General features: G+C 38.3%; 3 protein-coding genes and 3 long non-coding RNA genes across 7 annotated transcripts; 2 read left to right on the top strand and 4 right to left on the bottom strand.

The window, feature by feature from the left end:
• Positions 1-771: 771 nt before the first annotated feature.
• On the bottom strand, positions 772-1,938 carry LOC130996058 (uncharacterized). Its single transcript, XR_009092376.1, has 2 exons — positions 1,634-1,938; positions 772-1,027 (listed from the first exon to the last, which is right to left on the bottom strand). It is a non-coding gene; the product is annotated as an uncharacterized LOC130996058 (long non-coding RNA).
• Positions 1,939-14,349: 12,411 nt separating this feature from the next.
• Positions 14,350-17,530, top strand: LOC130996056 (uncharacterized). The gene is made up of 6 exons (XM_057921559.1): positions 14,350-14,898; positions 15,590-15,707; positions 15,794-16,137; positions 16,234-16,365; positions 16,468-16,566; positions 16,648-17,530. Exons 1-6 carry the CDS (start codon positions 14,474-14,476, stop codon positions 17,093-17,095), a joined length of 1,566 nt encoding a protein of 521 aa, XP_057777542.1. The 5' UTR covers positions 14,350-14,473; the 3' UTR covers positions 17,096-17,530.
• Positions 17,531-28,838: 11,308 nt separating this feature from the next.
• Positions 28,839-32,615, top strand: LOC130996057 (ubiquitin-conjugating enzyme E2 variant 1A-like). 2 transcript variants are annotated; one of them, XM_057921561.1, is made up of 5 exons: positions 28,839-29,165; positions 31,404-31,543; positions 31,765-31,890; positions 31,959-32,085; positions 32,349-32,615. In XM_057921561.1, the coding sequence occupies exons 1-5, from the start codon at positions 29,135-29,137 to the stop codon at positions 32,402-32,404; spliced, it is 480 nt and encodes a 159-aa protein (XP_057777544.1). In that variant the 5' UTR covers positions 28,839-29,134; the 3' UTR covers positions 32,405-32,615. The 2 variants fall into 2 exon arrangements, with proteins under 2 accessions (XP_057777544.1, XP_057777543.1); XM_057921560.1 differs by having other exon boundaries at positions 28,869-29,165; positions 31,959-32,615.
• A 3,753-nt stretch (positions 32,616-36,368) lies between these two features.
• Positions 36,369-37,110, bottom strand: LOC130994107 (uncharacterized). The gene is made up of 2 exons (XM_057919142.1): positions 36,745-37,110; positions 36,369-36,632 (listed from the first exon to the last, which is right to left on the bottom strand). The coding sequence occupies exons 1-2, from the start codon at positions 37,108-37,110 to the stop codon at positions 36,369-36,371; spliced, it is 630 nt and encodes a 209-aa protein (XP_057775125.1).
• An 8,893-nt stretch (positions 37,111-46,003) lies between these two features.
• Positions 46,004-47,487, bottom strand: LOC130996055 (uncharacterized). Its single transcript, XR_009092375.1, has 2 exons — positions 46,792-47,487; positions 46,004-46,441 (listed from the first exon to the last, which is right to left on the bottom strand). It is a non-coding gene; the product is annotated as an uncharacterized LOC130996055 (long non-coding RNA).
• A 10,101-nt stretch (positions 47,488-57,588) lies between these two features.
• On the bottom strand, positions 57,589-59,614 carry LOC130996054 (uncharacterized). Its single transcript, XR_009092374.1, has 3 exons — positions 59,512-59,614; positions 58,217-58,278; positions 57,589-57,704 (listed from the first exon to the last, which is right to left on the bottom strand). It is a non-coding gene; the product is annotated as an uncharacterized LOC130996054 (long non-coding RNA).
• Between the last annotated feature and the right edge of the window lie 12,475 nt (positions 59,615-72,089).

The raw sequence follows: 72,089 nt of genomic DNA, 5'->3' as shown, positions 1-72,089 counted from the left end.
AACATTTCCAAGGCATTCTTGGGTGGTACTCAAACAGTTGTAAGAGGACCTATCATTCTGATCGTATAGGCAGTAAACCTAAAACGATAACATAAACCTTCATTCATTCCTTCATTCATTCGTTTCTTTTGAAACCTTTTAAAAACACTTGGACAATAAATGTCCCATTCCTTAAAAACTTTGCTTTTGCCGGAAAGATTCAAGGAATCTAACTCGACCATTCGTACATTGATTCGTTAAGGGCTCGGGTAGTCCCAAACACGAAATAACATTCATTGAGTCGTTATGGGTTCGGGTAGTCCCAAACACGACACTAACTTGGTTATATGAGCCGAAGACTCAAAATAACAATATGAAAGCGATTAGCAATTCATAACTTATAGCATATGGAAAGCGATAAGCAATTCACATAGCATCATTCATTGAAAGCGCGCACTTCTTGAAAACATTCAAAACATTTAATAACTATGAAACCTTTAAATCGTACCTTTTTCTTGCGGCAGTGTGACGGCGAGCTGAGGTTCAACAACTTTCTTAGAAGTCTAGAGACACTAATCTAGACTCAACATTAGAAGCTTTTGGTTATCAGAGACATGAAAGAAAACTTATGCTCTGATACCATTCTGTCACACCCCAATTCTTTGAAACAATAACTATAACTGGGGTACGACTAATCATCTAAATAAACAAGGGAAAATCCTTGTGAAATCCGAATAAAAGGGATAACAATCGGGCTTAGCCCCTTTGGATGAAGAAAGACAGGTATTCAAGTGATACAAATCAATCAACAAACATAATAACTTCAGGATCACAAGTTTAGTGTCATGCTTCAGATAACCAACATTCACTGATCGAAATACTTGAGAGTCAATAGTTTAGGCTCAACAAAAGATATTGTTTAGAATCACAACATAATAGGTCTTAAGTTAAGGAACAAAAGACAGATACTGGCTAGTTCTACAGCGGAAGTCAAAATAAGGAGTTGAACTCTAGCCTCAGCTCCGCCCCGTCATCACCTGCCGTTAACCTGAAAACATTTGAAAGTATTTTTGGGCTAAGTACTAATGTACTTAGTGGGCTGCAACTTTAAAACATTTCATAACCTGAAGAACAGTTTATCCAATCATACTTGACATGACTTAGAAGGTTTTAAAGTGAAAGAACTTCTAAGCATGTTAAAATATTTCATTTATATAGATACATATATATATACTTATTTTGCGCACAGTTGTCACACTCATTTCTGTTACTCGCTGTGATCCCGGACCTCTAGCCACCGACGGATCCGTTTCTCCCATTTACTTGAACTCAGGGCGTAACTCAGACAAGTTTACTTTTGACCTCGGGACGATACCCACGCAGGCCCTTACATTCTATGCTTCGGAACACATCCAGCAAGCATCCTTATAACGCCTCTTAGTTAGTGCCCGAATGGAGATCAACCCACCGAGTCAGCTAACGGTGTACATAATTCTCAAATAACGTGTTAGGCTATAAGAGAACCTCAATTGATTCGTTGTGGCGAGCCTTAAACAGAGCAGAGTGCACAAAAATATTTATTGGATAAACAGTTTATATTTCACGAAACATTTAAGCTCATTAGCTCAATCATACATTTGGAAAATAAGCCCACCTGTATAGGCAATGCCTGTCGTTTAACGTTATCTCTGAATCGGAATAGCAGTGCTAATCCTCTTGACGTTCAAAGCCTACAAGAAATCTATTCTTAATAGGTCTCCTTGAATCTAATCTTAAGTCACGGTGAAGTGCTTAATATTCTATGATTCACTTAGCCGGGTTTTCAAAATTTAATGAATAAATAATTGAAAACATTTCTCTTGAGTTAAGAACACCAACAATATTCTTACTCATCTTTCTTTAAAAATTGGAATTATAAATAAAACCAATTAAATACTTTTATTGCAAAATAAATGCAATTTCATGTCATGCTTAGCATATAATAAGTAATTTACTTAAAATATGCACATAATAATAATATGATATTATTATGAAAACTAGTCCTTGAAAATAATTAATCAAACTAATTAATAGCTCAATTAATTAAAATAGGGCAGCCCAATTAAATTAATTGAAGGCAGTCCAAAGTCCTTAAATAAAAATAAGGGCCCAACACCTTTATTTAAAACAATGGCCCAACTGAAGTTTTAAAACCAAGGAAAATCGGCCCAATGGACTCGGCCCAATTCGCAAGCCCACCCTCAAGCCCAAACCTAGCCCAAAACTTCTCCCTCTCCTTCTACCTAAGCTGCGCCCCCATCAGACGCACACACACAAACACAAACGCATATCTCACTCTCTCTTTCCCAAGGCTCCGCCTCTCTCTCTCCCCCGAATCTCCTCCGGCGGACGAGCGCCGTCGACTCCCTCTCTCTCTCTGAATCAGTCCGGCGACTGCAGCAGGAAGGCTTCCACCGACCGCGACTCCCTCACTCTCCCTCTGTCCGTGGCCGAGCTAAAGGAATATTAAACTGAATTAACGTTCCGCTTTGCCCGATGATCGTTTCTTGGATTATTATTAATTTATCATACAACGATTAATCCTAACATGCTCCTATGAATTTAACAGCTGCACGTTGGAGTTCAGAAATACCTGAAGAATTCCTAAGAATTCGTCAATCTGTCGTTGAACAGGTCAGCCAACTTCAATGCTCCGTTTGACCCCTCAAACGACCTCCAATCGTATTTTGTGCAGAAATACGACTTCTTCGTATTCGAGAGAGCTTTCCGTGGCCGCCTGATTCGTCTGAATCGGAGTTCTGTGGAGGAAGTTATGGCCGTTTTACGGAGACTGCCAGAACTTGGTTTCCTGCGAAAATCTGACTCCAGCTCTGATCTTCTCGACTGTATCCCGCTCAGCTTTCACCGTTGGATGGACAACGATCTATGAAAGTCCCAAGAGAGAAATAAGCCCCACACGTTTTTCTTCCCTGCGCCCCACAGCTCTCAAAACCCTAATATTTTATCAGTGTGTTTTCCTGAGAGCTGACAGCTGTATTTAAATAAAATTAAATACGTGTGGGCACAGAATTAGTGTAGGAGGCATCTTTCTCTCCTTCTAGGGCTAGGAGACATTGGGCCAGTCCAGGGACCAGATACAAGGAATAAAGATGGGCCTCAAATAAATTAATTTATCTATGGTCAGCCCAGACCATAATTAATTTATAAATATCAGTTCATTCCACTAGAGAACCGATACTGACTTACCCCTTTATTGCCGGTGATGAGTCGGGGGCTTGTATTTAGACTTATTAAATCTCCGTATTTAAAATATCCGACATCCATTAATTAATTAGAGCTCTGACAGCTTAAATTAATTAATCTCTTAATAATTCCTTAAGCAGTACCACTCAAACTTTATTATTACGCCTGAACTTAATCAACCTGCAGGGTTTAGCGTAATAAACCTTATTGAGCTCCTTAAGGGGATGTCATTATCCTATACCGGATACGGGTACTAATACAGATAATCAAATATCATATATTAACCGCTATCACCCAAGATACAGAGTACTCGAGTTAGCATATAACTTTCACCCATAGTAAGTCAAAGTGATATACGAATTAATATATATATCTGAATACTTATTAGTATTAAGATTTATAAGTCACCGAGATCTTGATTCTTCACTTAAGTCAGATAGAAGAACACATCTCAAACTGTGGTCCTATCAATACGTAATGACGTACCAGTATAGACAAGTAGCCAAGACAAACTACTTCCATCTATACTGCAGCCTAAACCAATAACTTGTCCTAGAGTTATTTCGGCTGTGATCATATTATATCTCTTAAGGTTATTCCAATTATATGGTCTTCTGTGATCTACAACACACCATATAATCTACTTATATAGAGATAAAGAACATACATATGCAATCATGAACACAATCAGATAGGAGATTAGATAGTGAACTTAGGAAACATTGTATACAAGCATAAAACGTTCTTGCTTTCAGTATACAAATCCAACAATCTCCCACTTATACTAAAGCAAACTTTTAGTATACAATGCGTCTATTTACCAATCACCTAACACTTCTCCCACTTATACTTAAAGTTTCCTAAGTGGGTGGCATCAATCTGGCATCAATCACATTCCCATCTTTCAATGACCATTTGCGATAAGCCTTTTGTGAAAGATCAGTAGGTTTCTCCAATATGTGAGAATTTATTCTTTGAGCACAAAAACCTCGATTTACGAATAATCGTATAACTTGGTACTTACTCTCCATGTGTTTAACCCCTTGTGGTTCTTGGATTCCTTAGAGTTCGCAACTGCACTTGAGGTATCACGAAGGTGATGCTCCCACGCAAACTAGGAATTACCCTTAGATCCTGGAGGTAGTGGTCAAACCAAAAGGTTTTACCTCCCAAGAAAAAACACATAGCTCGAGGTAATTATTCTTTGTTCCGGTCAGCCTGGAAATCCGAAATCATATAATCCAAAAAGGAACTAAACTGTCTAACTAGTAAACTATCCTTATTCTCTAGTCATGGACTTGAGAATATAATTTACCACAGTTCAGTGTCCTTAACTAGGACTATACAGATATCTTACAATCATGCTAACTGCATAGCAAATATAAGATCTCGTACATAGCAATCCATACATGAAGCTTTCTACTGCGGAAACGTAGAATACTGCCTTCATTTCCTCAACCTTAATAGGCATCTTAAGACATAGTCTTTAGATAAAGGAACGCCATATCTAAAAGGTAGCAATCCTTTCTTGGCGGTATTCATACTACAACGAGTATTCTCAGTATCAATGTAAGACACTTGAGATAAGCCCAACATCCTTTTCTAGTGATCCCTTATTACTTTGATCACAAAGATGTATACTGTACCTCCTTAGTCTTTCATATGAGACTGTTCGGATAACCATTACTTTATGTCTTAACAATAGCTCCATATTGTCGCCAATTAGGAGGATATTGTTTACATAAAATGCAAGATTAACCACATCACCGATGACACGAGAGCGATTGACACGAGATGTTTCTCTCCCTCCCTCACGTAACCTCGATGGTTTAAGTGAGCTGCTATGGGTAAAATGATCCGAATGTTCTGAGCATGGCACTGGCGAAAATATCATCATAACCTATACCCTCACACTGGGCATAACCTTTCGCCACCAGTCTAGTTTTAAAAACTACGACCTTGCTCATTCGGACTTATCATTCTCTTGTATACTCACTTGCAACCTATGGCTTTACGTCATTCTGGTAGCAAGATTTTCTTAGTATACAACCATATTCTTAATGGATTGCTCCATTGAGGCGTGCCAGGAATCTACATTCTCGTCTTCCACTAATTTCAAGTAGATATCTGGGTCGATTCTCTTATATTCACTACCAGAGACTGAATCCAAAGATTCTCCCAAGAATATAAATCGATCGGGTTGTCCCACAACCCTCCCACTACAATGGATCTGTGGTGGCACATGTGTGTCAACAGTGCGTGCAGTGTCTTGTGGTACAAAACTCTTGCACACTTGGCTTGGGTGATGGAATCGCCTGTCTAATGTCTTCAATTTCTTGAAACACACTATCTGACTTGGATTAGTAATTATTCCCATAGTCCACTTCTAAGAATCGTGTGTCATTGCTAATAACCACCTTCTGATTCTTTAGGACTAATTGCAAAGATGCATAACTCATCATCGGACATATTTTTCCAAGAGTGACCTATTTCTTCTCTCCACCACACCATTTTATGTAGGGATTACACGGTGTAGTAAACTGGGTTGGAATCCCAAACACTGACAATGAATCAGAAAATATCATTTCTAACACATTATTGGCCCTTTATCCCCTTTGTCATAAATGACCTGGTCTCCATCTTTTCCTTTATACAGGATTCGCAGGTTCGAAATAGTACAACCTGGATTGAATCCAATGTACTTATTTAGACACGAGCCTTTGGATCCTGTTAAGATAGATGTGACCTAATCTAGGGTATCAATATATGTGTAAGATCCTCATGAGAGATTAGCCTTAACTTTTCTCTTTCTTTTGTTCGATGATGTAAATGCAATATAAAGGTATTTTGAAGACAAGTTATAGTGTGAAGAGAGATGTTCAAAAATACCAGAATAGACAACTTTTGTCATTTCTTATGATAGAAACAGCACTATCAAAAATGACATAAGATCCATCTATTCAAAATTTTGGAACATGATAAGGAACTCTCAAAAAACTAAACTATGTCTTTAGGACTTAAAGACAAGTCTTCAATTGCAACAACTGCGACTCTAGTCACGTTGCCTATGAAGACAATCATCTCATCACTTCTCAGCTTCCTTGTCAGCCTTAAAGCCATGCAAGGTGCAACAATCATTATCAGTTTCTCTCGTTATCCACTACTCACAACTGAGTAGAAAACGAGCTGACATGTCTCAGTTACTATAGCAAGTGAAGTACCTTAACCCTTTGCCTTGAGTATTGAAAGAAGAAATCTCCAATACCCAATCTTATCACACCACTACTCCCACTATTTCCCTTGTCTTTCTTGCCCCTTGGACCCTTCTTCTTCCCGTCATTCGACGAAGAAGATGGCTCTCCTTTGGCAATAACAAGTGCTTGCACATCTCTTTTTCCACAACTTCCTTAGCCGTAACTAGAGCATTCAACAACTCAAAAGAAGTATTATCTTTCTTGCTCATAACAGCATTGAGGCGGAAGTTCTTAATTAAAAGACTTGGGAAGAAAGTTCAGGATAATATCGACTTTTGCCTCACCGTCGATACTCCCACTGAGCAAGTCAAGTCCGTCAAAAAATTTGCATGACATGCTCGTGCACTGAGCTGTACTCACTCATAAAAATAACAAGATTACTCTCATTAAATTTAAATGAGCAGCTCAGTCCGACTCTCCGAACACTTTCTTAAGATTCAGCATGATGCTAATAGCATCATCCATGCCCTGATGTTGGAACTACAAAGCTTGTGACATTATACTCATAATATAGCATATAGCCACATTATTCGTCTCATGCCACCTTTTATGTAATTCCTTTTTCTCATCAGTTGACACATTATTCGGCCCATAAGAACGTGGAGTAGTAAGCAACACAAAAATTGTGTTAGTTTGTGATAAAGATAAAAATCCAAAAACGCGTTTCCATTTTATATATGTGGACCGGTTAAAAGACTTTGTGCAAGAATAAAGAAACAGGAGACATAGACATATCTGAAAGTAAACAAAATTAAACATGTAAGGACATGAACGCATATAGTTCGTAACAATAATATTGTAACCTTTTGATAAAACAATATTAGTGAAACCTCCAACGGCTCAAAGAATTCCATATGTAAGCCACGTGGGGTGGACAGTTACACACGAACTTCTCAACCAGACTATTTACCTAGTCATTTAATTTCTATCCATGTCAACTTAACCTTTTGACAAAAGAAATTAATAGTTGGCACCTTGACTAGACCATATCATCATCAAGAAGGGACTCCGTGGGGGAGTTGTACATTGTACTTGATATGATATCTAAGCAATAACCACATTTTAACCTTGAAAATTAAATTCTCGAAATTAACATACTCACGCGGACCATGTCGCTTTCAATTTAATTTTCTTGGTTATCTTATTTAATACCATTCTCCAAAGTACTTATGAAAATTACACAAGCAAGCCACGTGGGGTGGACCGTTACTGCATAACTCCCACTACTTTAATGGTTTAAATATTTTTTATAGAAACCTCTTCTGACAAACTTATGAGAAACAGATATGAAGTAAGTCACGTGGGGTGGACCGTTACTCATATTGCTAAACACTTTGTCTAGAGACCGCATGTGGAGGTCTACATAATTTTAAGAATAAAACTAACTAGAAATAACCACAATTTAACTTTGAAATTAAATTCTCGAATTTTGACATACTCACTCGGACCATGCCGCATTCAATTTAATTTCTTAGTTATCTTATTTAAATCCATCATCTAAAGTACTCGTGAAAAATTATACGAGTAAGCCACGTGGGGTGGACCGTTACTGCATAACTCCCACTACTTTAATGGTTTAAATATTTTTTATAGAAACCTCATCTGACAAACTTATGAATGAACAAACATGAAGTAAGCCACGTGGGGTGGACCGTTACTCATATTGCTAATCACTTTGTCTAGAGACCGCTTGTGGAAATCTAAATAATTTTAATCATCCATAAAATTATTAAGCTTAGTCTTTTTTCTTTCAAAAGGTTTGATCATGCTCAACACATAATCCTAAACATGCTCATCTAGAACGCAACATGTAACACATGCTCGCAGAATTCTAAAACATGCTTAAGAAAACGATAAACCTAGCATGCTTGTCTAAGCGCAGTTAATAAACACATATTAACAAGCAAAGACAAAACAACATGCTAAGAGCATAAAGGATTAACACCACGGCATGCAAAGAACAGTAATAAAAGAATTAAAATTCTTCGTGACCCAACATGCTTAAGAAAACGATAAACCTAGCATGCTTGTCTAAGCGCAGTTAATAAACACATATTAACAAGCAAAGACAAAACAACATGCTAAGAGCATAAAGGATTAACACCACGGCATGCAAAGAACAGTAATAAAAGAATTAAAATTCTTCGTGACCCATTCGTGGAATCCCAACACTAAACTATTACATTTTGTAAACAAAAGTAAAACTCGGCCCGAAAAAACTTCAAAACAAGCCCGTCTTTGAAACTAGGGTTTGGGCCCCCTAGGGTTTCTTGAAACTCGCGCCTACCTAGGGTTCGGGACACCCTAGACGCCACCGCCACCACGCCTTGACAGCAGCCAGACAGACTCGGCAGCAGCCTGCCCGGCGTGGCAGCAGCTTCCCGGCGCGAGCAGCAGCCTGCCCGGCGCACCAGCAGCCTCCCGGCGCGAGCAGCAGCCTGCCCGGCGCACCAGCAGCCTCCCGGCGCGAGCAGCAGCCAGCCCTGCGTGCAGCAGCACCAGCCCGGCGCGCACAGTAGCCAGCCCGGCGCACAGCCCCAGCGTGCAGCAGCAGCAGCCCGGTGCGCAGCCCGGCATGCATCCTCAGCTCCTGGTCCCGGCAACCTCGGCAGATCCAGCACGAGAACAGCAGCAACGGCAGCAGCGGCCGCGCGACTCCAGCCGGGCACGCAGCAACGCAAAGCACGCACGCGCAGCCCATGGCGCGCCCAGCCCCTGCTCGCCAACCATGCTCCTCGGCCCTACCTTTGCCCGACCAGTCTCGCCCCTCGGCACCTCGCTGCCCTCTTTACTCTCCAACTCCGTTCTTCGATGTTGATTCGTCGTCGTCATCGTTCCGTTTTCCAACAATTACAGATTACAAAGGAAAACAAATACAATTTGAAACCCTAATCTAACCACGGATTTATCTCGTGGTGAAAAACGATTACAACGTCAAACGACGTATCCCACGGATCAACAAACCACGAAGAACAACAGCAGTAAAAACAAACGCACATTATTAATCGTACATAAATTAATAATAGAGCCAAGAAAATAATCCTGGGCTCTGATACCAATTAAAGGAATATTAAACTGAATTAACGTTCCGCTTTGCCCGATGATCGTTTCTTGGATTATTATTAATTTATCATACAACGATTAATCCTAACATGCTCCTATGAATTTAACAGCTGCACGTTGGAGTTCAGAAATACCTGAAGAATTCCTAAGAATTCGTCAATCTGTCGTTGAACAGGTCAGCCAACTTCAATGCTCCGTTTGACCCCTCAAACGACCTCCAATCGTATTTTGTGCAGAAATACGACTTCTTCGTCTTCGAGAGAGCTTTCCGTGGCCGCCTGATTCGTCTGAATCGGAGTTCTGTGGAGGACGTTATGGCCGTTTTACGGAGACTGCCAGAACTTGGTTTCCTGCGAAAATCTGACTCCAGCTCTGATCTTCTCGATTGTATCCCGCTCAGCTTTCACCGTTGGATGGACAACGATCTATGAAAGTCCCAAGAGAGAAATAAGCCCCACACGTTTTTCTTCCCTGCGCCCCACAGCTCTCAAAACCCTAATATTTTATCAGTGTGTTTTCCTGAGAGCTGACAGCTGTATTTAAATAAAATTAAATACGTGTGGGCACAGAATTAGTGTAGGAGGCATCTTTCTCTCCTTCTAGGGCTAGGAGACATTGGGCCAGTCCAGGGACCAGATACAAGGAATAAAGATGGGCCTCAAATAAATTAATTTATCTATGGTCAGCCCAGACCATAATTAATTTATAAATATCAGTTCATTCCACTAGAGAACCGATACTGACTTACCCCTTTATTGCCGGTGATGAGTCGGGGGCTTGTATTTAGACTTATTAAATCTCCGTATTTAAAATATCCGACATCCATTAATTAATTAGAGCTCTGACAGCTTAAATTAATTAATCTCTTAATAATTCCTTAAGCAGTACCACTCAAACTTTATTATTACGCCTGAACTTAATCAACCTGCAGGGTTTAGCGTAATAAACCTTATTGAGCTCCTTAAGGGGATGTCATTATCCTATACCGGATACGGGTACTAATACAGATAATCAAATATCATATATTAACCGCTATCACCCAAGATACAGAGTACTCGAGTTAGCATATAACTTTCACCCATAGTAAGTCAAAGTGATATACGAATTAATATATATATCTGAATACTTATTAGTATTAAGATTTATAAGTCACCGAGATCTTGATTCTTCACTTAAGTCAGATAGAAGAACACATCTCAAACTGTGGTCCTATCAATACGTAATGACGTACCAGTATAGACAAGTAGCCAAGACAAACTACTTCCATCTATACTGCAGCCTAAACCAATAACTTGTCCTAGAGTTATTTCGGCTGTGATCATATTATATCTCTTAAGGTTATTCCAATTATATGGTCTTCTGTGATCTACAACACACCATATAATCTACTTATATAGAGATAAAGAACATACATATGCAATCATGAACACAATCAGATAGGAGATTAGATAGTGAACTTAGGAAACATTGTATACAAGCATAAAACGTTCTTGCTTTCAGTATACAAATCCAACACGAGCAACAGCAGCCATGGCCGCCGCGCTCTAGCCTCCCTCTGCTAAACCCAGCTCCGACGAGCCCCAGTTCCCGTTGGTCGACGACCCCCAGGCCGCCGCCGTGGCTCGGCCACCGACGAAGGACCACCGGCCTCATCTCCCTCTGTAAAACCAGCCACCGCCCCAACCCCTGTTCTCTCTCCTCCTCGGCAACGACGAAAACGCCGCCGCCTCCCTCGGCCTCTCTCTCTCTTGCCCGTTTCCGGCGACTGCAGCAGCAAGAGCCGCCCGCCGGAGCCCTAGGCTCAGCCTCCCCTGACTCGACTCAATACAGCAAGATCGAAGGCAGGAAACAAAATTCAAAGCTTCAAAATAAAATCTTTTCTCTTTCTTTCTTTTCTTTGAAAACAGAAATCCATGTACAAATGAATAGATCGTGCATAACGAAATGAAATCTGTACAAATAGATTTTGTTCGAAAACCTTGGTTCAATTCACATGAGTATGAGTGATGTATATACGTATATGTGTACATGAATGTTGGTGTTCTTTTGTCTGTTGCTCATTACAGAATTGATAAGGGTGATGAATTGAAATTCATGATGCTAACCGTGAATAAGAAAAAAATGGGTAGAGGTTAGCGGCCTGACCTGCTGTTGAATGAATCGAGCTATGTTGCTGCTCACTTGAATTCTTGCTGTGGAGAAAAGAAGTATGAAAATTCTGGATATTGAGAATGCCAACTGAAATTGGCTTGAACGTGCTTAAAGCAAGGGAATTTTGACAGCCTGTCCTTAGGCATGGCTGGAAAGTGAAATTTGGGGCTGCACTATAGTCTTGAGTTGGCAGAGGAACATGGCTTAAAGTTGGAGCTAGTAGCATAGTGTAGGGTGGCTGATGGGATTGCCTTCGAAAGCATGATTAAAAGTTGAGTTGGAGGTACACATAGAGTGGCTGGTAGGGTCTAGAGTATGGTGAAATGAGGTTATTGATTAGACAAATAAAATCCCTCAGGATAAAATTGTCGAAACTGTAATAATTCTTCAGGGTTTGCTAATTAAAAGCTCGGGAAAATACTTGAATGCTAAATTAAATAAATATGCAATGCATATAAATTTAATAACTAAATTTACAAATGCTTTTATAAATCATTTTTGTTGGAATTAAAATAAATTCATTTTCTTTTATCCGGCGTGAATCATCTTAAATCTAAGTTCAAAATTATTCTAAACTTAGCTCGAGGAAACGGGGTATTACATAAACTGGAAGGCACAAAGGTATTAACAAATAAATCACATAAATTCAATCAACTATTTACAAACCCTAGAATCAGCTAAACGAAACTAGCCAGACATATTGAAATAAAACATAAACATAATTAAAAAGAAAGCAATTAAAAAAAAAACTAAATTATATAAAAACTGAATGAAACCGATTGTAGCAACTTGAATCTTCAATCTTGATCCAAGCCTTGAAAACTAGAAAAGCAATAAAATTCTAAAGCTATAAAACTGAAAATATGAATGCTAGGGTTTTCGGTGATTGCTGAATAGGTCAAAAGAGGACCTATTTATAGATTCCAGATTTCCTTCGGATCACCATGGAAGTTGCCATGTAAAGTAAAATTCTAAAGATAAAAGAATCGTGTGAAATAAGGCAACTCTCCAGCTAGATACGCGCTCCGAAAAATACTCCTACTCTTGCTGAATTCGCAGCTCTCGCCAGAGGAACGGATGTCACCCGAGAAACGGGTCGCGCCGGAGAAATGACGATTTCTCTGCTATCGCTAGAGGAACGGTGATTTCTCTGGCTTCTCGATTCCACTGTAATGGACTTTTGCTTAGCTGCTCTGACTATTGACTCCTCCGGTGATGACTTCGCTACACTGGCTTCTTGATTTCATTGTCTCCAGAGAAATGGTGATTTCTCTGACTCCAGAGAAATGGTGATTTCTCTGGCAATTGATTCTGCTGCACTGGAGACTTGATTTCGCTGTACTGGCACTTCGCTTTTCTGACGCTGGCGCTTCTCTGCTATGGACTTTGACTTCTCTGACTCCAGAGGAACGGTGATTTCTTTGACTCCAGAGGAACGGCGATTTCTCTGACTCCAGAGGAACGGTGATTTCTCTGCTCTGGAGACCAGAACATCTAGAAAACGCCAAATTCATCCAAAATTCTCCAAAATTGCATTCTTCCATCTCGAAAGCCTAAATCTTCTGCAAAGCATAGAATACACCATAAACGCACCAATTTCCAGAAGATTATCTTAAAACACGCACAAACAAACCCTTAAAAATAGAGTAAATTAAGCATAAATCAACTACTACTTGTGCGACGACATATATTCGGAGTGACGTTGTTTCGTCAAGAGTCCACCGATGGCGACCAATCCGAAGGAGGCGAGGATCAAGAAGATGCATGAATCGGCATGGAAGGATGTCGAGCGTGCCTTTGGAGTGCTTCAAGCTCGATGGAGAATCATTCGAAGTCCAGCGCAAGGTTGGTACGTCAAGAATCTCAAGGACATCATGATGTGTTGCATCATTCTCCACAACATGATTGTGGAGAACGAAGGTGATAGAGTTGCCCATTGGAGAGATGACGACGCAGGAAACATGACGTCTAGCAGTGACTCGACGGAGAGTGCTCGAGCAACCCCGATTTGCTTCGAGGAATACGTGTAAAGAGATGCGATTCTCTGAGATAGGCAGATGCATGTTGTGCTCCAACATGATTTGATGGAGCACGTTTGGGCACGTTTCGGACCTCTAGAGCCGAAATAGTTAATTTAGGATATGTCTTTAAATTTTTAAGATTTATGTAATTTTTAGGATTTTAAAATTAATACAATTTAAATTTAAAGTAAATTGTCTTATTTAAATTTGTGCAATTAAAATTAAATAAAAAATACAAAAATCAAAACTAAAACGATACCTTCTTGACCCAATATGGTCCCCTCTATCAGGTCACCTATAGGTCATCCCAACTACTGATGCTCTTAATTAGATACTCCCTCCGTCCCATAATAAGTGGCCACATTTCCTTTTTCGTCTGTCCCACTATAAGTGGCTGCTTTCTAAAAATGGCAAAAGTTTACTTTAATTAAGTCAACAATTACTCACTAATTTGGTCAACAATTGTAGGCCACTTTCTAAAAATGCCAAAATTACTTTAATTAAGTCAACAATTACTCACTAATTTGGTCAACAATTGTAGGCCACACTCTATTAAAATATATAACACTCAATTTCTTAATCTCCGTGCCGAAAAGAATGTGGCCACTTATTATGGGACGGAGGGAGTATTTTTTGAAGGTGGTGTTCACATGTTTTAAATAAATAAATTTTCTGTGTAATACAGTTTCGAATTTCGGTGTACAACTGCTGCCATAAAAATCAAAAATTCAAATTTGCAGTGTTGTTGGAAAGTTCATCGCAATGCTAAATGGCTACCTCAAAACCCTAAAGTCCCAATTGCAGAACCCTAAAATTTATTCGCATGGTTCTGTTACTCACTACCCCACTTGCCAAAACCGTTCAATTTATAATCCCGCAATTCAATTTGTCCTGAATGAAGTTCAGGAATTCCAATCCTCAAAAACCCAGCGCAGCCATCCTGTTCAGAAGGAAGGAGAAGAAGTGTCTTCGCCGCAGAAGCAGCAACAGCAAGCAGTTCTTCCAAGCACCCAGATTTCACACCCATGGCGCGAATGGGTGGACTTGATGGAGAAGCTGTTGAAAAATGGGTATTTTGACGAAATTGGAAACCCTTTTGCGAATAAAGGTGAAGTGGGCGGTAAAGAGGCGAATTTGATAAGAACTGCTTGTTTGAATTTCGCTCGCGATCAGTATCAACTTATACGGTGCTATATCTATTGCTCTCTCTCTCTCTGTATATATATATATATATATATATATATATATGTGTGTGTGTGTGTGTGTGTGTCTGTTATTATTGTTTACTTTTATATACTTTATTAATGAAAAATAACTTGTTATTATTCTGTTTGAATTGATTTTTCTTCTCTGTTTATATATAATGAATGCTTCCCGTATGGTCTGTGGTTTGAATGAAGCCTTGTTTGATGTTGGTAAACAATGAATGAATCTTGGTGCTGTGGAATTAGTTATGCAGTGTGTTCAACCTTTTGCGTAGTAAAATAGTGTTGTAGTATAATTAGATAGATGGTTTCACAGATGTTAGATTGGTGGCACTAAACATCCTCGATATGCCCATAGTATACGGGTTTTGTGTGTGATCGTGTATATATCCTCAATACACACCGCACCTTGTTTGTTTCATTAGGTATAACATTAGGTTAGAATGGCTTGCTTGTTCTAGAGATTTCTGAACGGTGAAAAGCATTTTATGCTTGCCCCTAGCAAAATGGATTGCAATACTAAGCCATATTAATGACCAATCAATTAGCTTTACTAAGGCATTACTAGTCCTACATTTGTATCAAATGCTCAAAATTGTTATAAGTATTTACTTGTTGCTATATAATTGCGGATGTTTCCGTTTGATATGAATGTCTAGACTCTGATATGCAGATACTTGTCACGAAAAGACATTATTGTAATTGCCGGGTCTGGATGTCCAAGCACAGATAGGAAAGTTGTGAACTCGGGAAAGCGTCTAAGGGCTCATGTAGGGATAAATGAAGGAAATGTATGTATCAAGTATACCCTTTAATTAAGAAAAGCATGTTGTGCTAGTTGTACTCTATATTAAGGTAATGTAATCTGTTTTAGTAGGTTTGCAGCTCTTGTATTCTAAGAGGAGATTGTGACAGAGCGTATGTAAAGGCACGTGAGGATGAAGGAGGTAGAACTGTGGATGTTATGCGCTTTTTGTTGACATACGGTCTTGATCCCGTGATTGGTTCTGTGGAAAATAAGCCATCTTTAAACAAAAATGTTAAAGAATCTGTCAGAACATTGTTAAAAGAAATTGTGTACGTCAAGGTTGATGAGCATGATCACGAAACACCAAACACCACTACTCAAGATCGGATCCCGTCTACTCAAAAAAGCGGTGGCAACCAAGAACAGAGTCAGACTGATGTTCCACTGAAGCAAGGTGATTGGATTTGCCCCAAGTAAGATGCAGCTCCAGGTTATAACATTGACGCTCATACCTGTTAATCATTCACACTGTTACAATATTGACGAATTTTTTTCTGATATTTGTCTAGATGCAATTTCCTTAATTTTGCACGGAATGTCAAGTGCTTGAGGTGTAATGACCTATTCCAGGAAAGGTTAAAAAAATTATCAGAAGAACAGGGGGATCTTCCTTTGAAGAAAGGCGACTGGAAATGTGACAAGTATAATAAGTTGAAACAAGTTTACTCCTCTTTGCTGATCTGTTCAATCTGTTGGTGCCCCTTGTTATCTTTTGTTTTTTAAGAGTTTAAGTTTTCCTGCAGGTGCTACTTTCTCAACTTTGCTAGAAATACGAGGTGTTTGCAGTGCAAGGAGAATCCTCCAAAGCGGCAATTGAATCCTGGCGAGTGGGAGTGTGACTCGTAAGACTTCCTATATGTCACTTCTAATTTTGAGGACTTGCTCAACTCGAATTTTGGAGATTAACATTGATCTGTTTGCAGGTGCAATTATATCAACTTTAAAAGAAATATGGTATGTCTGAAATGTGACCATAAGAGACCAATTGCGTCTCAACCCGTAAACAATAGTTTAAGGAATAGTCAGACACAACCTTGGCACGAGCAAGAGAGGTCGAGTAGGTATAAAGGTGATGATTCCATCATATTCGTAAAAAGTGAAAATGAAGATCAAATTGGGTCAAGATCATGGAATCAAGCACCTGGTTTCAAGGACTTTCCCGTTGCTGGAGGTAAGAGTGAGTTGTCCCGTGACGTGCAAAAGCACGACTCATGGAAAAGGGAAATGGCCGCCAAGAGCAGAATTGTGATTCATGAAAGGGAAGATTCAGGCAGACACAAGTCGTACATCTTTCGAGGAAGAAGGGAATATCCTGCATCTGGCGATGATGATGACATGGCTGAATGGTTTGGTAAGGGGCTAAGCTCATGATTATGAACATCAAATCTCCACAAACTAAGTTCATTTGTGATTTCGTTTCCGTCTTAGAAAGTGAATTCCATAATACATTTGTAGATATTTCTCCATGCTTGGTAACAGTGTTTCCACAAGACTACCCTTAATCTTAGGCTTATTGACATAGAGAACATTCCCTTCTTCGATCCAGATAATCTAATGTTTTGTTTGTTCGCGACTTAGCTTGTACTTGAAAACGATCAAGTGTCGTTTGACCATGAGACATGTCAAGATTCGGATCCAAACGAGCTTGACGAACATTACAAATATGTTGATATATGAGTTTGGATTTGAATCTTGACATGTATTATAATGAGAGTTGTATGGTCTCGAACAAGATTCTCTCTATTTGTAGCCTTGGAGTGTATGGTCTCTTGGTGCCGGTTGGAAGACAACCCTGATTTTTTGGGATTTGATGCTTATTTGAATATTTTCGTGCATCCGATAAAATAGAAGATCATCTTAAACATGCGGATAAATTTGAAGAATTATAGTTCTATTATAAGTATAAAATAATCTTATTCCTACTAGGATTCTCAATGTCGGTTTGTTCTCGTCAAGATCTTAAATGAAAACTTATGAAGGCCTATTTTAATTTATTAAGATAAAAAGTTATACAAAAATAGGAAAATTTGTATTTTGTGAAAATAATGAAAGAAGAAGAAATTGGAATTTAAACACTCTTGCAAAAGTACAACCATCCAAGTTTATAAAATAATTAGCATTTGCACTCGTACGATGCACAAAAAATATTTTTATATCTCTTTATATGTATAAAATTCATGCCAACTTAAATATCGTATAAAAAAAATTAGAAATATAGTAAAAAATATATATAATTTTATCGAATATATTTGAGTTACATATAAAAAAAATCACAATAATATCAATTGATATTATGAAAAAGTAAAAAAAAAATGAAGAAAACAAAATAAGTTAAAAGAAAATAAAAAATAATTGAAAAATAGATTTATTCAAAAAAAATGAGAGAGAGATGAGAGAATTCTTTGAAGTTTTAATCTTTATATAAATACTAGTGTGTAACCCGTCCAATTTCGACGGGAATCATTTGATGTTATAATTTATAAAAAAAGACGTAGAAATTATTTCATAATATATTTATAAATTATGAATATTTTTTAATCAAATAAGTGAAAAAGTATATTAAAGAGAATTTCCATCCACCCTAATATTACTTAGGAAAACATACATTTGGAAAATACGAAATAAACTTCAAAAACAATGTGGTATAATATAAGAATTATGTGACAGAAAAAAGATGGATAACAATTCTAATTCAAACAACTTACAAAAATATCATATACAACACATTGTTTAAATAACACTAAAAACTACTCGCCATCTTCCTCTTTTTATTTGTAACAATTGTCTTTGAATTATTCCCATAGACATATAATATTTCCACGCTAGTAAGAGTTTGGAGATGAATTCTTTGAAGTCTAAGATTTCCTCTAGACCGTGCCTCCCTAGTAGAATTTCAATAATGTCTTCAATTACTTCCTCTGTCATCGATCCTGGGGCTATTGTACTAACTCGTTCCGTGAAGTATAGTGGATCGGGATTGCATCTTTTAATTTTTATTTTCTTCCATAAATCTCGATATAATAGTAACAACATTTCAACTCCCAAAGCAGGATCTCATTTCAACTCTTGAAACCTACTCACCAATTCTGATGTGCAAGTAGGAACCCAACTCGCTAAAATTCCATTTGGAACAATTCCTCATATTCTTATCCTAGGTTTATGCCGATTAATGTTTTGATCCATTTAGAATTTTATACTTGTATGTGTCTTAAACTTAGTTAAAATGTAATATTGCAACTTGTTGATCGTCCCAAATTCGTATATTCCTACCCGCTAATTACTCAAGCACGTAAATTTCCTTTTATATCAGATTCCGTTTAAGATCAATTTAAATATTTTAAATTTAGAATTTTCAAAAGTCAAATAAATGCCTATAATGATGTGAGCACTATTATTATAAAATATTTATATAAATCAATAATATTGATATAAACATATTATATGATTGATAATAATTTATTTATAATATATATATATATATATATATATATATATGGTCGCATCCTATGGAGAATGATACATAAGTAGAGAATGGAGAAACATTGAACATGTCATGAACATATCACTAGAAGCGGTTGTACATACGAATAATTTGGTTGAACGTTTGGGGGTTTTGGGGTTCGAACCTTGTGTATGTTCACACAAATCCCGTTGAACCTTAAACGAACGAACGCTGACCGTTAGATTCGATAAGATCAACGACTAAGATTGCTTCTCCTTTCTTTGCAAACATTTACTTATCCATTGAACCTTCTCATATATATATATAGGGAGTGGATCATGTAGATCTCACCCCTTATAATAGTATATAGATCCTAAGTAAGAACCACATCATGTGTGTATGTGGCGCGCTAGGAGAGTGACACATGACCTATAATGCACTGATTCGCCGGAAATCAACACCGTGCAGTATCCGATTCGCGCGGGGGGCGGGTGCGGGCGCGATTCGCGTGGGATTCGCACGGGATTCGCCACCTGGTGAATCCCCCAAAAAAAAAAAAAAAAAATGGGATTCGCGAATCGGGTGCGCCAACCTCGCGAATCCGGTGGTTTCCGGTGGTTGGCTTCAATATGCCGCTGCGGTGGTCGGATTTCAGAGGGCGGCGGCGGTAGGGGCGGCGTTTCAAACGACGGCGGCGTTTCAGGGAGGCTAGGTCCAGCTGCTGCGGTGGCTGGTTCCAGCTGCTGCGGCCGTGGGTTCTCCGCGTTTGCTGCTTCTCGGGGAGCCGGCGGCGTGAACTGAGAGAGGGAGAGAGGGAGGGAGGGCGGGCGTGATTTCTGAGAGAGGGAGGGCGGGCGGCGTGAATTGAGAGAGGGAGAGAGACAAAGCCGAGGGTGGGGAGAAAAGGGCAATAAGGGTTGGAGTTGGGCTTGATTCATTTGGGCCAATTTTAAATTTAGTTGGGCCCTTATTTATTTAAAACCTTGGGCTGACTTTAAATGGTTAAATATATATATATATATATATATATATATATATATATATATATATATATATAGCATAGACGTATCCTTCACGAATCGCACCCTATAATTTTTAAAAATCCGTATCCCTGCACCCGAATCGTATCGCTCCCGCACCCGCCCCCTCGCACCTATGCAATCTAGCACATGACAGATGCCTTCCAAGATAAAATACACACAGGGGTAAAATAAGAATAAATTTTTTAGAAATTATATATATATATATATATATATATATATATATATAGATATACTCCCTCCGTCCCCCAAATAACTTCCTATTTCATTTTGGGACACTACCCCACCACTAATAATACTTTATTTATTTTTACTTTTCACATTTTCACCACTCTCAATACTAATTATAATATTTTTTCACATTTTTCATTAATAATTACTCCCTCCGTCCACGAAATGAGTACCCATTTGTAGACGGCACGGGTTTTAAGAAATGTATTGAATGTGGTGTTAGTGGAATAAGGGTCCCACTTTTAATGTTATCTTTAATGTTTAATTAAATAAAGCACTTAAATTTAATTAAATAAAGCATTTAAATTAAGAAACTGAAAGGACAACTAATTAAACCAATCTGACGTGGATCAAAATCTAAATTTGATTGGAATTAAATTGAAGGCACATATAACTAAAATTAAAATCACTTAAACTGATTCACATTACAGACATGAATCCCATCATCGGCACTTAAACTGAAGGCACCGTCTCAGATTCGACTGCCTGAACTCGAATCACATCATCGGCGAAGCCATCAAGAACGAAACTCGGAGTTTCGGGCACCACCGTCTCAGATTCGAGTCATTCGACTGCCTGAACTCGAATCCCATCATCGGCGAAGCCATCAAGAACGAAATTCGGAGTTTCGGGCACTACCGTCTCAGATTCGACTGCCTGAACTCGAATCCCATCATTGACAAAGCAACCAAGGACGAAACTCGGAGTTTCGGGCACCACCGTGTCAGATTCGATTGGCTGAAGTCGAGTCCCATCGTCGGCGAAGCCATTAAGGACGAAAGTCGGAGTTTGGGGCACCACTGTGTTAGATTCGACTGGAACTCGAATCCCATCACCGGCGACGCCACCAACACCGAAATTGTCCATGGAAGAGAGTAGATCTGAGGTAGTCTCTGTATCGAAGGAGTTGGATTTGAGGCGGCTAGGGTTTGTGTTCTTAAAAAAGAGGAACTCGAATTTGGGTGAGTTTCTTAATTCAGCGGACAAAACTAAATAGGGCTGAAATGGTTTTTAACTTAGTTGTAATTAGGAGTAGTTGATTAATTTTTGTAGTTGAGGTCGGTTAAGTAATTGTAATTAAGGTGGGACCTACAATGGTAACTAGGGCTGTTGATCGGTTCGGGTTCGGTTACCCGTACCCGAATTTTCGGTTACCCGAACCCGAAATTGTCAAATTTCAATAACCGTTCCCGAACCGTTTTAGAAGTTCGGTTACCCAATACCCGCTTCGGTTAACCAATTGGGTTATTTGGGTATCCGAAATACCCATTTAAAAACAAAATTCAAATAATTTTTGCTCTATCTACTCTAAAAGAAATTACAAATATATAATATATATGTAAATTTTCAAATATATAATATATATTTACAAATATATAATATATTTGTAAATATATTATAATATATATGTAAATTATTTGTAAATTTACAAATATAATATATTTGTAAATATATAATATATTTGTATATATATAATATATATTATATATATATAATATATTTGTAAATATATAATATATATGTAAATTTACAAATATATAATATATATGTAATTTACAAATATATTATATAATATATATATATAATAATTTACAAATATATTTATATATTAATTTACAAATATATTTATATATTAATTTACAAATATATAATATATTACATATGATATATTGATAATATATATATTATATAATATATTAAATAATTAATAAAATAATTTTCGGTTATTCGGTTAACCCGATCGGTTTTTCGGGTTAACCGATAACCGAAATTTCCAAAAAAACAATAACCGAAACCGATCCATTACCCGAAATTTTCGGTTATTGGATACCCAAACCCGAAAATTTCGGTTCGGTTAATTGGATACCCAAAACCCGATAACCATTTAGACAGCCCTAATGGTAACTATGATAAATAAAGAGCAATATTAAGAGTATTAATTATGTGGGGTACACTTGCTAAAAAATGAAAGGAAATGGGTACTCATTTCGTGGACGGACGAAAAAGGAAATACGAGTACTCATTTCGTGGACGGAGGGAGTATAACACTTTTTCATCAATTTCAATACACTTAATTAGGGGTGGGAATCGGATCGGGTTCGGACACTCTACCCGAAAAAATTGAGTACTCGAACCCGAATTAAAAGGGAAACCCTGTACCGATCCCGAACCCGATTTTATAATCGGGTACCCTAATACCTGACTCGGGTACTAGGGTATTCAGGTACCCTAAATTACCCGGTCAAATGTCAAGTTTCAGAAGTCAAAGTGTTAATTGGGTATTCGGGTACCTGAATTACCCAATTTAGCTTCACAGGGTATTCGAGTACTCTAATACCCGATTTTCTTAAAAAAATTAAAAAAATGCAGGTCCTATTTTCAACTATGGCCCTATATAATTGAGTACGTTTTCAATTTCCTGCATTAACAAATCATATATAATATCAAGTCAAGAATCAACAAGCACACTCTCAAAACTACAAAACAAAATAACAAACTGAATTTTGAGCTTCAAAATATATCATAATATATCATTAATAGGATACAAAATATATGCACTCTCAAATTTCCAATCAACATATCTGGTCTAGTTGGTTGCAGATACTGATCGATATCTAATCAATTATCATTTGTGCTAAATGAAGATAATATCATCATAGGAGAAAAGGTTGTTTACTGCACTAGAAGCTTCACTTATAAAACCCATAACTACAAGATTTAAAATTGAATTTGTATGTTTATTTGATGTACTAGAAAAAAACAAGGAAATTGAATCTGTATGCCATTACGCCTTACTACATTTATTTTATTTGTTGTAATAGAAAAACAAGGAAATTGAATTTGTATGTTCAATACTTTGTCAATCAATACAGTGTGTATGAGCAGTACTGATGGAAACGCTAGGTCGGAGGTGGGAGGGATTATGGAACAGGGAGTGGGAGGTGGGAGTGGACGAAGAGCAAGGTTGAACTTGAAACTGAATTTCAGATTTTTTTTTATAATTTTATTAAATTTAATTAAATAGTTTAAAATATATATAATTTTAAAATTGGGTATTTCGGGTATACCTGATACTCGATTTTCCCTACACCCTAATACCCGATATCCTAATTTTTCGGGTATCGGGTACCCAATACCCGATTGGGTTCGAGTCGGTATCGGGTATACCCGATACCCAACCCCTAACTTCACACCCCTACACTTAATAAATTTTTCTTAAACCCGTGTCGTCCTCAACTAGGAAGTTATTTAGGGATGAACAGAGTATATATTTACGAAAATTCATTTTTTTCCTGCGGTCGTCGTCAAAATTATGCATATAATTGAACATCAATATGCAATAAGGTAAACACAAATATATACATGATGCTAGATATAAATATACATGGAAAAGTATCAGTATGTCCATCTGAAAAAGTATGATCCGTCAAGTGACCAGCGACGAGAGCTACCTGACAACGTCGCATAGTACTATGCATATAGTTCAACACAAATATGCATAAAGAAAAACATAATTATGCATAACGTTACACACAACTATGCATAACATTATTTGATAGCGAGAGATATCAGATGGTTTGTAGACTGATACTTTTCCATACATATTTCTATCCAATGTTATGCATATTTGGTTTTATGTTGATGCATGCTAATGTTCAATTATATGCATAATTTTGAAGACGGACGCTAAATAAATAGATTTTCGGTAAAAATAAAATAAAATTATTTTGTTGTTTTTATAATTTCGAAATGTCTATTTTACCCCTATGTGTGTTTTGCTTTGGAAGATTTTGGAATGTCTTGAGAGGCTGCTGCCACGTGGCGCGCTCCTAGTGAGCCGCGTGGCCCCATTGTGTAGTCCAGATTTGGATACTATAGGATCTCACCCCCTGTATACATATACATATATATCTTATATAATATATTTGTCATGTTATATTCATGTTGCCTAATATAGAATAATATAGGGAAAAAGTGCAGATTGGCCCCTGAAGTAGTAGCCCCTATAGCGTATAACCCCTCTTACTCACTGTGTGTGCAACTAAACCCCTGAACTCCGAGAAAAGGGTGCAAATTCCCCCCTCTGACTAACGGCTGTTAACGACGTTAGGTCAAAAGGGGGGAATTTGCACCCTTTTCTCGGAGTTCAGGGGTTTAGTTGCACACACAGTGACTAAGGGGGATTTTACGCTACATGGGCTACTACTTCAGGGGCTAATATGCACCTTTTCCCTTCTTTTTTTTTATTTACATTATCTCTCATCTCTCTTTTCTCTCAAAAAGTCACGCACAAAAAAACAGGGAGCCCTCTTCCTCCAAAATCTGATCGCCGCTGCCGCTGATTCAAGCTCCGGCAAGGCCAGGCGAGGCTGCCCGAGGGCGCCGCCCCTTTCCCTCTCTCCTGGGCCCTAAACCCCGGAGCTCTCTCGGTTGCACACGCTCAACGTCAAGGGCGAGCCCTAATTCCCCCATTTTGTCCGAAATCGCCGCCGCGATATCCGGCAAACCGGCCGCCTACCGCCAACGACACCCACCGCATGCTCTCTATCTCAATCTGTGATAGATCGCGAGCCCTAGCTTTTCTCGATGAGGAGTCACCTCTTTCTCTCAAATACGGCGAAATTGCCGCCACTGCTGCTAAAAGGCCGGCAAGCAGCCAATCCATGGCTCCAGTGCAGCCGCACCCGCCCGGAGAGCCGCCTCCTGCTTGATTCTCCTCTGAAGAGGATGAAGGATTGAACCTTAGCACTGGCTTGCCTCCACCGCTCGAATTTCGAACGAAGAGCGCCGCGCATGCTCCCCATCACCACCGACTACTCTCTCTCAAACTTGCGGTCGTCCTCTGTGCTTTGCTTCAACAAAAGACAGCGCGAAGGTCGCCCCCAAATAACGCCGCAGAAGCAAGCCAGCCGCCTCGAAGCTTTGCGAGTTTGTGATGTTTGGCAAGGCATCGACACCATCGCCAAATTTGATGCCTCTCACAATGTAATGATCATAACCTCCTTATTTTCGCTATTTCTACATAATGTCGATTTGATTGGAATTGGAATTGGATTAATCGTTTGTGTTGCTGATAAAAGATGATCCAACAACTTGGTGATTCAACCACCGTTAGTGGCGGTGCAGTGGCCAAGAGAGAAAGAGGGCTGAGTGAGAGAGATGAGAGTTAATTAAAAAAAGGGAAAAAATGCAGATTAGCCCCTGAAGTAGTAGCCCCTATAGCGTAAAACCCCCCTTAGTCACTGTGTGTGCAGCTAAACCCCTGAACTCCGAGAAAAGGGTGCAAATTCCCCCCTTTGACCTAACGTCGTTAACAACCGTTAGACAGAGGGGGGAATTTGCACCATTTTCTCGGAGTTCAGGGGTTTAGTTGCACACACAGTGAGTAAGATGGTTATACGCTATAAGGGCTACTACTTCGGGGGCTAATTTGCACTTTTTTTCCCAATAATATATTACTCCCTCCGTCCATGAAAGAACTTCCTAGGAGGGAGTGGCACGGGTTTTAATAAAATGTTGTATAGTGTACTGAGAGTGGAGAAAAAGTTGTAAAGTGTATTGGGAATTGTGAAAAAGTATTAATAATTTATTGTGTTGTTTTAATTAATGTTATTTGAGTGGTGGGAATTGTCTTAAAAGGGGAGTATTTTTTAAGTGGTGGGGTATTGTCCCAAAATAGGAAAAAGTAGGAAGTTCTTTCGTGGACGGAGGGAGTATTAATTAATTGAATGATAGATTATGATTTCTTAACTAATTATTGAATGAGAAAATAAGTAACTTAAATTTAGAGAATTAATGAAAGCAGGACTTATGAAATTTAGACAAATAAGAATAAAAATATTAGAAAGTGCTGCATAAAAAATCTAGGATTAAGGTAGTGTGTGTATTGTGTTTTGCAATTATAGATTCTACATCTACATTAAGCTTGTATTGGAAATTTTTAAGTATTAAAACCTTTGTCAATAATTTCCCAAAAGCATCACAACATGGGAAGATTCTATGTTTTTTTTTTGAGAAAGAAGACGTGTTAAATATCAAGAGACATCAAACGAAACACACTCCCTGAGCCAAGCAGGAAACCCCGATGTCCAACAAAAAGACGGACATTCACGAGCCAATTGAGCGAGTCTATGGGCAGCCATATTAGCTTCTCTATACACATGATTCACACTAATCAAACTATTCTCCCTTGCAACCTGCAAAATTTCACAGAGGTCATCGGGAAGAAATTGCTTCTCTTCTCCTTCGTTCGCCATCACCCTCGCTGCAAGAATTGAATCCGTGTAGATCTCAAAGGGTGTTATATCCTGCTCCACACAAACAATAATTCCTTGGACAACTGCCATCAATTCCCCCATCATAACCGAAGACATCACCCTCAACTTCTTCATAGCAGCAACAACAATATTTCCATCAGCATTTCGGACAATCACTCCAGCTCCATAAACATTACAATGGCAATCAAAAAGCGCATCAACATCAACTCGAAACCGACCTCTCTGCGGTCTTTCCCATTTCTTTTTCCCAATCTTAACTCCCACGAATCTATCAACAATATAGGAAGGCTGAGCATCTTTGAAAGCCTCCAGCAACGCCACACAAGAATGCTCCGTTGGCTTCTCAGTTTTCTCTCCATTGCCATGTCTGGTTTTACAAATAAAGGTCCAAAAACTCCAAAGCATGACACACCATAATTCGTAGTCATCTTTTTCCAACTCTCCACAGATTGCCTCTGCGACATCAAGCAAAGTCAGCCCTTTCGCTCGGCAAAGAGTATTCCAGAATCGAGAGTGTTTCCAGCTTTCCCGCACCATCGGGCAGAAAATCAAAGCATGCTCAGTGGATCCCCATCTATCCACACAAATGCAACAAATGCCATCAGAAGGCACATGATGTGCTCGAAGATTTGCTTCTGTAGGAATCAAGTTCGAGAAGGCTCTCCAAATAAAAACCTTAACCTTCGGTGGTAAGGAGTTGCTCCAAATAAGTCTACTCCATATGTTCTTATCTTCCCCACTTGAGTTAGGGTGAGGGGAATAATAATCCATATCAAGCAAATATGCCGACTTGACAGAAAACCTCCCATTATGGTCAAACTTCCAGCTGATCCGATCATCTTCTCCATGTTCCAGAATTGGAGTTCGCAGGACACCTTCAATCTCATTCGGCTGTAAGTGTTTTTCCAGCATTTCCACCTTCCAGTCATTCTCATCATTAATGAAATCAGCAACCATCATTCCATTCAAGCTATCTTCATCTCTGCCTTTTATTCTAGCACCATGAAGGTCCTTCACCCAAATATCATTCTTCACACTAATATTCATACCATTCCCGACCTTCCAGATACAACCTGCGTCCACAACAGACCGGCTCCACGCAAGCGACCGCCAGATAAAGGAAGAGTTGGAAGGAACCTTGGCCTGCATGATTGTTCGATCACTGAAATATCTCGCCTTAAAAACCCTCGCGATAAGCGAAGAAGGATTATTAATCATACGCCAAATTTGTTTTGCCAACAACGCCTTGTTGAAGTTTTTAAGGTTTCTAAACCCCATTCCGCCTTTGTCTTTCGGTCGGCAGAGTCTTTCCCATCGAGCCCAATGCATCCTTCTTTTATCCTCCTTATCACCCCACCAGAAACCCGCACAAAGCCTATGAATTCCGTCACAAATTGCATCAGGTATTCGAAAACATTGCATCGCATATGTCGGAACCGCTTGAACAACAGCTTTAATCAGAACCTCCTTTCCCCCAGCTGAGAAATCCCGTTGGCTCCATCCCGCAAGCTTCTTCTCTACACGGTCAAGCAAGTAGCCAAATTGGAGGCGTTTATTCCTTAGAGAAAATGAAGGCAACCCAAGGTATCGTTGGATACCCTCTCCTGATTTCACCGCCAACACATCCATAACCTCTCTCTCAAAGCCAGCTGAGGTGTTCGGGCTGAAAGAAAGAGAAGATTTTTGCAGATTGATAAGCTGACCTGATGCCCTTTGATAGCTATAAAAGATCTTCTTAATCGTTTCAGCCTCCCCACGAACTGCTCGAAAAAACAAAAGACTATCGTCCGCAAAGAAAAGGTGAGTAATGTTAAGTTGCCTTGGGATGATCGGAACTCCGCTAATCATGTTTCTCCTCTCATAGTGCTTGAGGAGTGAGGAAAAGCCTTGAGCACAGATCACGAAGAGGAAAGGTGAGAGCGGATCACCCTGCCTCAAACCTCTCGATGGTTTGAGGAAGATTCTATGTTACTTTAACACAAGTTAGTACTAACTTCCTCTCCTATGATATTCATGCTAGACTTTCTGTTCTGAAACAGAAAAAAAATAAGCATCGATATATTATCAAGTGTTTTCTAGAAAGAATAAATGAAAAATTGAAAATGTTCAAATAGACATGATACTATCAATTATTGTACTTATTTTTTTAATGATTTGAAAAGAAAATTGAGTACCTTTTTCTTGAAGAGATGATTTGGTTTGGATTCTCGAAAAAAATTAGAAATACAAGTTTGCCCTCTGCTTTTGGGAGATGCGAATTCACATCTTTATTCTTTTCTTGCTATTTATCCTCAAAGATTGCAAAAGGCCCCTGTCCTCAAATGTCATAACATACTCTGACTTCACTTCTCAAACAGTAGAGTAAAGTTGCAGTCTTTGATCATTTCTCTCTCTCTCTCTCTCAACCCACTATTACAAAATGGGTTCTGAAGGATCGTCGCAGGTTGTTGGTAAGCTTCGAACCCCTAATTATTTTTTCATTCAGATCAATCAGAATTTATGCATCTCTTCGTTTTCTTTTTGTTCCTTTTGTTTTATGTTTATCCCTCTTTTTTGGGGTCTCATAGATGGTTACATAGTTCAACTTTGGGGGGCTAGGGCCATTGATTGAAGTTCCTCGGCTTATCTTTTGATGTGAATTGCTCTATAATTTTGTCAAGAAACTGAACTGTTCTTCTGTTATAATCTTCCGCTATCAAAGTTCTGTTTACTATATGTTACATATTTTGTGGGAAATTTGAACCTAGATGCTTAGTGCTGGTGATTTGACTACTAATGGCGAATGTTTATAGGCCAAGTTCTGATAAGCTTAGCAATTTATTCGGTATGTTCACATAAATAGGGCGTGCTGTAATTGAATTAATAGGAGGTTGAGATTGCGGAAAAATGGTGCACGGGATCCTTTGGGAGGAAATCCTTCGGAGAAAGTAGATTGAGAATAAAGTTTTTTAAGATTCTATAGCAAGTATGATGCAAGTGAATAGCTGCTTTTTCTTGATGAGGTCACAGGAGCATGGGTGCTATGGCTGAACCCCAACTAGGTTGTAAAGGGTGAATATGCAGTTGCTTGATTCAGAATATCAGCCTTAGTTTTGTTGCGTGTCTGACCAGTTAAGAGATTTATGTGTAGCTGGATATTGATGAACTTTTCAATGATAATGTTAGCTAGCACAAGTAAGTTGGGTCAGTATTTAGGGCTGCTGCTGCTGAATACTGCTTGTGTTGAGATGGATCGCTTCTTGCGATCAGCTGTTTCCTTGACTGGAATTCAAGCTTATAACCTTGGATTTACATGTTTGTTTCCCAAGTTTCACAACAACAAATTCCTTCACTAGATAATTGCTCCTTAGTTCAGACCTTATCTGATATATAGTCATGCCCATTGATATTTTACCAGTTCAAAGGATTTAAAATGATAGAGTAAGAATGAATTAGGTGGAAGTTTTATGCTTGTGGCCAGCCCAGCTACTATTCACCTGTCTCATCCTTCATCTTCAGTGTAAAGAAGGGTGTGAGTTGTGTGCGTGTGTTGGCCAAGCGGTAAGGGGTTAATGCCTAAGGCCAAAGGTCTTGGGTTCGAGTCCCCTGTGGCGCGGCCTTTAAATTTCTTTATTTAATATTGTTAATTTATCGGAAAAAAGAAGGGTGTGAGACTGCTTATGTTAACCCACCATAAACCTGGCTTCTCTAGACATTCCTCCCTCATACAAACTTTACTACTTTGTACTGCCAAGAAATCTGGAAAACTGCTGTGAACGCATTTTTAGTGAAAAATGTGAAATCACCTGCTTCATCTTTCTAGTGAAAGAAATTCATCTAAAAGGTTATGCAAATTTTGAGGCTATGTAGCATCAGGTTTCAAACTTTGTTAAGGAGGCCATTTCCATTAAAAGCTCAAAAGTAGTGAGATTTGAAGCTAATGTTAATGCTTTTTAGCTTCTTACTTGGCTACATAAAGAGTGATAAGGTTTGATTGTCTGTCAGGCGTATAATTTTGGATTTTACGATCATGCTAAAGGTTTCATCTTTATGCTGTCTGTTTTCTTCCATACAATATTATCACTTTAATGATTTAGTTTTAACAATTTCATACTTCTGTGTTGATTTTCTGTTTGTTGTCACAGACTCACAATTGTAATTCTGGATGTTATACTGTTGTATTAATAAACAATCATGATAAAATTACTAATATCTACTCAATAAATGTTTTAGGGTGCTACAAATAATTGTCATTCTTCTTCTTAAAGATCTAATTTCTCTCGTTAAAAGTAGCACTATGCTACCAATATAAAATTTCTTTCTGGACCAACCACTTCTATTTACAGAGAAGACTTTGCATGTCCAGTGCTAATCTTATGGTGGTCAATTTAATTTTGTAGAACTCCTATTCAAGGTCATCACGAAGGTTGATACCTCTATGTGATAATACTAGATTGTGGCTTTCACTCTAAATGTTGCTCTTTGCCTTATTCTTTTATTCAGTTGGGTTATATACATGTTCTGATATGTACATACTCTGTAGTTTGCAACACTTTGTTTTGAACTTGGGAGATGGATGTTCTGTGTGTTTCGCATAGCGATTTCTTAGTTCACTCATGTTACTCATCCATCCACATTTTCCATAAATCATACTGCTTCATCTTTGAGGTTTTGTTATATTAGACTGTACAATAATGCTCCCTTTTCAGTACCAAGGAGCTTCAGGTTATTGGAAGAGCTCGAGAGAGGAGAGAAGGGAATAGGTGATGGAACTGTAAGTTATGGGATGGATGATGCTGATGATGTATACATGCAGTCATGGACAGGAACCATCATCGGTCCTCCTAATGTTAGTTCCCCTTTACATTACCCCCTGTTTTCACTTTCACAAAAGTCGTGTACTATCAATTTCATTTTCCCAGGAATTCATTGACTCGACTAAATCTTGAAAAATTTGTTGTTATCTCTCTAATCACTATGGTCGGCATTAGATGCTGCTAAGTGAATATGTATATCATATTACAAGCCAAATGAATGGAGATTTATCTGATTGTGGGAACTGCTGAACAGACTGTACACGAAGGGCGCATATACCAATTAAAACTATTCTGTGGGAAAGATTATCCAGATAATCCACCAACTGTGAGGTTCCAGACAAGGATAAATATGAGCTGTGTAAACCTGGAGACTGGTGTGGTAAGTACTGATCTTACGGAGGCCTGTTTATGTGCTATAGAAGATGTGCTTTAACGAACAATTTCCAGGTCGAACCCCATCGTTTCCCTATGCTTTTAGACTGGAAAAGGGAGTGCACGATGGAGGATATCTTGATACAGCTCAAAAAAGAAATGATGTCTCCCCAAAATCGTAAACTGTCTCAGCCTCCTGACGGTCCGTCTCTTCTAATTTGCTTCTTTGTAGACGAACTAGAAATTTATGAATCATATTCCATCCCTCTATTTTCTTGCTTGTTTCCTTTCTTTGCTTTGAACTGCGGACTACGAGATGCCTTTAGCATAGAGATGTTGTGGATCTGGCTTTTTAATCAAAGAATTTTGCTCAAGATATGAAATAAGAACCTCTCATTCATGTTTGGTTTTCTACTTTTTTTTTTTGTGCTTTGGGGGTAAAATTCATAGATTTCTTGTTAACAGGCAACGAGGATGCTAGGTTGGAAAAAGGGATAATCATCAGATGCTGCATTCTCTAATTATTATTATTATTATTATTATTATTATTATTATTATTATACATAAGAAAAGTGTAAAATCCCATGTAGTTTGTGGAACATGTACTGTCCAAATGTAACATAATCACTCTCGTACTCACTTCCATTATCCATCCGATAATTTGTATCTGTTGTGCACATTTTAGCTTTTTCATGTTCACAGTTAAGGGTAAAATATGTTTCGTTTGTAATATTTGGTTGGTATCTTGTAATTCTATTCAAAGAAATTTTGTTGGTCGAAGAAAAAGGAATAATGAGGTTTTGGGTCATGTATGTACTTTATTTGCTTAAAAATCATATCAATGTACTATGAATTTTGTAGAAATCAAGTCCTTTGGCTAGGCATTGATGAATGATTGATGCATTATTGAGTTACTGAATTTGAATTATTTGATTTCTGGGTTTAATTTCATACCCAAAATCCAATCGTCATCACAAAAAGTTTATTTGTTATTTCACCTAGTTTGAAGTGCGATGCTATTTGGTGGATGCTCTCATATTTTGCAGGTTCTTGAACAAAGAGTTAATTTTGAGGGATTTGATTAATGGGTGAGAATTAAAAATATTTAATTTATTAAGTTATATGTGGGAATTATATATTTTTATAAAAAAATTTAGAAAATATTTACGTTTAAGTGAAGGGACCAAAAACCTTTTGGATGTGATAAAAATTGCATTGAAATTAGTGGTACTAGCATGATTGGTTTTTTATACCTCCGGTCCTTTCAAAGCTGCAAAGCTAGAACTTACACACTTTTTTTCTTTTTTGACTTTGGAGAAGGGGTAGCGGTGTGGTTTGATCCGTGAACCTCATTATTATTTGTAGTGTTAATAGGCAAAAATGCCCTTTTCTTATAAACACTTGTAAAAATGCTCTTTTTCACTTATGAAAAAGGGCATTTTTACAAGTGTTTATAAGAAAATGGCATTTTTGCAAATGCCTCTTATTTGTAGATAGAAGTTCGCATCGTTTGGTGATGTATCCATTTCTATGTCGACTCTCTCTCGACTTTCCCTTCTTCCTCAACAGCTTAACTTGTGAACCTTCTCATTTCTTTTGCAATTTTTTGGTGATGTCTTAATTGCCACCTGTCACCGTCGGTTAGGTGACTCCTATGTCCCTTCAGCAGTCGTCCCATGGCTAGAACAACTATGGTCCACCGAACAAGGAATGAAGGGTAGTGGTTAGAGCTACTAAAGTCGAACTGAACAACTAAAGTTCAATCAAAACCACTATCAGATCAGAATTTCGAAACCTGACGATAAACCCTAACTTTATTTTTTGCTTATTTTATTTTTAGTTTTTTTTTAGATGTATCTAGCAACTAGGCATTGGATAGTAAACAATGTAGTCATTGTATAGTAGGAGAACTAGCAATGTATAAGTTATGAAATAAGATTGCAGACTTTTAGCTGGTGAAGTTAATTTCATCTATTTTTGTTTTTAGTGTGCCCTTAGCTTGGTTTGAGATTTGTAAGAAGCGGGGCATAATTTTCTTAGTTAGAAGGTTGCTCCTTCCCTTTGAATATTGAGTCGCGCACGTTGGAAGCAATCAAGTCACTATGCAAACTTTTGGATTTAAATTTATGATTGTTGTTGTTGAAACGCTTAAAAACTTTTGATCAAATAATTAATTTAAGTTAACTTTAGTTTCATCAATTTCTTGGAGAAATAACTAAAGGAACTTTAGTAAAATTTATGCAATTTCTTGAAACTTTAGTAATCTTGAAAGGATATATTTATGTACTAGGCATTTTTGGTTTGTCCTTGATATCTTTATGTACTAGGCATTTTTGGTTTGTCCTTAGTGCTAATATAGCATATTAATAGGCTTGGAGATTAGTTTAGTTTAGTTTTTTTTTTAATCAAAAATAGGCTTGGAGTTTGATTAGAAACAAATTGCACAATTTTATACTTAGTTAAGTACCTATTCTTTGCTCATCTATTATTTGTTGTTGGTATAGTCTAAATTGAATGTTGTGCATCTTTGGTAACTTTCTTTTTTTTGGATTATCCATTGAAAACAATGTGATGATTTATTGGTTCTTATGTTCTTGTCTTTGTAGAAAATGAAGAAATAATCTATAAGTTGAATAGTGAAGCAATTGACTCCCAAAACACCTAATGATGTGGCTGAAGGCTTGGTTAAGCTTCAACTTGAAGATGAAAAAACCACCAAGATTTTGAAAGAAAGTTAATTTTTTTTATTGAGTATCGATGCTAGCAAAAACAGTAAGAAACTCACTTCTAAAGGTTTAGACCATTTTGACAAGATTGTGGAGAATATTATTATGAAAGCAATGTGCAAATATTGCAAAATCTATTCTATCTTACAAAGTTTTCACGGAAACTTCGCATTTCCTTAAGCATACAAGAAAGTAGTCTAGGAAAGCATTTGCGAATTGCGGTTGATCGAACATAATTGAAGGTTAAAACTGAAGCTGATGGGTGCATTATCTTGGAATTGAAGAAAAAGGAAAAACCTACCACCTTTAATCAAGATATTGCAAGGAATGAGTTGGTTAATATGGTATTGGCACATGACTGTCAATGGTGGACCATATTGGATTTAAGAAGTTTATTAGGAGCCTTAATCCATCATTTAAAATTATTTAAAGGGAAATACATTGAAGAGTGATATTGTGAAGGAGTACAATAAGGAGAAGAGGTTTTTGAACGCCTTGTTTGAACATAATGATAGTAGAGTTGCAATAATTACTCATATGTGGACTTAATGATGCCCACGGGTAGAGGTGTTCACGGTTTCGGTTCGAAGCGGATCGGTACCGACGACTCCATATTTCCAAAAAATAGAACCAGAACTAAACCATGAAGAAAGTTATATGATTCTGGTTCGAACCTTGAACCGGCAATTTCAAACCGCCGATTCACGGTTCCGAACCATGGAACCATTTTTTTTATTAAATATTAATATTTTAGAGGGTTGGTTTGAAATTTATGAAATGTACACAATGTTGAACTATTTATTTAGGTTATGAATGGTTGAAATTTAGTATGAATTAGATTAGATGTGGTAATGATGATTGACCATTTTATTTAGGTTTTAAATGATTGAAATTTACTATAAATTTGATGTGGGAATAAGAATATGAGATAGATAAAAATTAAGGATATAAGAAATGTGCATGGAATTGTAGATTCTCAATGCACATGAATTACCGCATAGAATTTATACTAAACTTCAACCATTTACAACCTAAATAAAATAGTCAATCCTCATTCTTACATCCAATTCATACTAAATTTTAACCATTTATAACCTAAATAAATGGTTTAACATTGTGTACATTTCATAAATTTCAAGCAACACTTTAAAATATAGTAAAAAAACAAAAATGGACAATTCCGATTCAGAACTGTGAATCTCTTATTGAAGAAAATTGAAACCGAAACCGGCCCGAATGGAGGCATATACAGTTTCGGTTTGAAATCGTTGACCACAGTTCTAATTCTCGGCCGGTTCAATCATAGTTATTAATCGCGCACGATGGCGCAAAGCTGTCCTAGCTATCGCGCATTGCGACGTGCACACTATTTGAATATATCGCGCATAAATATATAAAAACATAATATATATCATAATCATAAGAAAAACATGCATAATATGTCTAGTTAATAAAAAGATAAAGTCATAAAAACTTAATTTAAAATAAAAATAAATATCTAATTATATTAAAGCCTCCAATCATCATCCTCATCCTCCAAACCAAGTAGTGAACTAGCTCCTTCATCATCTTTGTAGAGCTCGGCGTCAATCTCTTCATCATCGCCACTCTCTTCTTCAAAATTGAATGGAGATTTATCTTATAAATTTTGAGTGGGTGCCTTGGACGTAGATGTAGGAGCAGTTCCATTATTTTTTACCACTTTTTTCCTAGAATATGTAGACTTAACTTCTCCACCTCAAGATTGAGAAGATCCACCTCAAGATCCCCTTAGTTGATAAGGTTCTTCATTCACTCCCATAGCAGTTTCTACATCACCCCAATTAAGATCATCATTATCAAAAACAAGAATATCTTCTCCATTCTCCATTCTTCCTACCATCCACTCATTCTCATTATCAACCCCATTATCTAAGATGATAGGGTCAATTGTGTCGCGCTTATCAAACCTACAACGAAGTGCCCTATTGTACTTGATAAAAATCAAATTATTCAAACGTTGTTGCTGTAGTCGGTTTCTTTTCTTCGAATAAGCTATATCAATTAAGAATAATTTAAGAAAAATGCATTAGATATATATAGTAATCGTAGAATTAAAAGAATATACTATAATTTAATATTTAAAAGTAACTTACGTTTTCAAACACACTCCAGTTGCGTTCACAACCCGATGAGCTACAAGTCAGACTTAGAATCCTTATGGCCGATTTTTGTAGGTTAGGTGTTGATGCCCCATACAATCCCCACCATTCAGCCGGCGAGATCAGATTTCTTTGCCTTTTCGCAGTCGATTTAGCAAAAATTCCATCTGCATTTTTGTAAGTAACCAACTCCTTGAGTATTTCATCTTCTATGTCATCAGACTTGGTTAATTTTGTAATTGAACCATACAATCCGTTCATGACTTCCTCATCTTGAGACATCTCATCTGGACCGTAGTAGAAAAACTTGGGATTCAAAAAAATACCTGGCTGCATGTAGAGGTCGATGAGGCCGAACATCCCATCTCTTATCTATAATGTCGAAGAGATCTTTGTATCTATCCACAACATGGGAAAATGCAACCACTATTTGCTCCTTTGCCCTATTCACCGCCTCATAAATATGTTCTTCACCTTTGTATCTACACTTAATAGGAGGTTTTTTCTCACCATCCACCAGTCGAAGGACATGCACAAGTGGGGTGCCTACTTTCAATGCGTAACTTCCAGTATTCCAAAAGAAAGCCAGGAAGATAATATTTGACACGAGTTTACCTTGCTTCTCCTTTGAAAACTTGCTCTTATTCCATTTTTCAGAATTAAACATGTTCTTCAAATTTTGCTTTTACAACTGGAAGCTCCTCAATGTCAAAAACGCAGTCGCAAAGCGAGTCTTTGCTGGCCTAATTATGTCTCTTTTGTTTGTAAATTCTCTCATCATGTTCAACACCTGAGTGTGGTTGTAAATATAGTCATAAACCATAATAGCACGTTCAAGTGTTCTCTTCAAATCAAGCATTTTGAAGATGTCTTCAAACATTAAATCTAAGCAATGTGCAGCACAAGGAGACCAAAATATGTGCTTGTACTTCTCTTCCAACAATTTTTCTAATAAGCACAAAAAGAAAAATATATCAATAATTAATTATATTATATATATACTAACTGCCAGTAATTTCTACCTGTACAACAGTACATACTACATACAGTACATAAATCTGACTTGAACAGTTCACAAACAGCAAACCTGAACTTAAAAACTAAAATAAATAACCTGAACTTAATTATATTATCTGACTTGAACAGTTCAAAAATATAGGAATAATTAACTATATTATCCAACTTGAACAATTCACAAACAAAAATAAATTATCTGAACTTAAAAATTAAAATATAATGACCTTAACTGTTGGGGTCCCGGAGGGTTGACTGAACAAGTGTATGGGGGAATACACCTGTAGGCTATTTTTCGCAAATCAAAACAAACTTAATCAAATTTCAGTTGGAAATAAGTTATAGACTGATACTGAAACGACTTCAGTAATTTGACATCAGTTGAGCATTGGGCTTAACTGATATCCACGAAAGGCTTCAGTGTATATAGTTTGTGAACATAGTAGAGTTATTGATCTCATTGACTATCAGTTGAGTCGTCAGTTGGATTAATAACTCAGTAGCAAAATTTAAACTTAGTGCGAATAGCCTTTAGAAAAGGTTTGTCACTCATAAAATCATTAGTTACACTTTTCAGTTAATCCAGTTCAATTGAAAACAGCAGATCAAGAAAAACTGAAAGCAAATAAAGAACACAAGGGTTTTTACGTGGTTCAGAAACAACTTTCCTACTCCACGGCTAGATGATTAGTCTGACAAACACTCTGGGCTAATGCTTCAAGGTGCATAACAAACCCACCAATCCACTCTGAATTAGATTTTTCTCTAACACTTAGCACGCCCTGACACACTCGTGTCCAACCAGCGTCTCGCTAATGTCTTTGGAGACAGAACCCTTTGTCTGAACTCCCTCTTGGCTTAACTGGTGCCAAGGTGACCGATCTGTTTAGTTTCTTGGTACTAAACAACCACTCTTGGCTTACCGGGTGCCAAGGAACCGATCTGTTTAGTTTTTTATTACTCCCTCCGTCCCATAATAAGTGGCCACATTCTTTTCGGCACGAAGATTAAGAAATGAAGTGTTATGTTTTAATTGAGTGGGGCCCATCAAAATTATTGAGTCAATTAAAATAATTTCTTCTTCCTTTCACTTTCTTCTTCATCCACTGCCACCCACCTCCGGCGAAGTCGCCGGCATCAGCCACCCCCTCCTCCGGCGAAGTCGCAGGCATCAGCCACCCCTTCCTCCAGCGAAGTCGCCGCCACCCTCTTCTCCCTCTGTCCCCCTCGTCTCCCTCCCAATCTGCCAACAACCACCACCACCGTCGCCAACAACCACCACCGCCGCCAACAATCACTACCACCGCCAACAAAAACCAGAAATCAAAACCAGATCTTGCCCCCAAACCAGATCTGAAAGAGAATAGAGGGAGAGAGGGGGGACGACGACCTCAAATCGGCACACAGGATGCGACGACCTCACCCAAATCGGCGCAGGCGAGCCCTAGCCCCCAAATCGGTGCACGACCTCACGCATTTGGGCGGCGAGCTTCGAATCCCCTAAATCGCCCAAGGATGCGACGGTGAGAGGGAGGGAGAGAGACGGCGACGACGATATGGGCGAAAGGCGGCGGTAGTTGAGGTCCCCGATCTTGACCTTGCCGACGTTGCCGTTGATGAAGATGTTGCTGCAGTTGAGGTGGCGATGAATGATGCAGGGGCGATGCGTGTGGAGATAGTGCAAGCCGCGGAGAATCTGCACCCCCCATTTCTTGAGGGAGACGTGGCGGTGCTTGCGGCGGTAGTCGCGGAGGTTGCCGGAGGTGCAGGCCTCGGTGATGAAGTTGAAGGTGTTGTGGTCGGGGTCGTTCCAGAAATGGTAGAGGAGGATGATGTTGTCGTGGTGGAGGGACTTGAGGAGGTCGAATTATTTTAAACATAATTTAGGGTTTAGTTAGTAACTTAATTAATGATCCTAATTAAGTTAAATTATTTCCATTTTTAGAAAGCAACCACTTATAGTGGGACAGACGAAAAAGGAAATGTGGCCACTTATTATGGGACGGAGGGAGTACTAAACAACCACTGAGTTTGGTCTTAGTCTCGAACTCCATTACAATCACTCTTCTCTCAATAAAGAAAATGTTACTCCCTCCGTCCCAATAAATGTGGCCACTTTGTTTTCGGCACGGAGATTAAGAAAGTGATAGTTAAGTGTTAATCATGTGTGGCCCACTTTTTTAATTAAGTGTTATCTATCAAAATTAAAGAGCTAATTAAGTCTTCTTCTCACTACATCAGTTCCATATTCTCGCCGGAGGCGACGATGACGCTGGAGCCGGCGACGAAATCGCAAAACCAGATCCCAAATTGCAAAGCAGATCGCAAATGAACTGATCCAAATCACAAGAAATGAACTAAATCAGATCACAAAGTAGATCGAAAATGAACAGAAATAAATCCCAAATCGCACCTCGCAGATCCCAAATTGCAAATTGCAAACCAAATCACAAGAAGTTGGGTCGGATTTGTTCGATAGAGATCTGAGCAAGGGAGAAGAAGAGAGCTTCGTGCCAAACCCGGGAAAGGAGAGAGAAGCAGAGGTTGCGGCTGGTCGTTCTCGACGGAGTCTGGAGAAGCGTGAGGAAGAGAGAGGCAGTGGCTTGCCTGGAGCGATGGCAACGACAACGGCGGTCTCCGCTTACCCCTCACCTTCACAAGCGAACCAACCGAGGGAGGTAGAAGGAGACGCGGCCACCCTCAGATCTAGGGCTCGCCACCCCCAAATCGCGACCACCCTTAGGGCTAGGGCTCGCTCTCTTGCCGGAATTACAGAGACGCGGCGGCGGCGCGACTCCGAATTTATGAAGAGCAGACGTTGGAAGGCAGGAGGCGGCGACAGACATAAAGCTCTTTAGAGAGAGAGAAAGAAGTGATAGATGAGAAAGAGAGTCAGAGGGTGAAAGAGGGGGAGACAGAGAGAGATGCGAGAGGGTGAGGAGACGGCGGTCGTGGCGCAACGGCGGCGCCGCCGTCGACCGGAGGGTGCAAACGAGAGGGAGAGGGTGCGGCGCTGTGTATCTGCGTGGTGTGTGTGTGAGTGTGTGTGTTTGTTTATTTAATTAGGGTTTAGGTTTAGATAACTAATTAGGCTTAATTAAATTATAAATATTTCCATTTTGAGAAAGTGGCCACTTTTAGTGGGACAAACCAAAATGGAAAGGTGGCCACATTTATTGGGACGGAGGGATTATGTAAATAACCAACTAGGATTACTGAGAGCACATTCTCAAGTAACCATCAACTAGGCTAAAGATACATCTATCGATTGCCTAGAGATTCTAAGAGAGTTCTTGCAATCAGTCATTCTGATTATATAATCTCTGTTTTACTCTCTTCTTCGATTCAATGCTTGTAGAGGTTAAGCTCGAACTAATCTTTCAATGAAGCTTTCACATTGATGATTGAATCGGATTTTCTCTCTCCTTATTTCCCTGCTTTGCTTGGGGCATCCTCTTGAGCTATTTATAGGTAGCTCTAAAGAATAGATCCGTTGGTGGAGATCCATTCTTCAAATCCTACCGTTGTGAAATGCAGTCCAAGTGAGCTCAGGTTCTTTTGTCTTCATTCTCCTTTTAATGAATGGAGAAGTGATCTTCTTGTACTTTGTCTGCGTGGCTGGAAGACATCCTTTCTTTCTTCAGTCTGTCATAGCCTTTAGTGTGACTGCTCTTGTCTTTAGTTGAACTGCTTGCAATGATTCGAGAGTTCTTCAGTTGAGTTGTAATCATCAATCTCGAGAGCTTCAGTCGTGATCTAGCTATTCGGAAGAACTAAAACATTTAAGTCCAGAACGATAAACCTCTAGCTAGAAAAAGAACCTTTTAATAGTTTGGGTATCATCAAAACACAAGGGTTGGATATCTTTCATTTCCTAGCAATTTTCCCCTTTTTGATGATGCCAAAACCTTACAGGAGTCCTAAGGCAAAACTGACAGACAGAACTGAAACACAGGTACAAAAATAGAGGACTGAGGTTCCTCCTTAACAGTAAAGTTATTCCCTGTGATAGCAAAACAAGGGCAATATCATATCAATTTTCTGACAAGAAGTTGTTGTCATAAGGTGAAGTATGAGAGAGATAATACTTCAAAAATCAATCAAGAAACTGATAAAATATATCAATTTTATGATGAAGAGTACGATGCACTTAGCAGATGAATAAAAACACTACCTAAGGCAAAAGTACACATAACCTTATGAACTCTATGGTGTGACATGGTAGAGTTGAAAAAGAGCATCTCTTTGTTGAGCATATAAGTCTGGATCAGACTTCTAAGAGATTCTTCAAATCTCATTGATGCTCCAAACTTGTTGTTCAATGATGGCACTGTCAACGAGTCATTTCCTTCTTGGTGGTGTGATGGTGTTGAGTAGTGGAGGAGGAATAAACGCCACCTTCGCTGCTTTCCTTGCTTGTTCAATTTGTTTGAACTGAGTTTGTTCATCCCAGTTTTTCATGAAATATCGCCATATGTGTAAGCATTAGGAGTCTGATTATATATATTATAAATATATGTATGAGTTTTAGTTAGTTAATTATATATACAGATACATGTCACTTTCATTAATTATAATATATTTACTTTACTTATCAGACATCAATACAAATGTTTTTATACATAAAAAATTATTTAATGTTAACACCTAAGTCTATTTTCTCTCCACGTGTTGAATGAATAGAGGAGCTGAGTAATAAGTCTACAATATAGACCTTTGATTCATACACTTTTTTCGTTTATATATATATATATATATATCACGCAAGACTCATATTTTTCTCACGATCAAATAGAAACTTTCTTTTTTTTATATATATATATATATATATATATATATATATATATATATATACACACTCACACACACATACATTTCCTAGCTAGAAATAATTCAGTAGACGTGAGGCAGCAACGCTAATTTTATTCCCTTGACTTATATTTTCAAGTTCAAGTATCAGGTGTGGGATTTATTTAAATACATGTCGTGGTTAATTTTTGTCCATTTTAATATTATGTGTTTGCCCATATGTGTTATGAATTATATTTATCGCTAGGGGCCCGTAAATAGAGTCCAGGACTTCACAGTCCTTGGATTGCCACAATGCGATTTGAGGTTATTATGTATTGCTACGGGCTCGTAAATAGGGTTCAGAACGGAAAGGTCCTTGGATTGCCACAATGCGATTACATGTTAAAGGGTTGCAACCATTATATTGAGGATGTCGCCAGGGGCCCGTAAATAGGATTCGAGACTTTAAAGTCCTTGGATTGCCACAGTGTGAATATTGAGGATATGTATGAAATGACCGTATGTGTTACCGTTTCATTAACTTGGACAAGTATTGCATGTTCCCACACTGAGTGTATTTTATATGCTTACCCCATATTTAACATTTTCAAGTTTCTAAGGTCGGAGACGCGTGGAAGGTCGAATGACGAATCAAATATTTTGTATTTAGCTTTACTTAAAGATGTTATTTTGAGTAAAGTATTTTAAATAAAAATTTATTTCATGATTTTCTCATTAAATATTTATTTATATTCATGATTTTTTCTGACAAATATACATTTAAATTTTAATTAGATTTGGGTGTCACAGACTAAAACATTTAAATCCAGAAAGATAAACCTCTAGCTAGAAAGAGTCTTCTAATAGTTTTGGTATCATCAAAACACAAGGGTTGGATATCTTTTATTTTCCAACATTAACAATTCACAAACCTGACTTAAAAACTAAAATATAATGACATGAACAGTTCACAAACCTGGCTTAATAAACTAAAATATATAACTATTAATAATTTAAAAATACGTACTCACATAAACATTATTAGAAGCACTATCCGTAACAACTTGCACCACATGATTTTCTCCCATGTTGGAAACTTAATGAAATATCATAATCCTAGTTTTGATGGTACCAAAATCAATAGGTTTCACTTGTAATAGACTAGAACTGTTCGAACTCAAGTGTTAGAGTTCTTTCTCTAGTTTAATTGTTGTTATGAAGACTGAAGACTGAAAAACGAAGGACTGAAGACTAAAGACTGAAGATGCCGACTGATGTAACGAATAAGGCAAAGTCAAATACTGATATTTGACTTATCAGTCGAAGGATCAGTTTCGACTGATTACTTAATGCGCGCCACGTGGATTCAGCGGACTGATACTAAAGTCAAGTATCAGTTAAACATTCTTCCTCGGACTGAACCTCTAAAGTTCAAAGGAAGCCACACACTCCAAAAGTACAGCCACATTAAATGCAGAGATCTCAGGATCGTCCTTTGTCTGCAGAGGCCATTCCTTTTGGTGATCACCTTTTCAGAGATGTCCCATCTCCTACTCTTCAAAGTAGCCATTCTCACCAAACAAGGAACCTCGAAGATTGAAGCCTCAGCCCAAGTTCAAATTACTCTCTAACGGAAGAAATCTTGATGACCAGCTCCACCAACGGATCTATTCAAGACGTCTCCTATAAATTACGCTCGAGGATCACTTCAATCTTCACCGATTCAACAACATAAGCTGAAACGCTGCCGAATTCGTTTCTCAGCAAAACCAAGCCTCCCCGAAGTTTGAATCGAAGAAGAGAATCACAAAGCCAAAAATCAGTCACTGCTGATTACATATATTCCCTTAGAACTTAGGCATATATTGTATATCCCAAGAATTGAGAGTTTGTTTCGAAAAGGAGCTCAGACCAGTGTTCTGTCTCCGTGAGATCTTAGTGCCCAGTGTGCGCTAGGAGTGAGAAATCCAACCCAGTGTGTTGGTGTAATACCCCGCCTCTTTATTAATCTTTAAGGATCATATAGATTATGATTTAAAGTTAATTCAGTGATCTGAATTAATATATATATATATATATATATATATATATATATATATATATATAGGGGAAGGCTAAAATAAAAACGCTTCTTAAAATATAAATTAGGAACCATTTTCAGCCCTTAGATCATCAAGATCTACGGTTGATTCATCACCTTGTTGGTTAAATTCATGGTCCTGAGTTCGAATCCCAAATGTAGCAAAAAATTATTTTTCGCAATTCATGCCTTTATACAGTTTATTCATGCGTATTATACATAAAATTCATGCATTTTTGTTGGTTTGTAATTCTTAAAATAAGGGTGGTTTATTGAATAACCGCCCCCTATATATATATATATATATATATATATATATATATATGGGGCCGCTCCAATGAGACCCCATAATTTTAGTGAGATCTAGGGCACGATCTGGTGTGTTTATTTTATCAATCCTATGGTTGATATTGTATCTGGAGGGTGATTTTTTTTCGCAGGGTTCGAATCCTGGAGGGAGCAGAATATTTTAAATTTTGTTATTCATCAGTATATACTGCATTGTTCATCAGTATATACGGCCCTGTTCATCAGTATATATGTCTTATTCATTACGAATTTTTTAAATTTTATTTTTCATCAGTATATACATCTTGTTCATTACATATACGTTTTGTTCATTAGTATTATATGTCTTATTCATTGTCCTAGTGTTTCACGAAAAATAGGGGGTCTCACTGGAGCGCGCCCCTATATATATATATATATATATATATATATATATATATATATATATATATATATAGGGTTGAGTTCAACAGAGAATTATCTTTATATTCATCATGAACAAATCTATATATTTTACGAACAGATCAACATAACTAATGAACAGACGTATTTAGTAAAAATATAGAAAAACTCGCCACCAGCAGGATTCGAACCCGGGGCAAATTGTTGTTCATGCGGTACATTGATATGTTCATTAAAATTATAAATCTGTTCGTTTTTATTTTACGAATTCTCTATTCTCCACAATATTTAGCTTCTCTGTTGAACCATTCTCTCTCTCTCTCTCTCTATATATATATATATATATATATATATATATATATATATATATATATATACGCGAGATCCAGAGTATGACTTAATTTATGCCTATTAACTACGCGTAACAACCGCTAGCAGATTATTGAGCAAGTCAATAATTATTGTCTTCAGATTAATAACTGACTTAGCAAAGTCATGTTATTTATTCATATGCAATTGAAATATTATTTTCTATTTATCAGGAGACGTAATTTATTCCGACTTGTGGAGCAGATTAAATCAAAGGATTTAATTTATATCTAGATACGCGCTTAATTAGCAGATACCAGTATTACCAGTATTTAATTGCAAGCAAGCGATTAAATAGCGAAGCAAAAGTTATGTAGACTGAAGGATTTAATTGTGGTAATTTATCACATTACATGGTACATCACATTCACCTACTCTATCAGCTACATCAAGCTTGTCAAAAGAAAACAATGCAACGTGCATACAACAGCCCCTCCCTCCTTTTTCCTGTGCAAAAGCCACGAATTCAGATCAAGCCATGCTCCCTCTGCTGCCAACTTTCAGCCAAGCCATACTCTTGGTACATGTAGGGGGTCAATCAGCCACCCTACGTTGCCCATCCCTTCAAAATACTCAAGTGTAGCCAACAACCATTTTCCATTATATCTCCAGCTAGCAAATTCGTATCTTTTTCTTTCTTAATGCATCTTCACTAAGAGAGGATTTTGATTCAGCTTCTAGCAGACTTAGAGAGGTAAGAGTGGCTAACTCCTTCACCATTTCTTTCTTGAGTTCAGTCTGAAATTGCTAAACAAAACATAGCACAACAGAGAGCCAAAAGAACAAACATTCAAGGTATTTACTATATCAGTATGTTCTCTTCCACGTTACATGCTTCACACGCATCAAATCCATGCTTCAGTATATATGTATAAATACGGAGTAATTAGAGGAATGCACAATCTTTTATTTCGAGACTGACGCTATGTGAATTTCCATATAACAAAGTAGCAATATGAACCAAAACCACACCACCTAGTCTAAATTCTTGCTTTATCGAATTGAATAATAGAATGTCAAGGCTTTGAGAGATTTATGAACACTAGGGTATCAAAACTAGAAGAAAGACCCTAGCTTGCTTAACTGAGATGTAGTACCTGAGTTGGAGAGAATGTCGGAACGGTGGCTGCCCTGTTTTGAGGAGGCGGAGTGGCCGTCGGCGACAGTGAGGCTTCCAGAGAGGCGTGCACAACAGAGGAGCAGGCGACGATTCACGGAGACTTGAGAGCCGACGTCGACTTCCGAAGGCGTGCAGCGGCGCTTGGTAACGACAGCCCACATGGGCCTATTACTCATCGGGAATCAGGGAGAATCCGTTGGGACCCCGTGACGGTGGCAACTCAGGGAGCCGGAGCCGGAGCCGGTAGCACGGCGGACGGACTCTAAGAGAGGCAGCAACGGTTCCGCCTGAATCAGCAGAGAGCTAGGGCTCGTTCCGAAAGGGGGAAACTAGCATGTGCATTTCGGTGAGAGAGTAAGAGGTAGAGTGAGCGACGATCTCGCCGATCCTTCTGAGAAGAGAGCAGACGACACGAGCCGGTCACTGCTCGCCGGAAATCGAAAGCAGCAGCGATGATTTTGATGAGAGCGTTAGGGCTCATTTCGAAAGGGGAAACCAGGGCACGATATGAGAAAGGAATTGGAATTGAGAGAAAAGAGAGAGAGAAGAGCAGATGTGACGGGGAAGCAGCGCCGGTGACCGGCGTGACGGCGACCTCGCCGGTCTTCCAGATGCGGCGGCTTTCTCAAAGGGGGAGAGAGGAATTGAAAGAGAAAGTGTGGAGAATGAAGGCTACGTACAAGGAAATTTGGGTGCACTAATTCCAAATGGGCTGCTATACTTGGGCCAAGTTTTACTTAAAAGAATAAGAGATGGAGTTGGGCCTCTGCACATATTCCAGTTGGGCCGTATTTAGAGATCAGGATTTAATGGAGATGGGCTGACTTATTTGAGAGCTATATATTTCAGCTGGACCAGAGTTAGAGTGAGCCTATTTTATTATTTTCGACTGCCCTATGTTGCTCCCATTTAATAATTTAGCTGCCTTATTATTATATTTAGCCGATTAAAGACCAGCCTAGATTAATCTATTAATTGAATTTAGTTAATTCTAATTATGGATTAATTTAGAACGAGGTTATTAATTAGTAAGGGAGTTAGCACACGCTAAGATGAATGGATTAATTAAGATTAATAATCCAATCTCATGAGACGAGCCTTAATCCAATAGTTTGGATTATTATTAGCGAAAAATGAGTCATGCATAGTTAAATTACGCATTCTCATTATTAGAGATTCTTACTTGAGCAATGTCTTACTTTATATTCTCGCAATTAAGGTCAAACGCGAGAATGAGAGCTACTCAAGGAGTTACAACACCTTAACAAATGTTTGCTATCAGGTGGGCATTTCTTACGCGTAAAATGAAAATGCTATTGAAGAACTATGCAACTTTCATGCTTTAAAATGCAAAATTAGATTTTCAAATGAGTTATGCTTTATTATGCTTAAATGAGTTAAACTTTATTTCTCTTTATTATCTACGCTTGTCACGCTTTAATAATTTACGCTATGCTATTTACGCTTAATTATGGCTTAAATTTTTATAATTTATTATTTATGCTTTGTTACGCTTTTAAGTGATTTTCGCTTAAGTGAGTTACGCTTTGTTACGCGCCTACGTGGTTCACGCTTTGTTACGCTTTGATGCTTTACGCTTATTATTTAACGCCTATATAAGTTACGCTTTAATGCTTTATGCTTATTATCTAATGCTTATTTGATGCTAACAAGATCGATTCCTGAGCGGATAGCTATCCTGCCAGGACTTATATACACAATGCGACTGTGAGTCAATGAGAGGGTTGGCCGGTCAAATGTCCGTTGAGGGAGGCCTCCCTCAACGGTACGATGCTAGCGTCTGTTGGGGGAAGCCTCCCTCAACAGTACGATGCCGTGTCCGCTGAGAGAGGCCTCTCTCACGGCGCGATGCCTGTGTTCGTTGAGGAAGACCTTCCTCACGACACGATGCTTATTAATATGACTTTCGATGATGAAGAATGCACTCACGCTATTTTATGGATTTGGAAATGTTTAGTAAGCAAATGATTTGAAAGAAGGCTCATGTCTCTTATATGATGTTGTGGTTTGTTAATAAAATATTAAGTTTATATTTTAGTTTTGGCAACTGCCCACTAAGTATTTTTGTACTTAGCCTTGCATATGTTTATGAATGTGCAGGTTGAGCTGTGATGATGAAGTGTTGCTGAGTGGAGCTTTTGTCGAAATTAGAATAGGCTCAGAAAGGATATATGTCTGCATACATGTATCTCAGGCATGCCTTCCGCTGCAAACACTGATTATGTTTTAGTAAAGTCTATACTATGCCAATTACTCTTCAAGAATCATTTAACACTTACTCGAGTTCATCGAGAATCCTTTTAATTATAACCGTCAATCCTTCAATGTCTCAAATTTTATTTTAAGAATAAATGCTAGATAGAAATGTCTATAATCGAGTTATGAATGAGTCGAATGTGTCCCTTCTAACCCCGCTTCTTAAATCCCTTCCCTAGTCACGATTTCCCGGATTAGCTATCCTTAGTTAAGGCCGGTCGTGATAGTTGGTACGGAAGATAGGCTCTTCAGTTGTTTCGGTTTATTGTGCACCCGTAAGCACACGCATCGGTTTGCTGTGCATCCGGAAGCACATGCCCAGTGAAGTTGTTGGTCTAATCAATCGACCGTGGATGTAGGAAGTGTTTTCTGAACCACGTAAAAATCTCTGTGTTATTTACAGCTTTCAGTATTTACCTTCTTACTTGTGCTCTTACTTTCCTAAACTGAAAACTGATTAATTGCAAAGAGAAACTTAACTACTAACAACGTGATTAATATCACAGGCTATTTCGAAACAAAAGTTTTCCGCTGCGTGTGTTATTAGTCTAACTGATTTATTTTCAGATAGTCGGTAAGATTCATAACATCTCTCTGTTTAACAAACTCGACTGAAGCCTTACGTGTATCAGTTAAAGTCTTTGACTTAACTGATAACTCTTTACTGAAGAGTATTCAGTATCAGTCGTCAACCTTGTTTTGACAAAACTCTTTTCACTAAAAAGGTTGAGTCAATTTGTATTTAATGTTTTATTTTCGAAAAATAGCTTATAGGTGTATTCCCTCCCCCCCATACACCTATTCGAGACCCTCCGAACCTAACATCCCACCTTTTGAATGAATTTGTCTAACAGCTCAAACATCTTCATCCGAGTGTGAGAATATTCAAAAACATCAACAGACTTCAAGGACATGCTTCCCTTAGGCGTATTCACTAAAAATTTGATGAGTGGTCTCCCTTTTTTATCCCTCCATCCATCACTCATCAATGTGCATCCATACTTCGCCTTCTGTTCTTCATGCTCTTTCAAGATCAACTTTGTAAGTTCAGACTCCATTTTCAAGCAAGGAACTCATACCTCATCAAAACTTGTAGGTTTCATATCGGGTCTGTATTGCCTTATAGCTTCAATCATCGGCTTGAAACTATCGTATTGGACCACATTGAATGAAATACATGCCTCATACATCCACCTTGAAAACTTTTGAACGGCATCATCTCTTAATTTCTTTTGAGCTTCTTCAAATTGTGATTGTGAAGTTTTGGAACTCTTCGCATTTGGTAGATTCTGGTAGATTAGATCCAAACAATCAATATTTCGTGGTTTCTTCAAGGCTATAGAATTTGTAGATGCCTCGACTAATGAACGTTTTCCATGAGATTGTGTCTGTGAAACCTCTTCTTCATCATCTTCGTCTTTTTCCATGTTAGCTATATCATCAAAGTGAGGAATTGCATCCATCAATGTTGTTGCGTTCTTTTTTTTCTTCAAAATGATCTTTCATCTCTTGTCAGATCGTAGGAGAAATAATCTTAAAGGTTGTTGCGTTTCTATAGCCTCCGGCTAAATGCTCTTTTAGCCTTGTTATCCCTCCTTTGAATACTTTAGTGCAATAATTGCATCTAACAATTTTAGTATTATTTGGTTCGACCATAGTTCCATATAACAATCCTATATCCTTTGTTTTTTTACTAGTTGAACTTGCCATAAAATATGAGAATATGAGATGAGCCTGAAAAGATCAGAAAGAATAAGTGCAGAATGGTTTCTGAATAGAGACACGATTTCTGAATAAAGACATAAACGAAAGAAAATAAGATTTGAGAGACTGAATGCAGTTGGATTGGAGACTTTGGACGATCAGACTTCACTTAAAGACTTAAGTTATAAGTATATAACTTAAAACCCTAATTAAATATTGGATATTGGAGAGTCTGAATGAAGTTGGACTGTTGGAGTAGTAATGGACAATCAGGCTTTCTGAATCCAGGATTAAACCCTAATTAATAAATATTAAAAGACCTCAAGCCAAGCCCATGTAGTATTTAATAGCCCATGCAGAAGACTTCTCAATAGCGCGCTATTTAGTGCGATGCGTGATCAGTGACTAACCTCTGCATCACGATGCGGTACGATATCAATGCGTGATGCACCGCGATGCGCGATCGTGAGCGCGATTAATAACTATGGGTTCAACGATTTCGATTAGAAATGGAACCTCTACCTACAGGCCGAGAACCGCCAGTTTCAAGTCTAAACTGGCAGTTTATTGAGGAACCGTAATCGTCCCATCTGAGTAGGGAGAAAGATCTGGATAAGTCTCGAAATCGACAGTTAAGGGTCCGATTTGAACCGATAGATTTTTTGTTTTTATTTTTTATTTTTTTATAACATTTAGTTTGAGCATTGTCTATGTTGCAGAACATTTAGTATTTAGTATTTTGTATATATGTTTCATTTTTTATCTTGTAGCCCTAGTTTTCCCTATATATATGTGTGTGGGAGGTCTCTTGTATTTTGTACACTGAACATAATAAATTATTCTTCTCCGCTCCTATATCTTCATATTTTACCATTTTACTTGGTATCAGAGCACGTGAATCTTTGCCCTATTTTTTTCTGTGCGCCGCCAGTTAGGGTTTCACTTCTACCGCTGCTGCGGTCTGATTTTCGTTCTGTCGCCGCTCTACTTTATTGTTGTTGCTTTCTTTTTCTGCTTTGCCTAGGGTTTCGCTTTTATGCCCTTCTATTATCATGTTTGATGATAAATCTATTGCTTTAAGAACCATCATTAAATTGAATGGTTTCAATTATCTGTTATGGTCTCGTACTTTTATGTTATTTTTAGGATCTCAGAAAAAATGACATCATGTTTTATCTGTTGGCCTTACTAGTACAAATCCTAAATATAATGCATGGAGTGCCGATGATTGTTCTATTATGACTTGACTTCTCAATAGCATGGATGAATTTTTAAGTAAAAATATCATGTTCCTGGATACTGCCAAAGCTATGTGGGATACTTTAAACGATATGTATTCCAATGACAAGAATGTATCTCTTGCGTTCATGTTGTATGAGAAACTCATTTCTAAGAGAAACTCATTTCTCATACACAAGATGGCCAGTCTATCAACTACTATTTTTCTATTCTTAAGATGATTGCTGATGAATCCCATCTATCATCCTTCATCTTGTGATGTTGTGACACGAGTGACTCAGTGGGAGGAATTTATGGTTGCAAAATTCATGTCTGGTTTAGATGCTAATCTTCGATCGGTTCGGGACAACTTATTGGCAAGTGATAAAATTTTCACGTTATCTAATGCTCTCTCTCGTGTTTTGCGTGTCACCACAAGTCGTACTGAGACCACTTCTTCCGATACTTCTGCTATGTTTGCTCGAGGTCGGGGTCGTGGTGATGGTCGAGGTCATGGTGGTGGTGGTTGTGGAATTGATATTGACAAAGATGCTCATAGCTACTCTCATTGTGATCGTAAGAAATGCCCACCTGACATCAAAGATTTGTTAAGGCACTGTGACTCCTTGAATAGTTCTCACTCTCATGCTTGACCTTGTGGACGTTTCGTGTTTGGTTGACTGTTGTGCTATTGAGTTCAATGGGTAGAAACTCTCGAAGAAGTCTGGCAGCAGCTTCAAATAAACACTCTTTCTTTATTATTGATGGTGCATAAAGAAGTGAAGGCAAATTGTTGGGTGAAATTATAAAGGGGTGGAGTTGGTGGTTGAATGCCCCCAACATGTACCTTGGCATGGCATAAAGTTGAATAGGGAGCTGCATATCTAGGCTAGTGTCGTGGGGAAGGAAGGAAGAAAGTTGATTTTGTGCTATTTCTTGTACTTGTATTTTCTTCTCCTCGAGCAATAGTGTAGTAAAGGTAGGGAGTAGGAAGGGATAGTGATTTGTAAATATAAAAGTTGTGATGTGATCAAAATAAAATCCTTTTGTATTGCTACATAACTTATCTGTAATTCTAACTCCAGATCTTTCTGATTTTTGCTCGTTCCAGAGTCTTACGAATTAAAATCTAATTTAATTCATTCTATAAGCCGAAAATAATCACGACTTAATATAAATATAAAATAATATATTTCTATAATATATAATTAATAACATGACTTTGTTAAGTCAGTTACTAATCTAGACAAAAAGAATTATTGACTTGCTCAATAATCTGATTGTGCGTAGCTAGACATAAATAAAATCATCTGCTTTGGGTCTTTTACTTCTCTTGATTCAGATAACTGAATTCACTTTATCGGATAATCATAATCTGTATGATCAATATTTGGAAGGTGCAACTATAATTATTGCATTTACTGGGCTTAATCCGTAATTTAAAAGGGCAGGTTGCTACACCTCCCTCTCAATCGACCTCCACTCCAGCGTTGCACACACAATGCACATACATACACCTCTTTTTCTCAAAAATTAAAATGAAATAAGTTTGGAGCGCTGAGACCAGAGTCACACCGGTGGACGACAACACCACTTTCTTTTTGTTTTTTCTTTTTATTTTTTAGATCTTTTTTATAATTTCAAATTTTAAATTAGGTATTTAGTTAAAAAACACAAATATCAAAATATATTTAACTACCCGACATGTATACCGTTCGGGTATGGGTTAAATCAGGTATATATTACTTGATACCCAAATTGAAATAGAGAAATCTACAAATACTCTACTCCATTTATATTAAGTTTTAACTATAAATTATTGCATTAGCTTTTTTTTTGGGAAAATTATTGTATTAGCTTAAAGTACAAATATATAGATTCACAAGCTCTTTGCTTAGATGCAAAACCCCATAAAAGCAAACGAACAAAATAGAAAATATAAAAAGAATTATATTATTAAGTGCTTTAATTTAATGTGTTGGAAAAATTATAAATGTTTTGATTTGATACCAAAACCCCATGTTGATGATATGCCTGATGATTTATACTAATAGTCTAATAGACTACAACTCACTTGTTAGAGAGTATGTTTTTTATGTTTACAGATTCTCAACTTGAAGGATCAGCAAATGCAAAACTCTAGCTGTAAGGCATGATACATAACTCCAGAAGTCCTAATCTAGCTGAGCGAAGTAAAGCTGAAGCTGATGATCACTGACAACTCACTCATTTCAAAACCTTAGTTGATCAAATGCCACATCAACCTTAATTAAGTCAAAGCATTTAAAGCCAAAGTCAACCTGCGACTTTGATATAGACAAAGGACGAGATGTTTAATGCAAAGGATGAGTCATTTATTGCGGATCCCATAAAATCTGAAGAATGGTGCAGGCAAGTACAGTACTTATCAGAATGTCAGAAAATAACAGTATGATGTTGCAGAAGCCTGAAAACGACATTTCAAGGATCAAATGGGAAGATTTCTACGTGTACGCAGCTCAAGTTTTGAAGATGTTCTCTCCAACGGAACTATTAATAACTGGGTGTATAAATATCTCATCACTCCCACCAGAAGAGGTACCAGAAACATGGCACATTTGAATTTTCAAGCAATCAAGTTCAAACTCTTACTTCACACGAACTCAACGATTTACGAATAAGGGAATCAAGGGCGGAGCTAGGCCCCCGACGACAAGGGGGCATAATTTTTACCCTTATATTTTTTAGTTTTTAGTGGGGCAAGATTTAAATATTTTTGTAATATTATACTCCAATATAATGTATTTAGAGGTAACTTTAGAAAATTAAGGTGGGGTAATAGCCACACCATTATTCTATGTGGCTCTGCTAGTGAAGGGAATTTTATCATTGTTTAAGTGTTTTCTTCTAGGATTTCAAAATCTAATTTTCATAGATTTCCAATAAACATTCCCTTAGTCTCTAGGTCATTTGTATTGGTAATCTGAAGCTTAGATTCGAACACACTGAAAATCTTATACTATTCTTCATTGTAACAGTGTGTTCTTAGTTGGAAATCCACCTTCAAACACTCACCCCTTGTAAAAGATATGTGTCGTTGTTAGGAGTTTGTAAGCAAGTAAGATACAAGTTCGTAGTCTGAAAGTTGAAGTTGTAATCGGAAGCGTCCGAGTATATCGCAAGTAACACGACACGACCGCATAACTCATGGATCAACATAACGCCATTTGCTGGTCAAGCTGACTTGTAGCTTTAACAACAAGGGAACCAAAGTTAATGGATTCATCTGTAACCGAGGCTTGTGGACGTAAGAGGGTTATCTCTGAACCACGTTAAACTGTTGTGTGCTTTACTTTCAGTATTTACTTCAAGTATTCTTAAATTGTCATTCATCAGCACAAAACAATTCAACATTGCAAAACTCAGCTTATCATTTTCAGCATACTTTTTTATCAGTTGACTCAAACAAATGATCATACTGAACACTGACTATGCTAAAACTTGAACACTTAAAGATTTTAACAAACACGCGAGTAGCTTAATCACTACATTTCACACAATATCAGTTGTTAGTCCAATTAATCAGCTTTTAAGCAATCAGTAAGATTGCTAACTGATCATTCTAAGTTGGACAAGTTTTATCCTGGACTATTAGTCAGCTTACTCAGCTTGGTGAGTCATCTAAGTTAATCTATTCGTTATCTGATCTCATCTTAAACTACTATAAATGAAAAGTTTGTAACTGGTCTATTCATACACTACTAAACGTACTTGTTCACGACCGACGTATTGGATAACTTAATAATTCCATTATGTAATTTGATCCCTAAAATATATAGTCCAGCTTCCTTTTATACAAAATGAAAATAGTACTTGTCTGAGAATTGAAAATCCTTATCAATCAATATGATGATCTAACAATTGATGGAATAGAAAATTGACGCATTTTATTTTATTTTATAGAATTGCAAAAAAAATATTGAAAATTTTGCAAACAACTTATAAAACAGTTCATTTGTGTTACAGACACCAAAATAAGGGCATATGATCAAATAATCACAGCTCTGGATTTTGAGAAGTAATCCTCAAAATTGGATTGCGGTCTCCCGTCTCCCTATCTCCACTACTACCAGGGATGTCAATCCAGCCCGAAACCTGTGGGCCGACCCGAATAACCCAACAAAATCAGAGGGTTATGGTTGAAAAATCGCAACCCGATTATAAATCGGGCTAGCCCGTTCGGGCTGGCGGGTTGAAATGGGCCAGCCCGTCGGGTTATCGGGCCAGCCCGTTGGGCTACTATTTTTTTTAATTGAATTTTAAAATACATTAGAGTTTGTCGGGCCAGCCCATTGGGCTACTTATTTTTTTTTAATTGAATTTTAAAATACATTAGAGTTTATGCTTTTAGGGTATGAGATTTTTTTTTTAGATGCTTTTTTTTCTTTAATTTCAAACTTTTGTTGAATATTTTATTTTTATTTTTTTAACAAAGTTGAACATTTTATTATTATTAACTTATTTTATATAGTCTCAAAACAAAACTTATTTTATATGTTATGTAATCTTGAATATATTATGTTTTTGCATTTCATGTTTTACTATATAATTTATATCTTTAATATCTATGTATATTTTATACATTATACATTAGATCATTAAGAATAATAAAATATAAATGATAATTTTATTTTTACGCCTTTAACTTGATTAGCCCGATGGGCTAGCCCGAAACCCGAATGTTTAGGGTTAGGGTTGAAGATTTACAACCCGAAAAAATCTCCAGCCCGATTAGCCCGCACCCGATTAACCCAGAACCCAATAAGGCTAGCCCGAAAATTCGGTGGGCTGGCCCGATTGACATCCTTAACTACTACAATTTCACTCATAGAAAAAAAACTTAATTAATAAAAAATCATTTGTAAGTTTAACGAAATACAATGATTTTAGTAAAAAATATGTTCTAGCATTAATTGAGCATTTTTAAATCGCGATATGATGATGATCACATGAAATGCCAATATTAGGAATTTTATTTTTTTTTATAAAAACGTGTCGGAAAATAGAAGAAATATCCTATTCCAGTTTTGATGATCTCAAAACTCTTAGATTTATTTTCTCAATTCTTGTTTGAACTCAACTGTTAGAATTCAATCTTTTAGCTAGAATGAAGGTGACTGTTTACTGAAGTCTCTCGATGACGAAGACCGAAGAAACTGAAGACTGAAGACTGAAGACTTTGAAGATCAAAGCTAGACTGAAGACTGAACAACTGAGGGAAAGATACTGGTGATTCAAATGACAACTCAACTGAAGTCAACGACTGATCAAGCAAAGGACAAAAGCACAACTAATTCTTAAGTTCTATGTCACGACCAGACCTAATTAAGGATAATTAAGCCGGGGAAACCATGACTAATGGAGGGAGATTAGAAGCGGGGTAGAAAGGGGAATAATCAAACAAGAAAGGATCACATTTCATCATTTAACAAAAGGAATATTTATAATATAACAGAAGTTTAGTCGTATAGACTTAAATAACTAGTAAGTTCAGATATCTCTGACTTAGCCAAATAGCATAAAACTTCTGAGTACGCAGCGGAATAAGGTTCTGATTACATGTATGAAGACATGTAACCCTAGAGTTCATTAATACATAATAAGACAAAATAATCCCGCTCGTCACTTCATCACCATCGGCAACTGCTCAATCTGCACATTTAGAAATATATGCAGGGCTTGAGTACAAAAGTACTCAGTGGCACATATGCCTAAGTATAAAAATACATGCTTCAAAACTGTAAATTGTCATGCCATCATAAACAGTACAGCAAGGGAGTTTTTCGCTAAAAGGCCCAAGCTTACTAAATTCATTTGTGATTCTTAAAGTTCGACTGCAGTCTAAGTTCTCTTGTAATCTATCATATCTGGAACTTTGTGCCGGAGAGGTGGCCACCTCTCACGGTCACTTGACCGGCCAACCCGCTAGATGACTCACGGTCACTGGTGTACACTAACCCTGGCAGGATAGCTATCAACTGCTCAAGACCCGAATTCGATTATATAACTGGCAAAGCCACATCAGATAGATATCATACTAAAATTGAAACATTTATGGCAAGACAACAATTGAAATAATTTTCAGATCAATGATTTTGTAATGAAATATCTTGTTCAAATGTAACATTAAATTCATTTGATATATATATGAAAGTAATGCCCACCTGATTACCAAACTTTGCTATAGCTCAATGACTTCTTAACTGGCTCTTACTCTCGCCTTAACCTTTATTGCGAGAACATAAAATAAGATATAGCTCGAGTAAAAATCCTCAATTATTGAGAATGCGTAAAGTAACTATGCATGACTCATATTCCGTTAGTAATAATCCAACTATACGATCAAAGATCGTCTTATGAGATCAAATTATTAATCTAAATCAATCCACTCATCTTAGGATTTGCTAAACCGCTTATTAATCTCATAACCTCGTTTTAAATTAAATCCATAATTAGAAATGATTGAGTCTAATTAATGAATTAATAATTCTAGAGTCGATTCTACTTGGGCTCAACAAATAATAAGAAAATCTGATTGTCAATTGGGAGCAACATAAGACAACCCAATTAAAATAAAAGAAACTGGGCCCAATCAATTAAATCTGCAGCCCACATAATTTAAAGAATTGGCCCAAAGAAAATAAAATACAAGACCCAAATGAATTAATAAAAGGCCCAAATCACAGCCCAAATACTAAAATAAATAAAGCCCAAAGAATTGGCCCAACTCCATCTTCTTCTCCCTCAAACACGGTCCATACTATTCTCTCACCCACACAATTTCAGATCTCTTTCTCTTCAAAGAAACGCACACACAGACAAACATCTCACCCTCTCACGCGATCTGCCGCCGCCGCCTGAGACCCGCGAAGGATCCGGCGCAACCGCCGCCGACAGGTGTTGCTGTTGCCGCTGCTGTCTGAGATCGGTGGTCAAAACGCCTGCTGGAGGAACGCCGCCGCCGTTAGCTCGTCCGAAGTCGCCGCCAACTACCGCTGCTGTTTCGCCGGAGTCGCGGCCTGGAGCTGCTGCAGCTCGTTCGGTGGTCAGTGGCTCGTTGGAGGAGCGCCGCCGTCGGTCGCTGCTGTTGACAGCAAGAGCCCGGCAGCCGCCTCTCCCGGAGCCGCCGTCGCCGTGAGTCGCAGAGCTCCGACAGTCCACTACCCTCTCAATCCATTTAATCGATTCTCAATCGGACAAGGCAAGGTGAAATCTTCTTGTTTTGCTTACATCTCAAATTATGCTCGTTTACTCCTATGTAATCTGTCACTTGTTCATGATCGCATAGTTGGGTGTTTACTAAGTTCAAGATGCTTATAACTTGCTATCTAGAGTGCATCAGATTGTGAAACTTATGATCTCTCTACTGTACGACATATCTTCCCTATTTGATGCAGATGAACTGTGATATGTAAGATATGGATGTGAACTGAATTGAATATTAGGATAGCATGATTACCTTGAATGTTTGTGCTTTTGGTTGGCTGCGGTGATGTTGAGTTCAATGAGAAGATAGCTGAAAACAAATTGTGTATTTTGTTTGCTTAACAATGCAGGAGGAACTTAGGAAGAAACTGGAGAGGATCAGGTCAATCTTACCTCTCGAATCTTGCAGCAATTATGACAACTTCCTCAAGCTGTTGATGCGTAAAGAGAGAAGGATTTGGTGGGTGATATAATAAGGAGTGAAGTTGGTGGCTGTAAAGGGAGGAAAGCATGGCTTTTGGTGGTTGAAGAGGTGGGGAGCAAAGGATGGTGGCAGCACACTTATTTCTTTCCACTAACTTTAATGATTTTCCTTTATTGCTTTAATGATTTTCCTTTATTGATTCCTTGTCGGCTGATGGTATTAAACAAGGAATGGTGTTGCATTTGATGTGTAGTAATGTGGGATATGGCTGAAGTAAAGCTCTTGCCTCTTGGGAATTATAAACTTGTAGTACAGTAACGCGCTTAATGAAATACTAATCTTGAATTCTTACTAATGTAGCGTATATATATATACTCGCACGATATTTGATTTCTTGCTTGCTAGCATCGATGGACTGTAAAATAAATCTAAATTAAATCCGTAGATTTAATTCTCCTCACAAGCCGGAAATAATCCACGACTTAAGTAATTATAAATAATAGAATCGATAGTCTCATCTCGCTTAATTAATTAACGTGACTTTGCTAAGTCAGTTATAATTCTGAAATAATAGCATTGACTGCTTTAACAATATAAATTCAGGATCATAAGCTGAATTCATATCAGGATAATAACCGGTTTCATTCACTGATGAAAAAAAATAATAACACGAAATACTGGATTTAATATACATAAAAGAGCGGGTCACTACATACTACCCCTCTTAACAAAAATTTCGTCCCGAAATTTGCATATCTCTGCTAAAACAGTTCGGGGTATTTCTCCTTCATCTTGTCTTCTAGTTCCCACGTGGCTTCTTCTTGTCCGTGATGTCTCCATAAGACTTTCACTGATGTGATTGCCTTATTTCTGAGTTGTTGCACTTTTCGGTCTAGAATGGCTTCAGGTCTTTCTTCGTAGCTCAAGTCTGGGCTAAGGATCATTTCCTCTTGGTGGATCACATGCTTTGGATCGAAAACGTATTTTCTGAGTTGTGATACGTGGAAAACATTGTGAACGTTTCCAAAGCTTGGCGGTAACGCCAACCTATAGGCTACTGGGCCTATTCTCTCCAAAATCTCATAAGGTCCTACGAATCGGGGCCTAAGTTTTCCCTTGACACCAAACCTAGTTATCCCCTTGGTAGGAGATACCTTTAGGAAGACCTTGTCTCCTATTCCAAACTGTAATTCGGTTCGGCGTGCATCAGCGTAAGATTTCTGTCTATCTTGCGCCTCCTTTATTCGCCCTCTGATTTGGCGGACTATTTCAACCATCTCATTGACCATGTCTGGTCCTAAAACTTTTCTCTCACCCACTTCATCCCAATAAAGCGGTGATCTACATTTTCTTCCATATAATGCCTCATATGGTGCCATGTCAATGGTCGCCTGGTAGCTATTGTTGTAGGCAAACTCAATCAGCGGCAACACTGATTCCCAACTTCCACCCCTGTCTAACACCACTATTCTCAACATGTCTTCGAGAGTCTGAATTGTCCTTTCCGACTGCCCATCTGTCTGCGGGTGGAAAGCGGTGCTGAAATTTAGCCTCGTGCCTAACTCCTTTTGTAAGCTCATCCAAAATCTAGAAGTAAATTTTGAGTCTCGGTCTGAAGTGATCGACACGGGCACGCCGTGTAAGCGTACAATCTCTCGAACATACAACTGAGCTAGCTTGTCTGACCCGTGTGTGATCGGAATTGGTATAAAATGAGCACACTTTGTGAGTCGATCCACTATTACCCAAATGGCAGTGTTTCCTTTCCTTGTCTTGGGCAAACTGGTCACAAAATCCATTGCTATGTGCTCCCACTTCCATTCTGGAATTTCTAAAGGTTGCAATTTTCCATATGGCCTTTGGTGTAAAGCCTTCACTTGCTGGCATGCTAGGCATCTCTCTACAAATGATGTTATGTCTCGTTTCATGCCCTCCCACCAAAAATACTTCTTCAGATCATGGTACATCTTAGTGCTGCCTGGGTGGGCAGTATAAGGGGTATCGTGAGCTTCACTCATGATTTTATCTTTAAGCTCCTCGTCGTGGGGAATACATATTCTTTCCTCGAAGAAAATAGCGTTATCCGATGTTTCCCTATAGTTCTTGAGATCTCCTTTCCTTATTGCTTATCGAAGCTTTTCCATTTTATCGTCCTTTCTTTGTGCTTCTATTATCATTTTCCTCAAGTTGGGTATCGTTGCAACAACGCTTGCTATAGTTTTCGGTGGTTTAACCACTTCTATGCTCATTTTTCCAAACTCCTTGATGAGCTCATTCTTTTGGGTGACGAGATATCCCAACCTAGATTGAGTCTTACGGCTCAATGCATCAGCTACTACATTGGCCTTACCCGGGTGGTAGTTAATACTGCAGTCATAATCCTTTACTAGTTCGAGCCATCTCCTTTGTCTCATATTAAGGCTCTTTTGCTCGAAAAAGTATTTCAGGCTTTTGTGGTCCGTAAATATCTCGCACCTAACTCCATATAGGTGATGTCTCCAAATCTTCAGTGTGTGTACCACTGCAGCCAATTCTAGATCATGGGTCGGATAGTTCAGTTCATGTGGTCTAAGCTGTCGCGACGCATATGCTATCACTCTTCCTTCTTGCATCAGCACGCAACCAAGTCCATTTTTGGACGCGTCTGTGTAGATCACGTATTCCTTGTCAGCTGTTGGAACGGCTAACACTGGTGCCGTAGTTAACTTTTCCTTGAGTTCTTGGAAGCTCTTCTCGCACTCATCTGTCCAAGAAAATTTTACCCCCTTCCTGAGTAGTTGCGTCATTGGCCTTGCGATTTTGGAAAATCCCTCTATGAACCTCCGGTAGTAACCTGCCAATCCTAAGAAACTTCTTATCTCATTAGGGTTAGTAGGTGGTCTCCATTCGCGCACTGCTTGCACTTTCTCAGGGTCCACTTTAATCCCTTCTGACGACACAATATGGCCTAAAAATGTGACTTCGCTGAGCCAAAACTCGCACTTGCTGAATTTGGCATAAAGGCGCTCCGTCCTCAACGTTTCTAGGACAATTCTCAGATGTTCCTCATGGTCTTTCTCGTTCTTCGAGTAGATCAGGATGTCATCTATGAATACCAAGACAAATTTGTCTAAGTACGGATGGAACACTCGATTCATGAGGTCCATGAACACGGCTGGCGCGTTGGTTAGCCCGAATGGCACAACTACAAATTCGTAGTGGCCATACCTAGTTCGAAACGCCGTCTTAGGTACGTCTTCTGGTCGAATCTTCAGCTGGTGATAACCAGACCGCAAATCAATCTTCGAGAACACGCTTGCTCCCTTGAGCTGGTCGAAGAGGTCATCTATCCTTGGTAAAGGATATTTGTTCTTGAGTGTCACTTTGTTCAGTTCTCTATAGTCTATGCACATTCGCAATGTGCCATCCTTTTTCTTCACGAAAAGTACGGGTGCACCCCAAGGTGATACACTTGGCCTAATGAATCCAAGATCCAAAAGTTCTTGCAGTTGTATCTTGAGTTCTTCCAACTCTTTAGGAGCCATTCGGTATGGTGCCTTCGAAATGGGAGCTGCCCCGGGCTCCAAATCAATGGTAAACTCAATTGGTCTGTCCGGTGGTGGCCCTGGCAGAATCTCTGGAAATACATCTGAAAAGTCCCGTACAATTGCTACATCTTCTATGCTCCTTTCAGTTCCCAGTTCTCCGTGCAAGTATACGAGGTAAGCTGGGTATCCCTTATTCATCATTTTCGTTGCTTGGAGGGCGGAGATGATCATCTTTCTTCTTCCCATACTAATTCCGTGGAAATGTGACGGCTCCCTTCCTGGGGATCGGAATGATATCCGTCTTTCGTTACAAAGGATGGTGGCATAGTTCTCGGCTAGCCAGTCCATTCCTAGGATTATGTCCACATCTCCCATCGGTATAACATACGAGCTGTTCACTACAATCTTAAGTGACCCTATGTTCAGTTCTAGGTTCAAGCACACATGATCTACTGTCGTCATCCCACCTATAGGTGATGATATACTCAACTCCTGATCAGCTCTTTCCATTTTAAGTTTTAAGGTGTCGACACATGTACTTGAAATGAAAGTATGCGATGCGCCCGTATCAAATAGAAGTACAACAGGAGTATTGAGTAGCATGCCCATACCTGCCAGGTTTCCCTGGTTGTTCTCGGGCTGCTTCTGCCTCATAGCATAGGCTCTAGCATGACGAGGCTCTTCATGTTGTTTCTGTTGTTGGCGAGCCTGTTGTTGATACGGTTGTTGAGGTTGTGGTTGGTACGGTAGCTGTTGGTGCTGCTGTGGCTGCTGATACTGTGGTTGCTGCCCTGGGTATGGTTGGGACAGAGCTTGGATTGCTCGCAGATGCGGAGCCTGGATAGGTAGGTTTGGCCTTGAACCCGTCCCGTGTTGCTTATTCGGGCACCGGTTTGCATAGTGCCCCTTCTGGTTGCAGATATAGCAACTATCACTGCCGGCCTTACAGATTCCCACATGACTTTTGTTACATTTGGGGCAATGTGGGGCTCTCTGTTGGTTATTTCGCATCTGTTTCGGTGCACTCTGGCCTCCATAGCCCTGTGACTGGAAGACCCGTCCCTGCCATGGCCTCTTCTCGCCTTGGTTCGGTTTACTGTTGTCCCATCTCCTTTTTCCGTTAAAATTCTGATTATGATTTTGATCCTGTGGAGGTGCTGGCGCAGGTACAATTGCAAGTCTTTCTCCAGGCATGGCTGCCTCAATGTCTAACGCTCGGCTGAGCGACTCAGTGTAAGACAATCCTCCGTGGCTTGCCAAAGCCATCCTAATCTCGTGCCTCAGTCCGGCACAAAACTTTTCAGCCATCTTCTCATCTGTGTCAACTTGTTCCGGCGCATATCTAGACATATCGCAGAACATCCTGTCGTATTGAGTTACCGACATCTTCCCTTGTTTTAGATTGTAAAATTCAGCCTCCTTTTTCTTGCGGTAGCTCTTGGGTATATACTTGTCATATATACCGGCTTTGAATTGTTCCCAAGTCAGGTTTTCTAACTGCTCTGCTGTCATCGTTTTCATCCTTGCTTCCCACCAGAAATCAGCTGACCCAGTCAACTGAAAGGACATACAAGTCAGACGTTCTTGGTCGGTGCAACGCAGGAAGTTGAAAATGCGTTCAATAGCGCGAACCCAAGTTTCAGCTTCTGCCGGGTCTCCTGTCCCGTTGAAGGTAGGTGGGTTCTGTCGTAAGAATAATTCTTCAATCCGTCGTTCTGGCTGAACAGGTGGTTGTACTATTTCAGGTTCTAGTCTTGCTTCTGGGCCTCTCTCATCATTCCGGGGAATCCTTCCCCCTCCTCTCGGACGCCCTCGTTTCGGTGGCATTCTAATGAGTCAAAACACAAGTTGTCAGCGCATTAAAACGCAATAAGGACATACTATCATTTTTATAGTTACTCCTTAACTCATCGAGTTCTGCTCCTGCTAAAACTTAAGCGAACATATAAATAGAACATAGCGGAACGACTTGCCGCGAAAGACCAATAAGGTCACTATATATTCATGGGAAATTAGTATCAATGAGGACTATGTCATAAGAATAGTTCTTCTATTCTATGTTCTGGTTGTATGGGTGGTGAGGCCATGTTTTGTTCTAGCCCTGGTACTGTAAGTAGAATGGTTCCGAATATCTGAAACTATAAGCTGATAGCTTTAATCGTAATATTATAACATTATATACAAAGCATTTTGACCCCTCGTAAGTCTAACTCTGAAGTTCATACATGAATCATGAAGGTTATCCTCAAGCCATAGCTAGTGATAATCGAGGCTAGAAGCGAGTCTCAGCTTATTAGGGATTAGCTAACTGATTACATAAGTCGCACTCATCGCTATAAGTAATATCATACTTAAACTATCATCGAATAAGGCAATAGTCGATTAGGTGCTTCGTCTCGCGTGAACAACCTGAATGAAGAACTATGCCTGCATCAGTGATTCGTGCGTGGCACTCCGCTTGCACTGCTTTCATTGGATTCTCTTCCTCTTTCTTAGCTATTCACCATGGCTATAGTGAAATATAACTGAGTTTCTAGCTTCTATTGTTTTTCTCGTAACAGTGATCATGCATTCTTAACGCATCTAAGTTCATTGAGATATCTAATCAATCAATAAAGCATACAACTTGAATGTAAGCATCAGTACATTCATATAAACGTGAACTTCTCAATGTTTTAAAATCATTACCACCTTCTTTCTTGCTGAGCATGACGATGTGATGAAGTGATGAGCTTTGGTTGACTGACTCATATATATTAGTGATCATACTAGAAAAATGGCTAACTCTAGGGTTCAGAGCAAATGAACTGCTCTGATACCACTCTGTCACGACCAGACCTAATTAAGGATAATTAAGCCGGGGAAACCATGACTAATGGAGGGAGATTAGAAGCGGGGTAGAAAGGGGAATAATCAAACAAGAAAGGATCACATTTCATCATTTAACAAAAGGAATATTTATAATATAACAGAAGTTTAGTCGTATAGACTCAAATAACTAGTAAGTTCAGATATCTCTGACTTAGCCAAATAGCATAAAACTTCTGAGTACGCAGCGGAATAAGGTTCTGATTACATGTATGAAGACATGTAACCCTAGAGTTCATTAATACATAATAAGACAAAATAATCCCGCTCGTCACTTCATCACCATCGGCAACTGCTCAATCTGCACATTTAGAAATATATGCAGGGCTTGAGTACAAAAGTACTCAGTGGCACGTATGCCTAAGTATAAAAATACATGCTTCAAAACTGTAAATTGTCATGCCATCATAAACAGTACAGCAAGGGAGTTTTTCGCTAAAAGGCCCAAGCTTACTAAATTCATTTGTGATTTTTAAAGTTCGACTGCAGTCTAAGTTCTCTTGTAATCTATCATATCTGGAACTTTGTGCCGGAGAGGTGGCCACCTCTCACGGTCACTTGACCGGCCAACCCGCTAGATGACTCACGGTCACTGGTGTACACTAGCCTTGGCAGGATAGCTATCAACTGCTCAAGACCCGAATTCGATTATATAACTGGCAAAGCCACATCAGATAGATATCATACTAAAATTGAAACATTTATGGCAAGACAACAATTGAAATAATTTTCAGATCAATGATTTTGTAATGAAATATCTTGTTCAAATGTAACAATAAATTCATTTGATATATATATGAAAGTAATGCCCACCTGATTACCAAACTTTGCTATAGCTCAATGACTTCTTAACTGGATCTTACTCTCGCCTTAACCTTTATTGCGAGAACATAAAATAAGATATAGCTCGAGTAAAAATCCTCAATTATTGAGAATGCGTAAAGTAACTATGCATGACTCATATTCCGTTAGTAATAATCCAACTATACGATCAAAGATCGTCTTATGAGATCAAATTATTAATCTAAATCAATCCACTCATCTTAGGATTTGCTAAACCGCTTATTAATCTCATAACCTCGTTTTAAATTAAATCCATAATTAGAAATGATTGAGTCTAATTAATGAATTAATAATTCTAGAGTCGATTCTACTTGGGCTCAACAAATAATAAGAAAATCTGATTGTCAATTGGGAGCAACATAAGACAACCCAATTAAAATAAAAGAAACTGGGCCCAATCAATTAAATCTGCAGCCCACATAATTTAAAGAATTGGCCCAAAGAAAATAAAATACAAGACCCAAATGAATTAATAAAAGGCCCAAATCACAGCCCAAATACTAAAATAAATAAAGCCCAAAGAATTGGCCCAACTCCATCTTCTTCTCCCTCAAACACGGTCCATACTATTCTCTCACCCACACAATTTCATATCTCTCTCTTCAAAGAAACGCACACACAGACGCACATCTCACCCTCTCACGCGATCTGCCGCCGCCGCCTGAGACCCGCGAAGGATCCGGCGCAACCGCCGCCGACAGGTGTTGCTGTTGCCGCTGCTGTCTGAGATCGGTGGTCAAAACGCCTGCTGGAGGAACGCCGCCGCCGTTAGCTCGTCCGAAGTCGCCGCCAACTACCGCTGCTGTTTCGCCGGAGTCGCGGCCTGGAGCTGCTGCAGCTCGTTCGGTGGTCAGTGGCTCGTTGGAGGAGCGCCGCCGTCGGTCGCTGCTGTTGACAGCAAGAGCCCGGCAGCCGCCTCTCCCGAAGCCGCCGTCGCCGTGAGTCACAGAGCTCCGACAGTCCACTACCCTCTCAATCCATTTAATCGATTCTCAATCGGACAAGGCAAGGTGAAATCTTCTTGTTTTGCTTACATCTCAAATTATGCTCGTTTACTCCTATGTAATCTGTCACTTGTTCATGATCGCATAGTTGGGTGTTTACTAAGTTCAAGATGCTTATAACTTGCTATCTAGAGTGCATCAGATTGTGAAACTTATGATCTCTCTACTGTACGACATATCTTCCCTATTTGATGCAGATGAACTGTGATATGTAAGATATGGATGTGAACTGAATTGAATATTAGGATAGCATGATTACCTTGAATGTTTGTGCTTTTGGTTGGCTGCGGTGATGTTGAGTTCAATGAGAAGATAGCTGAAAACAAATTGTGTATTTTGTTTGCTTAACAATGCAGGAGGAACTTAGGAAGAAACTGGAGAGGATCAGGTCAATCTTACCTCTCGAATCTTGCAGCAATTATGACAACTTCCTCAAGCTGTTGATGCGTAAAGAGAGAAGGATTTGGTGGGTGATATAATAAGGAGTGAAGTTGGTGGCTGTAAAGGGAGGAAAGCATGGCTTTTGGTGGTTGAAGAGGTGGGGAGCAAAGGATGGTGGCAGCACACTTATTTCTTTCCACTAACTTTAATGATTTTCCTTTATTGCTTTAATGATTTTCCTTTATTGATTCCTTGTCGGCTGATGGTATTAAACAAGGAATGGTGTTGCATTTGATGTGTAGTAATGTGGGATATGGCTGAAGTAAAGCTCTTGCCTCTTGGGAATTATAAACTTGTAGTACAGTAACGCGCTTAATGAAATACTAATCTTGAATTCTTACTAATGTAGCGTATATATATATACTCGCACGATATTTGATTTCTTGCTTGCTAGCATCGATGGACTGTAAAATAAATCTAAATTAAATCCGTAGATTTAATTCTCCTCACAAGCCGGAAATAATCCACGACTTAAGTAATTATAAATAATAGAATCGATAGTCTCATCTCGCTTAATTAATTAACGTGACTTTGCTAAGTCAGTTATAATTCTGAAATAATAGCATTGACTGCTTTAACAATATAAATTCAGGATCATAAGCTGAATTCATATCAGGATAATAACCGGTTTCATTCACTGATGAAAAAAAATAATAACACGAAATACTGGATTTAATATACATAAAAGAGCGGGTCACTACATTCTATCAGTCGATCTTCTTCATTAGAACTGAAGCTCAGACACCCGCATTAAATGCTTCTGCAACGGCATTAAATGCAGCAGATATGAAGATCATCCTTTCCATTACAACAACTTTCCTTTTTGGTGCTAAAGTTCAGATGCGCCATGCTCTTAGAACAAAGAGGATTCAAACTCTTAACCAATTAGGAGCCAAGCAGATTGAAGCCTCAACCTAAAGCACGGAATATCTCACAACGGCAGAAATCCTGAAGACCATCTTTCCAACGAATATATTCGGGACTTCACCTATAAATAGAGCTCGAGGAATACCTTCAATCTGTGGACCGATTCGAAGACATACGCTGAAGCTCTGTCAAATTCATGAGCCAGCACTTTCATAGATAGAATTTCGAATCGAAGAAGAGAGTATTTAATTGTTGTAAAAGCAGTCTAGTTGATTACCTAAACTCTCTTAGCAAACTAGGCACTTCTTGTTTTATCTTTAGCCTAGAATAGATTGCTTGAGAGCCTGTTCTCAGTAGTCTTAGTTGGAAGAGTCCAAACCCCTTTTTCAACCGAGAGAAAAGAGTGTTTGAGTGGTTGTTTAGTACTAGGTAAACTAAACAGTTAGGTTCCTTGGCACCCGGTAAGCCAAGAGTGGTTGTTTAGTACCAGGAAAACTAAACAAATCGGTTTCATTGGCACCTAGTAAGTCAAGCAGGAGTTCAGACCAGGGTTCTAACTCTAGAGATCTTAATGAAGCGCTGATAGGGACGAGTATGTCTAAGCGTGCTAAGAGTGAAAAATCCAACTCAGAGGGGGTTGGTAGGTTTGTTGTGCACCTTCAAGCATTAACCTAGAGTGTTTGTCAGACTAATCATCTGGCCGTGGAGTAGGACTGTTGTTTCCGAACCACGTAAAAATCCTTGTGTTATTTATGGGCTTTAATTCAGTTATTCCTTTATCTGTGCTAAATCTGTTTTCAACCAAACTGGATTAACTGAAAAGTGTAACTAAGGATTTTACAAGTGACAAACCTTTTCTAAAGGCTATTCGTAATAAGTTTAAATTCTGCCGCTAAGTTGTTAGTCTAACTGATCATTTAACGGATAGTCCAGTTAGATTGATAACTCTACTCTGTTTACAAACTCTAGACTGAAGCCTTACTTGGATATCAGTTAAAGCCCAGAGCTCAACTGATATCAATTTACTGAAATCATTTCAGTATCAGTCTACAACCATTTTGCAACTGAAATTTGGTTAGTTTGTTTTATTTTGCGAAAAATAGCCTACAGGTGTATTCCCCCTCCCCCCTCCCTCCCCATACACCTGTCCAGTCAACCCTCCGGGACCCCAACAATTGGTATCAGAGCAGGTTGTTCGCAAGAACAAACTGTTCTGACCTAGTTCTTACTGAACTAGATCCTTTAAAGAGGGTTGTCTAAGTTTTGAAAACCTTATTTTCTTTTTCTCCAATGTGCTAAGTGCCCCCCTTTTGTCTTCAGCTATTTAGGCTTCTAACCCTTGTAGCTCTTCAACTCTTTCAATTCTCTCCGCTAAGGACAAAGGCCAAAACTAAGTCAAGAAGCACATCTATTCAGAATCATGAGGAAAATGAAGATGAAAATCAAGGTTCAAATCTATGATTCATTGAAAGGGGACCTTCAACGTCAGAAGATCAATCCCAAGCACAGAAGAGAAAAACTTCAGTAATCTTCTGTCAACTGAAGTTTTTCTAAATGATGAGGTGGCACTTAAAGAAGATGAGTCTTTGTTCGAGGGGAAACAAAACTCAACAGTCTTACTGAACGTGTGGTATCGACTGACTACAATAATCAGTCGACCTGTAAGTATCCCTATTCACAAAATATCCATTTCAGTTTAAGATGCTTCATCTGCTCTCTCTCTCTCATTTCAAAATCTTGATTGGTTGGCTGATCAGTCGTATCAAATGTTTTAAATAGTGCCTGTATATTGCTACGCTCAACTCTGAAAAGAGTTTTTTTTTTTTAGGGGAACTCTGAAAAGAGTATATTGATTGGTTATATACTTCTATTTTTGTCCTAACTGCATAATCTGCATTGAACTTTCATTTAATTTAATCAAGTCCTTAAAACTTTGTATAATATTATTAGTATTAATATTATTATATCCTCAAATTACCATCCGGAATTAGATTCAACATAATGCTGACACAATTGACTCAAGTAAAAGTTTAAATTTAAACTTCAATTACGCGATGTATACGAGTAGTGGTCAGAAGATTTAAATACAGTTTAAGTGAAAGCTCATGAGCTCTTTGTATACTTTAGTCATGGAAAATTCTATTTGAATATATATCTTTTGTCACGTCATAATGTTATACAGTATGATATAGAATGGAGATTATTTTGACACGTGAAGCAAAATGCACTGAGCGAAGCAAAAGATTGACTCTGGAGATAATAAAGATTTAAGCAATTGTTGATACGTGAAGCAAAATGGCCAGGATTAACTCTGAAGATAATAAAGATTTAAGCAATTGTTGCCTCCACGCTTAATCCAACACCATATAATTCACATCTTAACTCGTTTAAGTTTTAACCTTACGCATACTTTACGTAGATATAAGTTATTTAGCGGATCAACAAAAATTCGTTAAGTGATCCTATCTATTTATTTATAACCGAAAAAGAAAACGACAAAAAATATTGTGCAATATTCCTAATTACTTATAGTATTAAAATAATTATGCAGGTTAGGGCTTTACAGATCTGCCTTTAAGAAGAGAATATTGAAATTCAAATGGTTATTTCTTCCGTCTTAAGTTAAGAATGAATTTCATTAAATATTTAATTATGAGACATTTTAACTGGAATCGAATTGGATTACGTATACAAATATTAGTCATATAATATACTCCACCTTTTGCAGCGATTGAAAGAGATCGATGAATTAAATAAGAGATGGACGTAGTAGTAAATACTATATGGCGATGATTTAGTATTATTGGCAAAAGCAATTAAATAAGAGATGGGCGTAGTGAATATACATGGCGATGAT

This window comes from Salvia miltiorrhiza, chromosome 7 (assembly GCF_028751815.1).
Source record: "Salvia miltiorrhiza cultivar Shanhuang (shh) chromosome 7, IMPLAD_Smil_shh, whole genome shotgun sequence".
In the NCBI taxonomy this organism is placed as follows: Eukaryota; Viridiplantae; Streptophyta; class Magnoliopsida; order Lamiales; family Lamiaceae; genus Salvia; species Salvia miltiorrhiza.
This window is presented reverse-complemented; position numbering and strand designations above follow the sequence as displayed.

Coding starts and splice junctions, on each gene's coding strand:
- LOC130996056 (XM_057921559.1), top strand. CDS start 14,474: ATGCTAAATGGCTACCTCAAAACCCTAAAGTCCCAATTGCAGAACCCT. Junction 16,366..16,467: donor GGCGACTGGAAATGTGACAA/GTATAATAAGTT, acceptor GTTTTCCTGCAG/GTGCTACTTTCTCAACTTTG. Junction 16,567..16,647: donor GGCGAGTGGGAGTGTGACTC/GTAAGACTTCCT, acceptor ATCTGTTTGCAG/GTGCAATTATATCAACTTTA.
- LOC130996057 (XM_057921560.1), top strand. CDS start 29,135: ATGGGTTCTGAAGGATCGTCGCAGGTTGTTG. Junction 29,166..31,403: donor AGGATCGTCGCAGGTTGTTG/GTAAGCTTCGAA, acceptor CTCCCTTTTCAG/TACCAAGGAGCTTCAGGTTA. Junction 31,891..31,958: donor TAAACCTGGAGACTGGTGTG/GTAAGTACTGAT, acceptor AACAATTTCCAG/GTCGAACCCCATCGTTTCCC.
- LOC130994107 (XM_057919142.1), bottom strand. CDS start 37,110: ATGTTCGGCCTCATCGACCTCTACATGCAGCCAGGTATTTTTTTGAAT. Junction 36,633..36,744: donor ACTGGAGTGTGTTTGAAAAC/GTAAGTTACTTT, acceptor GCTTATTCGAAG/AAAAGAAACCGACTACAGCA.